The sequence below is a fragment of the Dysidea avara genome, chromosome 1, assembly GCF_963678975.1.
Source record: "Dysidea avara chromosome 1, odDysAvar1.4, whole genome shotgun sequence".
NCBI lineage: Eukaryota > Metazoa > Porifera > Demospongiae > Dictyoceratida > Dysideidae > Dysidea > Dysidea avara.
The window spans coordinates 47311611-47383699 of NC_089272.1; the positions used below are offsets into that span (position 1 = coordinate 47311611).

At 36.9% G+C, this 72089-nt stretch overlaps 2 protein-coding genes across 2 annotated transcripts; both read left to right on the plus strand.

Moving 5' to 3' along the window:
* Positions 1–277: 277 nt before the first annotated feature.
* On the plus strand, positions 278–39832 carry LOC136266029 (protein sidekick-1-like). Its single transcript, XM_066060998.1, has 10 exons — positions 278–396; positions 11321–11400; positions 16165–16476; positions 21535–21819; positions 23171–23247; positions 23958–24189; positions 30048–30368; positions 34186–34308; positions 34432–34465; positions 39631–39832. Exons 2-10 carry the CDS (start codon positions 11322–11324, stop codon positions 39815–39817), a joined length of 1650 nt encoding a protein of 549 aa, XP_065917070.1. The 5' UTR covers positions 278–396; position 11321; the 3' UTR covers positions 39818–39832.
* Positions 39833–44266: 4434 nt separating this feature from the next.
* Positions 44267–65802, plus strand: LOC136265998 (uncharacterized). Its single transcript, XM_066060952.1, has 10 exons — positions 44267–44368; positions 57094–57163; positions 57243–57542; positions 57702–57983; positions 58646–58722; positions 59704–59941; positions 60467–60835; positions 63546–63668; positions 63832–63862; positions 65451–65802. Exons 2-10 carry the CDS (start codon positions 57097–57099, stop codon positions 65617–65619), a joined length of 1656 nt encoding a protein of 551 aa, XP_065917024.1. The 5' UTR covers positions 44267–44368; positions 57094–57096; the 3' UTR covers positions 65620–65802.
* Positions 65803–72089: the final 6287 nt, after the last annotated feature.

Here is a 72089-nt window from a genome sequence, read left to right on the forward strand (position 1 = left end):
TGATAGCAAACTCAGTAAGTCTGGTTTCGTCTGGTGGGACTATTTTGCATCGCCACATCACGCTAACTAGCTTTTTACCTTTGTTATTCAATAGTTCCACGTGAAATCCGCAAACAAAGCTCATTTTACTGATAATGTACGAAGTGCCCATCTGCGAAGTGCCCATCTGCGAAGTGCCCATCTGCGAAGTGCCCATCTGCGAAGTGCCCACACTAAACACGGCCATTTTGTCAATTATGACGTCATTGCGGATAAGGTCCATTGTAATAAAGATCACGTGACCCGTGTCAGTGTTAGCATTGACTATGGTGTTAGGCGGTTTGGATCTGCTGCAGAAATCATTGTTTCAAACCTAAAGGCGAATAGTTACTCAAGTAGATTCGCTACACTAGCGCGGTAAGTGTTTTGCACATAAATTGCATGGCAAGTTGTAGCTACTGTACAGTCAAACTTACATATGGTGTGCGTGTCACCATCTGGCATGGTCGGAGCCTCGCATGAAACATACGTTTACAGATTTACAGTCAGTGGTCTATCATGTAGTCGTACTAGTAGCAGTACGGGCTGTTTTCTAAGACGTCTACGGCTCGAGCATGTCGAGGGGTCCTTCACTTCCAGAACTGGTCACTGTAAAGCATTAATACAATACAATTAATACAATACAAAATGTCGTCGATGATATGGAAATCAGTTTGGCTATTCTTATTAGAAATATAGAAATCTTTGTTGGAAATTCAGAAATATGTAACTGAAAATTTAAATACATAAATCCGTACGATTAAAATGTTTGGAATCGAATTTTGATTATTTCATTAGTGTAAATTATACTGCATGCACTTATGTGTATACATGCAAGGAAGAGGGGTCACTGTCAATAGAAGACATAGTGCACTAATATGTGTCCGTAATCTTCTTTTTAAATTTGTTGTGTACTTTCGAGCTGATTTGATTCCCACAGTCAAACCCATGCTGAAACCACAGCTCATCTAATACAGCATAGCTTAAGGTACAGAATATACTGCAACTCAAGCTACAACTTTGTAGCACTCAAGAATTTCCAAGACAGAAATTTGGTAGAACTTTGGAAATATGGTAGAAATTTATCCAGAAATAAGGAATTTGGGTTGGCAAATTTTCATATTTCAAAATATCATTGATGGATTTTGTATGTGAAGGACCCCCCGCTACTGCTAGCACAATGGCTAGTTAGCTAGCTAGCTATGTAGCTGAATTCTCCATAATATTTATTTTGATGGACCGCAATTTGTATGTTTATAGTTTTGATAGTCTAACAATTCATGGTTTTGTGTAGTGTTACAAACTTAATTAATGTGAATATGTAGGTACAACTGTTGTTCATATCAACATAGATTATGTTACATCAGGAAGTGTGGCTCAAAAGACGGAAATTTGAGGTGCACTTCATATATATTCATGACAGATTGCTTCCCAGGTTAAAAAAAAAACTTGCACAAATCTTGCTAATCTTGCATCAAATTCTTGCACCAATCTTGCCAATTTTTGCACTTGTGCAAGTGAAATGGTCCTTTACTTGCACACTTCTTTGCAAGATGCTTGCCCAATCTTGCAAGATTTTTGGGTGCACGTAAAAGGTCCTTTCCTTGCACCAATCTTGCAGGATTAAATGTGACCTTGCAAGATCTTATACGGGCTTGTTAAATCTTGCAAGTTTTTTTTACCTGGGTTTGGAGCATTGGAACTTTAGTAGCTACGCATACAGAATTTCTTTAATAATTTAAAAGTCCTTTTAAAGTTCTAGCTATATTAATTCTAAGCAGTGCTTGTAGTTTATAGTCAAAGCTTTGCTGTGCATCACTTAACCAGATCAGAATCCATGCCAAATCATAACAATAATCTTGCTCAGAATCATATGCATATTTAACCTCCAACTTTGACATAATTTTGACAAGCGGTAGTTTACGCTATAGGTGCTCACTATGGCTTGTTGAAATTGCTCGAGAATAGGCTTAAAATCTAGCAGGATAATCCAAACATGGGCCCATACCCAGGGGGTCGAAGGGGTTCAGTCAAACCCCCTATGTTAAACTGGAAATAAATGATCTTTTCAGTTGTACTCTGTGTTCTAGCATTATTTAAACGCCTTCCATGGCTTCTACCAGATAAAACATGTGTGGATTCCAGGTAGCGCTTCGAGGTTATCAGTGTAATTAGAAACCACTTTAATGATGCATGAATACAGACAGTGGTTTTCTCTCTATCACTAAGGCTTCTGTTATTCTACTTACAGTATCTTAATACTGACCAGTCTGGGTTCGGGACTACCAGAGGCTCCAACTCTCACACCCTAGGCATGATTCTCGTGATTTGGCCTTCAATCTCATGCTCTTACACCCAACATTTGTATTCTCACTCCTACAAGTAATCCTTACTTCCCGAATTTTGCAATGCTGACTGATTCACTCAAGGCTTCCTGAGGCTAAGAAGACGTGCCAGGTTATCCACATAGCCAACCCGCACCTCACGCTACGCATGCGGGTCAGTTATGCCAGACTAGTTATCCTATGCTTCAACATCTCTCGTTCAAACTTTTGTTTGGCAGTTGGAGTTCTCAATGGTGGTTTACTGATTCCTTTTAGACAACAACTGAGTGTGCAAGCAGTGTACTGGAACTTTGAAAGTTCACTGGGAATCCAGGTGGGATATAAATTGTGAAGTTCAGTGATTCTGTTTATTTTTATTCCCGGGGTTTTGTTGCTGCAAGATAGCTACAACCTGTGTGGACATGATTAGAAGCTAGGTAGCTAGTTGAGCTGGTAAGACATCTCATAGATACAGAAGATTATTATTGAAGTGTGTACTCCAGTGGATCACATGAACTGGTCACGGTTGTCATGGAAATCGTAATGTAATGTACAGTAGCTAGCACACACACCTTGCAGTTATTAATATTTTACACTTGTAGCTAGTAATTAATACACAACTCGTAATACTTCTGTGTGCAAACACTTTCAAATATAGTACAAGGAATCCATGCTATTATAATGTCATGAAATCCTGAAGTGCTGGTTATAATATAACTGCGTGTGTGCAGCTGAAGGACTGCATCTCCATTGTTCACCTTTGTGAAGAGTCTCACTCCCAAAAAACATCCAAGGTTGAAGCCTCTGGACTACATACTGCACCAAGAGCTATTTTGATTAATTCCTATCATAATCTGTTAAATATTTTCTAATAAGAACCCAGAATAGCAATGAACACCAGACTGGATAGACATTGCAACTGATAGACTGTTAACTATAACACAAGTAAGCCTGGCTTGTTGCATTCAAATGATGATATGAATTCTAAAGTGTCAAGTGTGTGAGAGTTGTTTTCATATTAACCTTATTGTGGTTATCATCCATGTTTGGGCAATGGTGAAATGTAAGGTTTAGCTTATAGCTCAAATGAATGACCCTGAGCAGTCTTAGAAATGATGGAGTGTACATGCACTACAACCATATTCTAATCTCTTGTTTGCATTAGTGTGTGATGGGCCCATGTTGAGAGGAATTTGTGTCACCACAATGATGTGTGAGAAGTTTATTTAATCAGTGCATGCATTTCTGCATTTAAGCAATTTGAGGCTATTCTCAGGACATTGACTATTAAACTTTTCTCAGCATCTGGGGGATGCACACCCAGACCACCGCATCTGGATCACCTACTGCTTCAATATTGAACCCCCCTTTAAAATTCCTGCGGACAGGCCTGAAACATGTCTCAAAATATGACTGAATTTGTTAGAATCATTAATGATCCATTGGAAATGTATTGCAGATAATTGTGTTCATGTATTGTTGAAATGACAAGTGGAGTTATTGTGTACTGAGCTTCATTTAGCATCATCCTGTTTGCCAAGAGTTACTCTTTCTCATGGTGCTTGCGAATCTGAAACTCATATTTTGAGTGAAAAGATAATTTTTATGTGATGATAAAGAATCAGTACAATAGAAACTATATACTTTATAGTGGACAAATTGGTGCAACTGGAGCCAAATCTCTGCAAACTTCTTCATATGCATATTTCTGTGGAGAGAATTTCATAAATTGCTGAAATTTCTTCATCACTGTTTATTCAATTCTTCTATATCAATAAAATCTACTGCTTATGCATTGTCCACCTGGTGCTAGAATATGACTGTCCTGTTTGGCATCCTATGTAGCTCATACTGCCAAAAACATTAATGTGTATTTAGAATCTGTAAAGCGAAGAGCTGCCCATTGGGCTTCCAAATACAGGTGGATTTCTTTGTTGTATTGTTGGAGCAAGTTTTCTGATGTCTGAGTTAAACTGGCCTTCTATCCAACAACATCATAGCTATTTCTCTGTTTAAGGGTTAATTGATGAGGGTCTTCACCACAGCAACTTGTTACCATTTTGTGAAGATTGCATCCTTTATATATTCGGCCCGTTGCTTCTATTAATTATTCAACAGCCCACTTTTGTGGAACACCATACCTCATGCTATTCTGCAGAATAAAGAGTCATCATTATTCCATTCAATCCTCCGTCATTTTCTTTTTTGAACTTTTGTTGTATATTCATATTAAGGTGTTTGTTTTGTTTTTGTACAATCCTGTTGTTTTGTCCTTGTAGTCCTAGTGGTTTCATTGTTTTTACATTGTCTCGTGTTTCTGTTTGCAGGTTTATCCATTTGTACAACCCAGTCTTATGACAAAATTGGTAAAATAAATAATAAATAAATTGCTATCTGCTAGTTTGTCTGTTATTCAAGTATAGGCATCAATATCTGATCAGTGCAAAATATGTAAAGTACATTAGAGAGAGTGTGTACTAGCCAAAACACCTGTGTTCTTGTGTGTACTGTTTGTTGAAGTGTAAAATAATCCTCCAAGTTAATTGAAGTTGGTGCTAGGTTAATCTCCCTACCCTTATCACTTTATGGTTGAATCATGGGCATAGCCTGTTTCTGTTTTACACATCTGAAAATCTCATTCAGTTTGTCTGATGAATATTATTACTAGAATGTTTGTTGTTTTGTTCTGGAGGACTAGACAAGGTGTGTGTGTGTATGTGTGTGTACGTGCGTGCATGTGTGTGTGTACATGCGTGCATGTGTGTGTGTACGTGCGTGCATGTGTGTGTGTACGTGCGTGCATGTGTGTGTGTACGTGTGTGCATGTGTGTGCGTGCGTGCGTGCGTGTGTGTGTTTGCATGTGTGCGTGGTGTGTTGCCCTGAAGGTGAATTGGTATACATATGGTACAAATGGTACTACAAATTAACATGTTTCAGTGGGTGGTAGTGTCTATAACTGAAACATAACATCTCTAGGGATTCATTATTGTTTCTGTGTTGACATGTACTTGTCATGTTGTATGGTTTTATCAAAAAACTAGTACTTGCTACCATGAAGTAAAGTCACATGACTACCATTGTTGATCAATATATCCTTTAAGCCATTATCTGCCTATAAATGGATGTTACATATAAGGGAGTGAATAGATCTATTGAGAAGGTGAAAAGCATTCACACACGTGTGTGCATATAGTGGTGATAAGCACAAGGGCATACCCTAACATTAACTCGAAATGCTATAGGGTCTGCAGCTTATGCTTTACGGCTTTAAAACAAGTGATTTAAATTGATGATAAATCGTTTCATAGCTATGTTTTGAAACAACTTAGGTGTACACAACTTTAAGGAGACCATTGGATTCTATAGCAGCCAAAATTTATCATACCATGTAGTCTTAATTAGTAGGATATGTAAATAATTGATTTTTAGCAATACTAAAACGTGGTATGGCATGGCCTTAATTTCCACAAATGATAACAACTTTAATTTTCATTGGAGAGAATTTTATAGAATTGATATTTGTTCATCTGTTCTCAACTTCTCATTGTCCTATTTCTGATATAAAGATTCATTTTAGCATACTCTATCTGTAAAATGCTCACAAATAAGGTCATGAAATCTTTGTCTTTAAACATTACATTTGCAGAAATTATGTCCAACAAAATTTGTACTTCTTGGTTCAGAGAGGAAATTGTTATTGTTTCTACTCAACTTGTACAAGTGTGTCTGATGTTGACCATTACCATACATTCAGTATGCTTCAGTGCTCAACTGAATCTTTAATTTCTTGGGCCATACCCACCTTTTATTTTTCAGTATAAAATATTTAAGTTCATAACATAATCACAACTTGCAAGAAGAGGTAACACCATGAGGGCTTTGCAAGTTATCTTTCAAGCCTGACGAACGCTAAATTTTTCACCATGCATATGCTACAGCAGGCAACTTGCAAGTGGCACAGCAATTATAACATACCTTAGCTACTGTTTGACACACAGATCAGCTAGCAAAAGATTATGTTTTTCTGACCTACCAATCCCATGTTTTCTGTAGCTAGTTCAACTTAGAAATATTACACGCCACTACTGCTATGTGCAGGATTTAGGATAATACTTACCAGTGAGAAACATCTATTGTCCTGGAAGAAGCACGGCTTACTGTGCGTGTAATGAAACAAGCCATACCAATCCACTACAAGCCATAACACATTCATTCACTGTAGAAAGAATCGCATATTTATTAAAATATTTTCTCTGGTATGCAGCATATTGTCAAAGATTGTTTTCGGTGTGTTTTGTGGTAATACCCCATTGAAAGAAACCTTTCATGTTTGAAGGGAACATCCTGTTTGCCATATAGTAGTGTACATAGATACATAAAGATCTTAAATAGTGATGACATAATTCTTATGCATCATCAGCCATCCTGAACCTGCAGAATTGCACTAGCTAAACTACCGTAGTAATGCATATGCTTATAACACATAGGTGTGAACAATATGGACGGTTTGTAGTACCTGTCCTATTATGCAGGCTATAGTTACATGTGGCATCATTTGATAAAAGATTGACCACAAAAGACATTATTTATTGGCACCTGTCCTACAATGTAGAAGTTGCCATATTGTGCATTATATTGTGGGCATGCACATCATGTAATGGAAACCATGCTTTAAAATTCTTGTAACTACGTTGCATGTATAATGAATGTCACTTTTAAGGAAAACTGTGTGTAGCTACATAAGCAAATACAACTGTAATGTTGTACTACCTGTACATACCTATAATATTATGTCTACCACACAAGCGCAAACTACATATTATGTGATATTAGTATAGTACCTGTCATGTATGCCATACATATGACATTTAACTTACTGACAACAAAATGAAACTACATAATGTAGGGTGCAGTACATGCCTACAGTGCAGGCTGAGCTTTGTATGTTAACAATACTACAACACTCCCTCCTGTTCCCTTTACTACACTACAACCTATTGTCATCACCTCTAACCTCCATGATCCCTACATTTACAGTACTGTATGAGTAAGTTACTACTGACTATTATCACCTATTGTCATCACCTTTGTGCAGTAAAATTAGCTACCACAAGCTATTATCAACCAATACAGTGGAACCTGTTAATCGGGACACTTGAAAATAAGGACACCTATGTAATCTGGACACTTGATAATGCTCCTAAAGTATCCCTTAGCATGTAACTGAACTGAAAATTCAGGGAACCTTGATAATCAGGACACTTTTGATCAGTCCCTAATACACAGCCTTTACCGTAGAGTGAGAAAAACCTGCTACCAAAAAGGCTGCCAAAATGAAAAAAAAGTTGTAGCAAAAAAGGTTGTTGTAACCAAACGGTTTGGAAAAAGAATAAAAAGGGGATATAACTGGGATTTGAACTCCCATCCTACCAATTTCCAGCCTAACGCTCAACCACATGGACTAAATGTCACTTGTAGTCACAGAGTCTTAAAAGTTGTTTATAAAGGTATGCTTAAGTTGAATGGAATAGGTGTTTACTTGTGGTTTACAGAAAGAATTCAAGCAAATTTTTGTCTACATCCTTGCACTGATCATGCTGTAAACGACGAACAACAGCAGTTATAAGCTTCATTTAAAATCGAGGTAATTTTTAGATGATGAGCGCTTCGTTTGGCACAAAAAAATGCTTCAATACGTGCATCAGCTGGCGAGAAAATCGTTGGGCACCATTGGAATTTAGACGGTCAGACGGCTTTTCAGCCTTATATATATATATAGATGCTAACCACCTCCACTTATACTAACTATATGTGACCCAGTATGGGAAAACTGATCTTATCGCCCATGTCAGCAGATTCGATTTTTCACCCAGAACACAAATCTACATGAATAAACTATCTAATTTCACAATCAAAATCAGCTAGACTTGAGTGGTCTGATTTTGCTGGCTGCTTTTCCCAAACCCAGTGGCGATCCACATGTGCAGTGTGGGGCCTTAATGGAGCTCTGGTCAGCCAGTGAATGGCTGTATGTGGCTGTACAGCTCCGTGGTGTTGAATATATACATCTGCTGTGAAATTCAATTTAAATTGTGCAATTGATGAATTCACTATAATAAAGGAGGTATGATTACTCTTAGTAATGTGTATCGTTTATTGTTACACTAAGCCAGTTTCTTAGTACAGTAAATGGTGGAACCTTTCTACACTTGTCCAGCTAGTATGCCAGTACATAATTATAGTGTCTATTGTGCTTTCACAAACTTTAATTGCTTAGCTATTTATGTTATCAACCACCCTTAGTTTAACAGGAGAACGTCACTACTCGAATAAGTAAGTGGCATTCATTAAGGTGTCTAATCACTGGACTGGACTGGAATACTGGACTAAATTTTAATAAACAATTTTGCATGTAAAATGTATAGTGTTTTCATTAAACAAGCTTTTCAAGCTCAATTTATAATGTCAGAACCCTTCTGCTAGCATGATGGTTTTACAAGACATTAAGCCTGCTATAATGTGACTGGGCGAGTGCATATGGACACAAACTACATTAACAGGTTATATTTCATTACTTCAATGGAATATCTGAATTCTGTACAAAGGTGGATCTGAGGAGGGCGAAGGAGGGACTTCCTCCCCCCCCCCTCCCTCCCCTTCTTGGACTTACAGGACTATTTTGGCACCAGAAACTTTAAAAGGAATCATGCATTCACATTGTGTTCAGAAGTATAGAAAGCCTGAGGCAAATAGAAAACAACAGCTCTAAATGCACTTTACAGTTATAAACTGTACACTGTGAAGAAATGACAAGTTTAAATTTTTGTGCTAAAGATCGAGATACTCTAATAGAGCAGTCACTACTCTAACAGAACAGTCACAATTCTAATGTCATTAACTGAATTTTTTGCTCGATATTAGCTTATTTTAGTACTTTGCCATCAAACAGCTATTTTATCTAACTAATTTTATATGCTTTGTAAAGTATGCATTTTGTTAACTACATGTAGCTATCAAAATGCTCTCAAATTCAAACCTAAGAGGTCTAATTTTAATTTTTTTTTCTTAGACGATGTTCAACTAGAGTCTTAGAAAGTGTATAGCCTCATTCATCCAGCTATATATACCAACAAAGTTATGCAAATGAATGAATATAACTTATGTACTAGAGTTCTCTCCTTAGTGGCTATACCTTCTCGCTGCCCACCGCTCTCGCAGTGTCTCCTATAGCTAGATCCGCCTGTGGTTCTGTAAGTAATGAAAAGTCATTTAGCTTGCCATTTAATGAGAGTGGAAACTTGCATTGTCATAGCAGCAAAATGGCATTAAAAGTTATGAATCATGTAGTATTGTAAAGTAGGTAAATATGATTGTTTTCGCAACCCCAGTCACATATCATGGACTCCTGTGACTATTAGCCACCATGTTCATTACAAAAAGTTATATGTGCCCAACAGTGAAAGAAACATTTGGGTAAATCTCCAGTAGTCCAGTCCAGTGATTACACACTACCATTTATTAAATAGCTCTGTAATGAGCAGTGACAAACACTGTAGCTGACTGTCACTATTCAGTGATAGACTGACATATTTTGGCTTTTGCACATTCTATGGTTACATCTTGCTAGTTAAGGTCCCTTATTGAACCTTCAGCCCACTACTAAATGCTGAATAGGAGCATTGGAATGTGCAAAAAGTGTATGTCAATTTGCTTTTTGTTGTGCCACTATAGAGAACTTTCTTACTGCTTAGTGCTTACCCTGGTGTATACTGATGCTGCAGACAGGAATAGTTAGCCAGCAGCCAGCTGATGATATCCTTTAAGATACCCTTAGAGAGAGTTTAAGGAGCAAACTGGTGTTTCACATTGCCAGACCTGTATGGCAAGTGCAGAGACTTACCAGTTTTACTGATTATATAGGCACCCACACTGATCGGTAAGCCCCTACCTGCACTGAAATAGATATTTCAGTCACCAAATGAGACAGCAATACAGCGTATAGATGTATCAAATCACAATACAGTGATATAATTGCATGATACAAAGTGGAGTCTAAACAGTGGAGTATGTTATGTTTTAAGGGGAATAAATTACCAATTTTTTCTTCAAGAGCCATTTAGTTTAACTGTAATGTCCAAAACTTTGATTGTCAGCCATGTTATCAAGCCTTGATTATGTCAATATACTTGATATATATCAATATGGTTTCACTTTTATCAATACAGCAATATTGTCTTAAAATGATATAATACACGATATGTGACTGAATTTTGGAAAAAGAATCCAAATCACGCATTATAAGTTTCAAGATAAACAGTTTTAAAAAATTCAAGCCAGCATAACTCTCCAAGGATAGCAAGCACGTGTATGAAATTTACACAAAAGATGCATCAATATATTACCTTTCGGGCCACTTCCAGTACTTGTAGCTGCTTGTAGAGTTTCCTGCCAAATAAAAGAAAATCTGAGCAGTTGGACGAGCGAAGTAGTATCACGAGTACTCACAAAAGGGTGGAGGGGGTGGGCAAGGGTTAGACCTCAAAATGGAGGCAGACCACGATTGGAGTCCAGAGATGAGATTACAGGGCTGTGCTGGTTCCTTAGTGGCTGATATGTAGCAAAATCCACAGAAAAATGTCTGGCCAACATTATCAGGCTGTCCACCAGTTGAACCACTGGTTCTTGCCAAGCCAGGTCCTTCACAAGGCCTAAAACTGCCACTCAAGCTCTACACACCACCCAGAAAAGATGTCTGTTGAAACCAGCCTCGAGTAGTTTGAGTGGTACTGAGTGCAAAACTACTAGTACGATAGTGTAGCTATCCACTGGAGGTGTTGGTTTGATTTTGCCTGATGTGCAATTTGGATCGGTTTTGTAAAATCTGGTCACATAATATATTGTTGCATCTCAAGTACTGACTTGTTTGTTGCACTTGTACTGGTATATGCATGTGGTTATGAGTGTGTATTTATCACAGGATGAACACAATACATCAAACATCATGGCTGTTGTTGGTGGTTTTGTTGGGTGTCAGTACAGTTGATATTTCAGCTCAGAGTGAGTTTGTTGCAATCAGTATTGACTATGCATTATGTAGCTATTACACATATATGCTTAAGTAGTTTAATGGCTTGATTTGCAGACACTTTCAAGAAAATTGATACATAGTAAAATAATGATTATGGCTGTAGTCATTGGAATATTATAGTGCAATAATTTGCACCAATGAGAGACTATGATGGTTCTTTTGTTCTTAGCTGCACTTGTAACTTTTTGAGTGAGAATTACCTGTTTACTGTACATTTTGGTTGTACAGAAACTTACTTTTAGGTCATGGTTTATTTGTTTAAGAATTCTTTTAATATTGGGTGCATCCAGGATGATGTATGTATTGCCACCAAATTGCCATTATATATATACGCATACATTATGTTGTGTATATACCGTGGAACCTGTATAGAAGGCCGCCTCTCTGCAATTGCCAACTTAAAGTGGTAAGAGTACTTTGGTGAGTGTATAGTGGAAAATCCACCAGCCTAATGCAGCCAACTGCTCAAATGTTGCTCTAATTAGACAGGTTCCATCGTATATTGCAGTTTTCCTATCTGAACTTGTAGATACTGTACGTATTATAACTTAAACTAGACATATTAAAAACTAATACAAATTTTAAAATAAGGAATATGAATTGCTGAAAAATGATTGCTGGAGTGGGTTCATCAGATTTAAAAATTAACCAGAATAACTGAGATTATTAGCTAGATACATTATTGTATATTAATTTTTTGTAATCTGTAGTTATAGGTATAAATTAAGATTATTGACACCCTGATATACAGTTCTTGCTCGTTGCTGCCACATTTGGTGTCCTTACTGAAAGCACACAAGATGCTATGCTGAGCTAGCTACCAGTCATAAACGCTGCTAGCATTTTTGATGAGTGTAAGTTAAGCAGTCAGTGATTGTGCACTTATCAACCCAACTGGAAACATTTCACTAGCCCCATTGGGTAGATCAAACTGAAGAAATCCTATAGTGCTGTAGTCAGCCATGTTCTGGTTAGCATGTATCTAATGGCTTCCCACAGCTAATGTGGCACCATTATGGTGGCACCCTCAAAATGTAATTATAGTAGTTTACTGAGGCTTGATAGTCATACATATAAAAGCAACCCGCCCACGTATATTAATCATGACAATAATCCATCTAAGAGCAAGCCTTTCAGTGTGCACAGGTTAAGCTTCCTGACTCATTTGGGTTTAATCAATTAAAATCCATGTATGCCAGCAAAGCATAGTGTGATCTTTTATAGCTTCATGTATAGAATACATCAAGACACACGGTAGTGTGTCGTGCGGCCCAAGAAGCCGGCGTGCCACCCGTGAGTATAATAACAGGAAGAAAGAAAACGCAATTTTCACACCTATGTAGCTCTGTGATCCCTTATCCGATTGGAACCAAATTTGCTAAAGGTGTGCCAGCCAGCTAGGGGAGTCTACACACCAAATTTGAAGAAAATCGCTCCAGCCATTTCCGAGATACGAGCGAACAAAATTTCGTTTTAATTTCTTCGTTTTTTTTCTTCTTCTACTTCTTCATTTCGCACACTTCGCAAAATCCGCCATAAAACATGAATGTGTGCTCGGATCGGGCTGAAATTTGGCACACTTAAAGGGCTCATTAAGGCGGATCTCTGTATCAACTTTGGTAGGCATCCGATGAACATTGACGGAGTTATGACCGATTATTTGCGTAAAATAAGGTCGAAGGTCTGTTACGCCTACAGGGTACACTCCTTTAAGGAATCAGTTGAAAATTGATATGTAGATGGAGCAACCATCGTAGGAGTGCCTTTTTGTGGTTTGAAAGGAATCGGGATAAAGACCACGGAGATATGACACAAAACCCGACCTGTGTCAAAATTACGCGATCGATTTTTATGAATAAAAAAACTATTAGTTTTCGTGTCTACCAGGCAAACCGCTTAGAACAACGAGCTGAAAATCAGTATGTAGCTGGAATAATCATCATAGAAAGTCCTTGCAGTAGTACAGAAGAATCGGATTACAAACCAGTGAGTTATGATTCGAAAGACAACTATGTGTAACAAATACGAGATCGAGATACTCTAATAGAACAGTCACCCTAATAAAGCATTCAGCTGCATTTATAATTTACTCAATTATATTACATTGCAAGTTATTCTGTAGGAAATTCAGCTACAAACAAGTCACCCTGTAGTCAGATCAGCCAGAAGAAGATACCTAATAGAGAGTTCAGCTACAAAGAAACCATCATGTAGAGAGTTCAGCTCAAACAAATTGCCCTGTAGAGAGATCAGCTAGAAGAAGTTACTTTGTAGAGAGTTCAGTTACAAAGAAACAATCATGCAAAGAGTTCAGCTGCAAACAAATCACCCAGTAGAAAGTTCCGCTATGAACAGATCACACTGTAGAGAGTTCAGTTAGAAACAAGTCATCTTGTAGAGAGATCAGCTAGAAGAAGTCACATTGTAGAGAGTTCAGCTACAAAGAAACTACCATGGAGAGAGTTCAGCTGCAAACAAATCACCCTGTAGAGAACTCAGCTACAAAAAAATATACCCTGTAGAAAGATCAGCTAGAAGAAGTTACCTTGTAGGGAGTTCAGCTACGAACAGATCACCCTGTAGAGAGTTCAGCTACAAACAAATCACCCTGTAGAGAGTTCAGCTGCAAAAAAATCAATCACTCTGTAGAGAGTTCAGCTAGAAGAAGTCACCTTGTAGAGAGTTCAGCTGCAAATAAATCACCTTGTAGAGAATTCAGCTACAAACAAATCACCCTGTAGAAAGTTCAGCTAGAAGAAGTTACCTTGTAGAAAGTTCAGCTACAAACAAATCACCATGTAGAGAGTTCAGCTGCAAACAAATCACCTGTAGAGAGTTCAGCTAGAAACAAGTCACCCTGTAGAGAGATCAGCTAGAAACAAGTTACCCTGTAGAGAGTTCAGCTAGAAGAAGTCACATTGTAGAGAGTTCAGCTACAAAGAAACTACCATGTAGAGAGTTCAGCTGCAAACAAACACCCTGTAGAGAACTCAGCTACAAACAAATCGCCTGTAGAAAGATTAGCTAGAAGAAGTTACCTTGTAGGGAGTTCAGCTACAAACAAATCACCCTGTAGAGAGTTCAGCTACAAACAAATCATCATGTAGAGAGTTCAGCTGCAAACAAATCATCCTGTAGAGAGTTCAGCTATGAAAAGATCACCCTGTAGAGAGTTCAGCTAGAAGAAGTCACCTTTTAGAGAGTTCAGCTACAAAGCAACCACCATGTAGAGAGTTCAGCTGCAAAAACAATCAATCACTCTGTAGAGAGTTCAGCTAGAAGAAGTCACCTTGTAGAGAGTTCAGCTGCAAATAAATCACCCTGTAGAGAATCCAGCTACAAACAAATCACCCTGTAGAAAGATCAGCTAGAAGAAGTTACCTTGTAGAGAGTTCAGTTACAAAGAAACCACCATGTAGAGAGTTCAGCTGCAAACAAATCACCTGTAGAGAGTTCAGCTAGAAACAAGTCATCCTGTAAAGAGATCACCTAGAAGTATCACCTTGTAGAGAGTTCAGCTACAAACAAATCACCTGTAGGGATTTCAGCTACAAACAAATCACCCTGTAGAGAGTTCAGCTACAAAGAAATCATCATGTAGAGAGTTCAGCTGCAAACAAATCATCCTGTAGAGAGTTCAGCTATGAAAAGATCACCCTGTAGAGAGTTCAGCTATAAGAAGTCACCTTTTAGAGAGTTCTGCTACAAAGCAACCAGCATGTAGAGAGTTCAGCTGCAAACAAATCACCCTGTAGAGAATTCAGCTACAAACAAATCTCCCTGTAGAGAGACCAGCTAGAAACAAGTCACCCTGTAGACAGATCAGCTAGAAGAAGTTACCTTGTAGAGAGTTCAGCTGCAAACAAATCACCCTGTAGAGAATTCAACTACAAACAGATAACCCTGCAGAGAGTTCAGCTAGAGTCAAGTCACCCTGTAGAGAGAATCCTGTAAAGAGTTCATCTACGTACAAGCAGATCACCCTGTAGAGAGTTCAGCTACATTTCAAGTCACCCAGTAGAGAGATCAGCTGCAAATTATCCTGTGGGGATTAATTGACATGTAATAAATATATGCTCTCTTTTTATATTATGAACTCTTGATATATGCATTATATATATAATTTGTACATTTACTGATAAAATCAGAATGAGTTAAAGTATTTATAAAATCTGCTTCATCTTTTTCTTTTTCCTGTGGTAAAGAAAAATATATAGGTTAAAAAGCCCCGAAGCTGGCCATAGGCCGGCTTTGGGGTATACAAATACAAAAAGAAGTGAAATCTAATCAAAAAACAGCCAAGCTGTAAAAAAAGGAGTGCGGCCCTTGAAAAGGCTATGGTGAAAAAAGATATGAAATCCAAGGTGGCGGCCAAGAAGCGGCACCAAATTCACCTGAATTGTCGTTATTAAAATTTTTACCATTAACCTACCATCACAGCCATTTCTTGGCCGCCACCTTGGATTTCACATCTTTTTTCACCATAGCCTTTTCAAGGGCCGCGCGCACTCCTTTTTTTACAGCTTGGCTGTTTTTGATTAGATATACCCTACAGTACATTGCCTAATGTGTCAGAACAACCAACCCCAAGAGAGTTTCCACTGTGAAAATAATTTTGCTTCAACAGCCAGGCATGAATGGAAACTATGTAATGTCAATGGCACACTTGTTTGTAGCACCATGCCTAATGAAATTACAGCCTGCTGTTTAGCATTTGTTTGTTCTACTTGCAGCTTTCATATTTTTTGTGGATCCAGAAGATGCCACAATTTGCAAGGGAGAGAGTGTACCAATGAATTGTGGATATTTCACCAATAATACTTTAGGTATTATTCCCTTATGGATAATTAATGGAACTTCAGTAAGGAGAAGTGATATTGACAGTAACCAAAATGACCTCCTCCAATGGATAGTTGATGGTGATGATACTAACACTACTAGACTGTTAGTTGGTCCAGTAGATGAGAGATTTGTTGGTAGAACAACTTTCCGATGTGAAATTTCTGCAGAGCGTGGTAGTGGCAATGCTACACTAACAGTGATAGGTTAGTTATGTGTCAATACCAGGATTAATATGGTACAACTACACTGTACGTACGTATATGAAGTTGCTACATTGAATAGTATAACCTTTATTGCTATCATTATTACTAGGCCCGGGGCACATACAACCAAGTACAATCACCAACGGGACACCTATTAATGGGGCATGTACAAACAGTGCATGGCCAACATAGTGTGTACAGGTAGAAAAATACACAGTAATACAATTCTAGAGGAATTGACTGGCACATAAACATAAGGGATGTATTAGTATACAATTACAATCAGTAATTATCCGATCATGGAAATGTGAGGATCTGAGATTGCAGTTTAAATTGTGAGAATCATAGTAGTGAATCTGACGCCTACAAGCAGTAAAGCTTAAACATCAACGAACACTTGCTACATTAATTTTATGCAATTGTACACAATTTGTGCTACATGATATGTTTAAATGAGGATGGATTAGAGTGTTGGATTAAGACATGGCTGGAGTTGCCAAGAGCAGACCACTAGAAGATTGGGATTAAAGCAGAGCATTTGAACTATCTGTCACCTACAACTGATTTCTGAGTTATGTATATATTTAACATGAGCTGGGTCATTTGTACTAAAATGATCACATGGTGCTGTGGATATGCTGCAAGACCAAAAAAAAATTGGAGAACAAATGTGGCTGAAATGCAGTATCAGAATTTCATGGATATGTCAGTGTGTACAAGTATGTGGAGCATTGTTGATGGTGGCAGACTGTAGCTACATATAATAATAGCAGTTAATAGCAAGCACAATCATGCACACAGCAATTATCAGCCTAAAGGCACATTTTGTGTGTGTTGTGTTTGTTCTCTCCATCAGCATTCAGTATGTGGGATGCAATTTGGTAGTGAATATTTCAGAGCCCATATCAGTGATCAGTCTTGGCACTCCTGGCACTGAAAGGCTTGAGGTGGAGAGCTATGCATCATCACACAAACTTACCAGCTGTAAACTGCACCTTCTTCGCACAATAGTGTGCCAGGTGAGGCTTTCTCCCATCCCATACACAAGTGAAGGCAGCCTAGTTACGTGAGACTAAGAAACAAGACTATAAAAGTGTTTTAACTAACACAAACCAACCTCCAGCGATTAGTAGCAGCATGTTGTTTATTAAACAGGCATAACAACCACTCGTCTTCCAATCGAAATGGTCACTGTCGCCCACTTTCAAACACAAACAAGCAGTAGTTCGCTTGTCTAGTGGGCATCATGTGCTAACTGTTTGATCGGCATTAAATAGAATCATCATACATTTCTATTACCTCCACGAGAACACCCGCCCATTATATGATTGTCTCTTCATACAACATGGATTCTATTCCCGGTGAGTGCGAAGCCTTAGGCCTTGTAATTTTCTATTTATTATTTATTTTATTATTAATGATGTAATTTTAACCGCATTTTGTATTATCTTTAGTACTTAGTTGTATAATAATACAGGGGGGGAAAGGCATTAGCCTATGGGTCCTGCTCATATAAAAAATTTAATCAAACTTAGATAATATTTATCCAATTGTATTTTAAAATTATCAACAGAGATGGAAAACACTACCTCCGTTGATAATTACTTATGTGCTTTGACATGTGATCAGATCTGCAACTTTATGAATTGTAATTGTGTGCTGCATGAAGCCAAAGGTACTGCCATTGAATATTTGCGTGTAAAAGGTAGTGTTCCACCAATAATCAGATTGGTATCGAATCAGAGCCAATATTGGGAATTTTGGTATTGATCATTATAGGTTATTGAGGTATTCCGCTACTGATAATAGCCACTTGCACTAATTGTCATCAACATAACTATTAATTATCATAAACAAATACACAAAAAATGGATTTTTCAACTAGAGTAGGGATCATAGCACATCAATAAAAGTACTGGAACAAGCTGGAGTAGTGCACGATGTTAAATCACAGTAAAACAACAAGAAGTGTCATATCCCTACTGTGTTTAAGATACCATTATGGAAATGTACAGTAGGGATATAACACTTCTTATTGTTTTACTATGAATTAATATTGTGCACTACTCCAGCTTGTTTCAGTAATTTTTTACGATGTGTGATGGTCTTTACTCTAGTTGAAAATTCCAATTTTTTGTGTACTTGTTTGTTAACTTTTTATAAAACAAAATTATTATGACTGGTGAACCCACACATATCGCATCAAAAGAAAGAAATGGCACCACACACCCCAGCTATCAATTATCATTTGAAAAATGAAGTAATCATTATGTTTTGTCAGCTATGTTCAACTCATACCACAGCATTATGAATTAAGAACTGTTCAAAAAGCACCTCTGCAATCAAGGTAGCCACTATAATAACACGGACAATTTCCATTACGAAAGGGAAGTCATCACGTGCTACTGCCAAATCAATTAGCAACAGCTGGTAGCAAAGATGAATGGGACACAAAGGAGGACACTATAGTATGTTCACGTTGAGCAGAATCCTCAAAACATTTAATAACTCATGGATGCAATTACACACGATCTTGAAATTTGGCTCAATTGTAATACTGCTTGATCCGCTAAAAATATTTTAAAATCATTTTGTTCAAATGTTTGACATAATATTTACAGCCAATCAAAATTTTCACAATACATTTCCTATGGGGAAGCCATATAAGTACAGCGTCCATTACAGCCCTTTTCTGAACTTGTAATGGAGCCAAACTGTACATGTCTGTTGTTGACTCCTTTGTTGTTACCAATAATCATCTGGTTGGCTGAAATGTTAACTCTATTGAGAAAAAATCCACTTTTAATTTTTAGCTGTTTTTCAGGATTCAGCTCAACGTGAACATACTATAGTAGGAGTAAAAATATCAAGCCCGTAGCCTTAGCCATTATCGAGTTTCTGAAGGCATCAGTCAGTCACTCAGGCAGGCAGGCAGAAAATTCTGTTTATTTTTTTTTATTTCATAGCAAGCATTTTGGGTCAATCTGAAAGCTTGTTTGGGTGCAATTTTACCTAACCAATACTGCCTCGTCATCGTCAGGGAAAATTGAGGTTGGCTTTTGGGTGATGTTTTGTAGGCCACACCTACACCTTTATGATCCCTACTATACAGTACTATCACAATGTATACTATCGTACTGTGTCCTGTATAATGCTATGCTAGCAAAACTTGGGGTATAACAGGTTGGAAATAGTGTTGAGCATTATTCTAGCATAAAAGATGCAGAATTTGCTTTGTTAAACATTGAGCAACTGTTGCTTACTATATGTTTCATGAAGTGCTTGAAATACTCTTATAATCTAATGAAAGAGGTGTGTAAATTGTAGGGCTATTATCGGTATTGGTATCTGTATCAGTGAAATTAACCGATAGGGATTGGTATCAGTCCAGCCATCAATTATCTGAGCATTCCATTATCCAAACTGTGGAATAGCTTTCTGGTATACTGAGTATAACAAAACTGATTTCATTAGTAACAAGCAGTCTAAACCTCTTGAGTGCAATATTTTATGGCTTTGCATGCACAGTAGCAATTTTGACAAGATAAAATGGTTGTCTGTTTTTCACTTGAAAGCGAAATCAAAAATATGTTAGACAGCAGTGATCCATTAAGCAACCCTTGCTACTTTTATCCTGAGATCCTGAGATATTCTTCGTAAACTTTGCTATGCCTGCATATACAACAAAATGTAATGATTAAGAATATGAAGAATATTACTAGTGGATCTATGCTCATTGCTAAGGGTCATTTGAGTTGAAGGATACTTATTTTACAGAATGTTATGCTGACTGACTAACTAACTGATGCCTCCACCCAAGTATATATACCGTAACTCAACAATGGATAAGGCTACAGGCTTGATTTCTTCACTGTTCAACATTGGCTTCATCCCGAAATGTTCCTTTTTTCCAACCGCAGAACATGCAATACACATATCATGGGCTATAAAACCCACAATCAATCCTATGAAGTGTCACTATTTTAAAGTGGAGGAAATAACACAGTTTCATCAAAGAAATCTGGTATACATTAATGAGAAATGGAGGTAGTATACCTGTAGTTATTTTTGATTACTAGTATTTTAATAATTTGAAAATGAAGTAGGGATCTATGCAATAAAAAGTAGCAGAACAAGAGATGAATGATGGTATTATAGCATAGTTCGGTGAGAAGTCTTACTTTGGCACGTTACTTTGACATTAAACAAAATAATTGTTATAAATGATGTAGCTACCAAGGCTAGTGAGTAACAATGCTTTAAAGTATTAAAATACGTTTTCTCTGAATCTACAATGTGCCCATAAGGGTGATTTTCCAAAATCCAGTCACATTTGATGGATGTGGTCGCCAACCTATCGTGAACAAGATCCCAATCGTAAAGTTGCAGATATCTAGTTAATATATGTCTTACAGTATCATCAGGACTGATGCGCTTCTGAATCCAACTCTGAATAATTCTGTGGCATCTAATAATGCTACTGAAAGAAAAAGTGTTGATACAGAAAATTAATGCCTCGATATGGTTTCATTAGATTAAAGAAAAGACAAGCAGCTTGATTGGAGATAACAGAAAAGACAAGATGCAGCTTGTCAGAACCCCAAAAGTCACATCCCACTGCTGAGTTTGTTATTGTGGCATAAACTGGTGGCCATGAGCTGCTTTGTTTGGCCTCTAGCCTTGCAACTGTGGTCAGCCAGTGAGGCAATGAGACTAATATTCAAGTTTTTGGCTTATTAAAAAAATTCTGTAACCAGCCACCTGTAAGTGTTTTGTTATATTTAATGCTGATTATATATGATATGGACTAGTACTATTGTGTAAAGGTGATTTTTGTCATGTAAGGTGTCACTAGGATGATTTTTAAAGGCAGAATTTTGGGTGGCACACAAATTTTTTGGGGCTATTCCTACTTAAAATGGTATTACCGTACCATTTGATGGTACCTCCATTTCTCATTATGCATTCCTTAGCACTTGGTAGCAATGGCTATAATATGCACTCTCTCTTCTCTTTGAAGTGAAATGTCAAAGTGTTGTATATACACATTCATTTCAGGCATGCCAGATACCCCCACAGTCACAGTTACTGATATTGGATTGGACAGGTTTACTGTTTCATGGACTGATTCAAGCAATGATCCCAATGCTGTGTGTGGACCAATGAAGTATAATGTGACAGTATCTGGGCCAACTGATGATGAGATTATTAATGTTGAAATGAACAGTAACACTTTCACTGGCCTCACAAACAGTAGCAGTTACACTGTCACTATAACTCCTTACAATAATGCTGGAGCTGGACCACCTGCAATGATGCAGGTGATTACTTTGACTCCATCGGGTGAGTGGATGTGGAGCACTGTTTTTGTGTTTTAATTGTGTGACTCTTGTGCAGTTTTTTTCATGGCAGGAAAAATCACAGGAATACTCAGAAGAGGAAATTGACAAACAGGATTTATTTGGACATATACCATTCTGCATGTGTAATCTAATTTCAGTACACACCTAGATTTTGCCTTTCCAAATTCCTTTACAATGTTAGGCAAACAGCATCAATTTTACTTACCTTTCTTTGTACATATAAAAATGGAAAATTCACTTGCCACTTTTGCAAACAAATCTAAGAAAAAAAATAGGAATTTTTACTGCATCTTGACAATGAAAAATTCCTTAACCTTTTAACAGCCTATGTCCAACGTATTGGACTTACAAAAGTTATGGATGTTGGATTTTAGACCTCCACAACTTTATAATTTAATAGTATCATATTACATACCTGATAAAATGGTACCTAGTATTACTTTGTTCAATGAACATCTTTGCTACCAGACTGCCCACAAAATTGCTCTTCCGTAATCATGCTCTATGCTCATTAGTTTGGTTGTCCATATCTCCATCATGCTTCATCCCACAGCACTAAGCTAAACACCATTAAATTCAGCACATTATGATCATTCAATTGGTCTATAAATTTGTTAACAGATTTCTGAACCAAATAGTTGAAGGTTTGTAAAAACAATATCACCCTTTCATAGCAATAATCATCATTACCATGCAGTTTCTAAAGATTGTGTCACAGCTTCTACATTAGTAGGCACTTCAAAGTCACTATAAAACTTACATAGTCTTAACTAGTCTTGGTGCTTTATCCAAATGCCATGCATGAATGCTGCCATGATGCAGCAGAGCTAACTATATCTGTGTTTCAATCTGGGTCCCAAAATTATAGTAGCTATTCACTGTTTCATATTGGCAGTCACTTTAGAGTACAAATTATTTTAAAATGAAACAACAAAGCCTTCAAGTGCAGTAGTGCACTTTCTGGTGCTTTACCCTTCCAACATTTGCCACATAAAGTACATTGTATACTGACAAGATTATTCAAATGTATAACTTACCTTGTATTAGGGCAGTTTCTCACAATGCTCTAAATAGCTGGGCAGATTAAATTTTTAAATGCATGAAATACATTGCCCAGATTACTTAGACTGCACCTTTTTAGACTGCAACTGTTTTGGACTGCTCTAGTAAATGTAAATTTCTAACTTACAGATTTGTTTAGTGGCTGCATTCAGCCATCAGCAGTACAAAAAAATCATTAATGTGACAAGAACAACAACACAGGGGGATGAGAAGTTAAATAATAGTTTTTTTGTGTATTAACTGGCAAAGAATTCCTGTTTTATTCACAGCACCATTTCCACCTACAAGAGTGCAATCAAGTTTGAAGTTTTTTGATATGGTACCCAGCATTATGTTATCTTGGATGGTAAGTTTGTAGTCTCGGTTGTCACTTACTTTTTGTTATGATAGTGTTAGCAAGTATATAGTACCAATACAATACGGTACAGGAAGAAAAATTGTGATGGGCTAAACTTTTATTGATTTAACAGTCTTGTCTGCAAATTATTTTTTAGAATTTCCCAGCAAATTCTTTGTTAGCTACTTGGGATGAGTATCTGTTGGGTCTGACCAATGTGCAAAATAAAATTAATTTACTTGTAGAAAGTCCTGCAGTAGCCCGGCTTCTTCTCTGAGCCACACCCACTTATTGGGATTGTGTGTCATTGATACGTGGAGTTGTACCCATTTATCAATTAGGTGTGTTGCAGCAGTCTGAAAGTATGCAAGGAGCCATTGTTGTGTGTACACTTACATGAAGCCATTCCCAATGACCTAATCAATTATTAGGTGTATGTAAGCATCATAATCATTGTGAGCCATGCCCACTTATTGGGAATTTGCCTTGTTTATGTAAACAGCTATGTGCTGCAGGCACTGCCATAATTTCGTCAAGCACAAAAATCAACCAGAATATTGATTTTAAAGGAAGTTAGTGATAGCAAGAATACTGGCTAGAAAATGTATTTATTTCCTGAAAAAATTTTCAAACTTATGGTATCTTAATCACGACATGAATGAATGTAGTCAGTACTCAACAGAACTGTGATACAATTTTGCATACTGAGCATTCTTTAGGCCCCACAGCTGGCAGGTGATATGACTGAAATAATGCAGTATGTTTTGGAGGTGACAGTGAATGAATCTTTACTAGTGATCACAACTTTTGTACCAGCCAATACTACCATGGTGGATGTGTTTTCATCAGGCCCTAATAATACAACGAGGAAAAGATACACCAATTACTCATTCAGAGTAGCAGCTATGAATAGTGTGGGACAAGGAGAATTCACAGAGCCTTTGTCAATTGGTGAGTACATAGTTTTCACTTCCTGCAATTTCATGCGATATGCGTAATGTGGGTGTTTGTTATATTTGATTATTCTCGAATAGAAATAACCTACACTACTATCCCTGTTAAAGAAATTTGTCATATATACAGCACTCTGAGGCATGATATGGATATCCACCACCATTGTGGTACCAGATAAAGTGTTATAAAAGCAAGCATGTGTATACATTTGCACTATGTATTTCATATAAAATTCCAAGAAGTGCTGAAAACCCTGTATAGTGTAGTTTAACTCCATGACATGTAGCTCTCTCTCCCTCTCCCTCTCCCTCTCTCTCCCTCTCCCTCTCTCTCCCTCTCCCTCTCCCTCTCCCTCTCTCTCCCTCTCCCTCTCCCTCTCTTCCCCTCTTCCTCTCTCTCTCTCTCTGTCTCTCTCTCTCTGTGTGTGTCTCTGTGTGTGTGTGTGTCACTCTCTCTCTGTGTCTCTCTCACACACACACACACACACACACACACACAAACACACACACACACACACCTCTTGATACCACCCTCTAAAGCCAAGCAGGACCCTATCCTGGACCATGACAAGCTACAGTAATGATTAATAATATCACCTTTCTGGTGGAGCTCTTGTGACCACATAAGGAAAAGAGAATTGTGGCAAGATGTTTCGTTTCTTGCTACCCCAATATCTTGCAAAAAGCCAGTCCACTCATTGCTATCCTAATGTAATTTATCATTTGCAATACCAGTGACCATCAGGTCAAATATTGCTCCATCAGACCATCGTTTCTTGGTTCCTTTTACCAAAAATACAACAGTTGGCCATCAGAGCAAAACTAGGTTTTGACTGATTATTTGGTAGGTTGTTTAGTCAGAACATCTGACCAGCAGCAGAAGCCACAATAGCAACTTCACACAATAGGCTATATGCACAGCCGAAAACATTCTACTAACATGTGATATTTCAACACATTTTTTCACGTCATGATGGTAAATGACTTCGATCTAATGTATGTAGAAATCTCAGAAAATAGTTCATTTACTGGTACTTCTTCCAGGGCGATATATTTCTCTACCTGTATAGCATAGTAGCTGGAAAGAGGAACTAAGTCCACAGTGTTAGTGGCGAGTTAAAGCTCAACCCACGTTTGGTACCCATACTTTTGTATGGAGTTTGCGATAGTCGTTCACTGTCAAAAATTCTCGGGCACAAATTGATCATGTTTCATTTAACAAATAGACCACACATACAGTCTATTACAAACCAATCAGGCTATTTATCTTATACATGTAATTGTACAGCTGGTACCACATCAAAGTAGATAACTGTACCTTACAGCTACTTAGTGCACTGATCTGGTCAGCAATTTCATGTCTAGGACGTTTCTCACTTGGTCATGCTTGTACAAGCTTGCAGGAGTCTAATACTTTGGTGAACACATTGCCAGTCTGGTGTGAATTTAAATTTGTGAGTTGTTTTATGAAAAACAAACATGTGGTGTGAAAAGAGTAGAAGCATCTACCTTTCAGAATATTTCTACTAGGGCTGTGTATAGGTTTGATTCACAGAGTAGTAGGCTTCTTTTTTGTTCTTTTTGTTATTACTTTTTTGCACAGTCGATTGACAAATCAATTCGTTTCTTATTGAACTGCTTTGTAAAATCATTGGTAGCTATCTTGAGCATTAGATTGTTGGAAAGCATGTTCATCATTATAGTGATAATATGTTAACACTTGTATCTCAAAATAAAGGATATCATTTACACTTTTGAAGTATCAGCTGTTGCTGAAATATTGGTTCATCAGAAAATCTGTATTGATGCTGATAAAATATTGGACATCAGATCAAAATTAATATAAAAATGTAGTATTGGTACAGCCCTAGTTTCTACCGAGCAAAGGAATTTATTTAACTTGTGTCTGGTTTTGGCAGGCTGCAGTTCACCCACATTGGGAGTAGCAGATGCATCCTTGGTGCACTGGAATATATGCAGTGATAAATCGGGAAACACAGTGGAAGCAGATAAGAACTCATGGCCAAGCTAAAGTCGTATGATGCAATGCCTTGCAACATGGATAATGAAAATGGTGGTAGCGATTGTTACTGTAGACAGTGTTGGGACAGTTACTTAATTAGATATAACCCAAAAAATAAAGTAACTATAGTAATATTATACTACTTTGTGTCCACAGCCTTAAGCTGTCACATGTGAAACTACCACCTTATCACATGACATGATTGCATTGTTGGGCAATGTGTAAATCTTGGTTATGCTGTTGAATAAGCTTCATTTAGTAGGCTTCATTATTTTGTTGTGGCTAGGCATTACTCAGTGGATCACTAATGAGATTAATAACTTCGTTACTTGTAGTAATAATATTACATAATATTAGATTCGTTAGAGTAACTATGTTACTTTAGGTAACGCATTACATTTGTAAGTAAAGTAACTTGAGTTATATTACCTGTTTCTATAGTGTATTTTGTTATATTACTTAGTTACCACAAAAGTAATAATTATTATCTACCCCCAACACTGGCTGTAGGCATAACTAGGTGCTATAATAATTATGTTTGCGCAACATACATGTAAAATTTGAATACAGGATACTTCCTTATAAATTAGTATATTCTGCTACCCTTTTATGTACAGCTTCATTAGATCAGATACGAAATAGCTGTGATGTTTAATCCATGTGTATAGGCATTGTGCAGTAAGCTAGCTACTGTATGTAGTTACATATTACAATATACAATACTTACTGTAGTTAATGGATGCATCTTTGATAAGCAAGAGCCCACATGAAAATGGTCTCCTAAAATGTATGTGATGGAGTCAGGTTTCTATGAGATAATTATGTGTTTGGGGGACTTCACAGCTGTATTGCTCTTTTGGTCCACTAGTATCCTGTCTCTTACTCTGAAACTCAACAGCTACTGTACAACTTACATACACATGGTATAGGGTATTCCCAGGAGTAATCAATATGAAAATGCTTAATCTTGCAAGGACAAAATGACCACTTAATACAAATGTTTATTTCTGGCACATTGCATCATACACATACATGGTTCAATTGAAGGTCACTTCTTGTGCAATACTCCAAACAAAAGTTTCTTTTATCACTCATACGACCATAGTTACCAAGCCAACAAGGCATTTCTCCACAACAAAGTCAGCAACTTGTGGTAATACACAGCTTCTACTGTTGGTATTGTAATATGCTTAATATAGTACAGTTATGGAAAGCAGTCAGATGTGTTACATCAGGAGCCTTTGTTGTCTTTGTTTCTACATCATAAAATAGATAGCAAAACAGCCTTTTGTTATGAAGCCATTTAAGATTGCATAAGCAACACTGAATGTACACAAAAAAATCAAGTGCAAGAAGCAGTACAACAAAAAAAATCCTGAGCTGCCAAGCAAAAACCTGACACCCTTTTGTGCTACCAGGATAAACCCAAAATGCTCCACTCTGCACTGTATGCATGTACAAATTAAAACAGTCAATCCACATCTTCCTTCTTCAGATCATCTACAGGTGTATATTCCAGTTAAGGAACTCTTGTTGGGAGGGAGCCAATCAGCTATAGAACATGTGACATAGACTGAAATAAAAGCACAACTGCACACCATACGTACTTCCCTTACGTGTATATAATTAATATGTTACATGACGCTAACCCCAAAAAAATTGTGTGGAAACTTACATATTTTCTGTGATTACATCAAAAAATTGAATGGCTCCATGTATAAGCAAATAATTTCAGGCATTGCCCCTTTAAGTGTATGTAGATGCAGGGAAAGGACACAACTACCAAAAAACCTTGGAGAATTTTGCAATTCTACATGCCACCATACTACTGTCATAGCCTCTCCACAGTTTTCCAACTGTATTTCACCTCTCTCCACACTCAGCACACTGACATTATCAACCTTCAAAACCACAGCAGTTTGAACTGGTAGAGTGTGCTCACTGCAACCTATAAATGCAGTTCAAATCCTGGGGTTGGAGGAATTTTTTTCCTTACTTGTCCCCTTTTCTGTTACACCTTATCAATCAGTAAGTCAAGTCACTAGGTCAAGTCATTAGGTCTAAGTCCCTAAAATTAGTCCAAAGGCTAGCTGCAGCACATGTTGCTGTCAGACCTTCAGTGCTGGTCACTGTAAAGTGCTAATAAAAAAAACAATAATAATAAAATGCTGCCCCGTCTATCCTGCCCCTCAGTTCTAGCTTCCTCACCCTCTATAGCCACCTTATTAATCCAGTTCTCCTTAGCCTTGATATAGTGTCCTGCAACTTCCTCAAGGTCCTCCTACATGATCCTGTTGTAACTTCTGATAAACTTTTTTCTTTGCATCAATCAAAGGCTTCAGCTAGTAACTTTCCTCAAATGATTCTAGGTTGAATGGTATTCCCTACCAATGAATTTCTCAGCTGATGCTATCTTCAGTACAAATCACAGAGGAGAACCTCCCATCACGCAACCTTCCTTCTAGAGATGTGAAATACATGATGGCACCCATCCACTGTGTCTGACTTCTTTAAAAAGCTATTGAATTCACAAAACCAAAGACAATCTTTACCAGTCAAATTACATACTTGTTACAATGCCATGTAGTCCAGATGTCATCCTTAGCATCATACATGTCATGTACACTGAAGTCGCCAAATATGAGCAAGGTGTCATCCTTGGTGGGAGGGGTGGTCACATGCATGCTCACACACACAAACAACACACGACACTACAGTTACAGTACACACAGTGTCCTCATGATAGATATTCATCTACACGTCTAACTTGTTTAGTCTTACAAACAATGTGGTGATTTTGAGTTGATACAAGAACATTGTAAGGATATTAAAGAAAGTTGGTACTAGGTACTAATGTACAGCTTATGAGTATCTTAAATTATAGATGTCCACCTACATGTGTATAGCTAGAGTCAGCTATCTAGGTCATAGATCAGATTTCAACCAAAGGTTATACTTCCTATATAGACTTTGTTTCTCTGTAACTAAGTTTAACTGCATCACTTTACTCATTTAGGCCCCTATTCGGTGATTATTAGTTTCTCATCCAGCCTTTCTAATTATTATGATGCGGGCGGGAGGGTATTACCGTTAGGCCCCTATTCGGTGATTATTAGTTTCTCATCCAGCCTTTCTAATTATTATGATGTGAGCGGGAGGGTATTACCATTATGCCATTATTTTATAATATTAACACTCTGATGTACAGACCTTGTCCAAATTGTCTTTCTTTGTTACTACAAACATTTCCTTCACCAGCTGATTCTACTTTTCGTGATCGCCAACTGTTTTTCGACAGTCAGCTGAAAGCCTGCTTTGATGAAGTCGATAGAGCACGATTGCAATTGGCATTGCAACAATTTGCTAAGGAAAACAACAGTTCTCCTGGTGATATATAGAGCATTGTAGCGTTCATCAACAAAAATTATAACAGTTTGGTATCACGTGTTCTTCTGAGCATGCGCAGAGTAAATAATGGCTTACCATGCGGTAGCTTAAGAAGGATGCGGGCGGTGGATGAGAAACTAATAATCACCAAATAGGGGCCTTACATGGAATTTTGTTTGAGGTAAAACCTCCCTAGAATGGACACGTTTATGTTTTTAATATGCAGGATTCCCAAGGCTCCATTATAACTGTATTGTACTTGCAATTAGGCCAGCATAATCACAAAAGTATAATATAATGTATCATGGTGAGCGCCAGTATAGTGCCTGTGATAATATACTGTTTAATTTGCAGGATTTTCTAACCACTACAGTAGTTCAGTTTCTGTTGTATACTGACTATCCATGAAAGAAATACACGCTGTACACCTTCTTATTTTCTTTTAGTTACCAACTACATACAAGATGCCTCAGCCACATCAGATTCTGTAGTAGGGAGGATCATTGTTTCATGCAGATTAGCAGAATCTGTTCCTCGAGTAATTTGTTCTGCTAATCCTGACTGTTTGGTTGGTGTGACCCTGACCTTGGCAAGTGATGTACCTAGAATATTTGAAATTGACCAGCCATGCAACATCACCTTCCAAACTACAACAGACACTGGTGTAGTGGTAGAAGAAAGAATCTTCACTAATGTTAAACCTACAGACCCATCTGTGATGCCAACTACTACTTCCACCATTGTATCAATTGTAACTCCCACCAGACGTAAGTATTGAGTCAGTAAGTGTATTGCCTATTACCTTAATTATAGTAGAAAACTTATGGTGAATCTACAAAATCCAATTGGCTAAAAAATTTTTGAGAAATTGCTGTGTTTAGTCATGTGTCACTCACTAGAGAACACAGTTTTAAGCTGGCATCAAGATGTCATCTCCTACAAATTTTCAATACTGCTTGGTTTTGCACAATAATTACACAGTAGCATAAATAGCTAACTATAGCTGGACATATAATTTTGTATAATGAATTAAAGATCTATTCACCAAAATTTGCCAACGTTTACCACGGTATATTGCACAAAATGCTAAGTAACAATAGGCCAAATTTTAAATGTTCCTTTCTTTAAACTTGCAGTATACCGTATGTGCACAACACAGCTCTGAATGTCCTGTATTTACAGAAAACCCAATGTGCTTTATAAAATGAAATTGATATTTCATTAATTTATGCATTATGTATAAAAGTGGGCTGACCATAACAAGAGTTTTGGCAAATAATAGTTTTGGATTGGCCATGGGAAGGCTTGAATAGTCTTATATGTAGTGTATACTGTCCAATACTGTACTCATCCTGCCAAGCTTTATTAATCCCTACTATGTGACCTGTGATGCCAAAGTTCACTCTGTTATGCAATATCACTAGTTTCTCTGAATATATGTGGTATACGACAGCGTTGAAACCGGGTCGTGTCAACCGGCTCACATTTTCTCCGGGTCCGACCCGGTTTACAAATTATCCGGGTCTGACCCGGATTGGATCACGCGAGAAACGAAATTGGTCGTTTGATGACGTGGAAATTTATAAACGTTATCGCGTAGCTCTTTCGTAGGCCACGCCCACTTATCGCGTTACAAACATACGCTCAGCCACGCCCATTTATTAGTAAATGCAGTCTGTAGCACGAAACTGTGTCCGTTGGCTGTCTGCAAGCTTACGTGGAACCACGCTCACTAATTGATTATTGTAAGAGTCAAGTCTTGCAGCAGGATAAGTACTTTTGTGAGCCACACCCACTTCAATATATCGGGAAATGGTAATACTGGGTATGCACGAAGCCACACCCAATTGCTGTCTGTAAACTCGCAGTAGCTACGTGGAACCAAAACCCACTGACTGATTTTAAATTATAAACTTACTGGCTTAGTTATCACATAACTACTCGTTTACTCTAAACAAATCGAACGCTCAAAACGTAGTCTCGTTCGCTCGAGACTACCCCAAACATAGCTCTTATCGCACGCTTCGGCTTTAATTAATCCAGGTAAAATCCGGGTCCGGATTTCTATCCGGGTCAGTGGGTCATCCGGGTCAGCAGTAGTGACCCGGTTTCAACGCTGGTATATGATTAATACTGCACAGAACATGCAGTATTCTTAGCAACTGAAAGTTATGTTTGGCGATCCTGCAGAGGAATGGTCATTCTTGAGAGGTTTTACCTACAGTACATGTAGCTCATGCATTCTACTGCATTGAGTGGTTCTGTGGTGAAATTTTCATGTCATTAGAATATTCACAATCAAATCTATGATACTTCTAATATTGTGCTTAGTGCCATAATGTACAGGAAAGCCCTGAAAATGTCATGTTCAAAAACCACCACTCTATCAACTTTAATATCTCTTGATAAGAACCATCGATTGAAGTGCATGGGGTTTGCACTAAAATGATTCTAAAAGACACAAGAATTTAAGGAATATAAAATTTTTAATTTGGTTGAAAATCCCTACTTGTAGAGTGGTTACTTCATGCAGAGTGGTGTCTTTGTGATAGGGGCGTGGTCCATATTCAGAAACGTGTGGAAAGCTTGGTGAATAAGCTATAGCACTAGTTCTCACCTTAGCTCAAATTTTTTCAACTCATAGGATAACAAAATGCTATCTGTCTAAGTGGTTTTCATAGCCAAATCCAAGCCATGTAGACTAATCACATGACTATTAATCGATCCCCACAATTGATTTTGGCCTTAACGTCTATATTAGGCCATACCTACTGGATCATATGTTGCGCAGGCAAAACCTCAGAAAATTTGGGTAGGTAGGTCGATTTGATACTGATAATAATAATTAGTACATAATAGAAAATTCAAATGTTATTACTGAAATTCACCATACAAAAAAGAGCCACAACTACAAAATGTGTTCCATGACCAGGTGTTCTGCAGCACCATCTGCAGCACCATAATGTATTACTGTACAATAAAACAAACCTCTTGAGTACTAAGAACTACTTCGTTTAGAGTATCTTGACCATTAAAGCTCGACCTTTTGAAGAGTTTAATCCCCAGTGGAGTTATCCCAATAGCTGATTTTCACTCACACACATGAGATTTACCTTCTTGGCACACGTGATCCTATATCACGTGATTATCATTATCATTTCAGTTCATGAAAAAGACAGTTGGTCGGGCCCATTCAACGTAAAATCCAATAGGTATGGCCTAAGGGTCCGCAATGTGAAATTTCAACCTTTGTACCAATTAGAAAATGCCAGATTGGTGCTATTTTTCATAAGCACTTTGTTGTGCAAATCTCCTGATATGTTTACAGATCATGTGAAAATTTATGTATTTTAGGTTTTATGGTGTGAAAACACCAAAGGCCTGTTGGTATGCAACCGACAACACTAACAATGTACAATTATTACGAACTACTTAAGTAATTACATAGTTAAAATTATAAGTGTTTAAAATTGTTAGTTGGAGGTTTTGTTTGGTGACATCTAGAGCATGGACATATGTAATGTAGAGTGCAGTTATTATTCTCATCAAAGTTTCTCAGGAATGATCCCACAGATATGATTTCAGTTTAGATTTCAGCAAACAAAATGCCAAGTTTAAGTCTAGAATTGGCATGGCATTCCACAGGGATGGTAAACAATGAAAATAAGAATGTCATGAAATGTCAAAAGTATAAGACATTACCCATTTGTTTTATAATTTAGGATGTAACCAAACTTGTGCATAAGTATCATAGTAGTACATCAATCACTGGCAAACTTGTGATATAACTGAAATAATAATTGTATCATGTTTGCACTTGATTGTGTACATTAATGTTGATGCTGACAACAGCTGTTCAAAAACTGAAGTGCTATATATACAGTATAATTATAGCATATTATCCCTCTTGGCACAATTTCCATGTACAAATCTGATCACTAATTTACCACCAACCAAAACACATGCAATATTCCAGTCATAAATTGCACAAGTGCCATAAGTTATCTATTCACTCAGGCTTTCCCCACAATGTTATAAACATCTGTCTAGTTGGTACCTAGCCTGGGTGGTTTGGTAGTTGATTCTCAAAGGTTGAAATTTCACATTGCGGACCCTATATATATAGTTGCTTCCCATTCTAGTTATTTGTAGCCCAGGCGGCTCCTATGATCTGAGGTATGAAAATGTTACATAACAATCATTATTGCCACTCACTTGTGCTGTCTTTACTATATTCAACATTTTTTTATACTTTGAATTGCTAGTTACAGGTTGGTGTTTGTAAATATTATTCCCCATAACTGTCTTCTTGCATTTGGAAAATACTGTCTATCCTCTCTTACCACTTGAGTAAGAATACCTATTATGATTATGAGTAAAGTATACATGTATATCTGAAATGTTCAAAATTATTGCTAGTACTGTGAATGCTTCAAAAGTGATAAACTGAAAAGATTTCACATTAGTCTAAAAAGTGTCAAAACCTAATTTACTACTTGAACATGTAGTTCAAATCTGTCATTTTTCTTGTGTATGGCACGTGTAGCTAAATTGTATTTTTAATGGTCTCATTTACTTTCATAGGCCTTGAATCAGAAGATAGTGAAAGTACAGTTACCATAGCTGGAATTGTGGCTGGAGTGATTGTGGTCATTGTAATTATAGTAATAATTATTGGGGCTGTGCTATTCTACCGATATAGAAAATGTAAGAAGTTGGCTTTGTTGCTTTGTGTCTAATATAGGAATTGCATTTGTACTTGTTTCAAGCTTTATTAATATGCTTTTTTCATATAGTGCTGATGTTAACCTTTCGTTTGTTATATGACAGGTAAACCTATGAAGCCAACTAATGGTGAAACAGAGTGAGTTGTTTTTTGTACATTTTCTCATTACTAATGTAAAGTGTAACAGGGGCTTAGGGAGGGGGGGTTCCGGGGGGTTCAGGAACCCCCCCTGTAAAATTTAGCCTTCTGCAAGCAGGATCCTAACACACCATTTAGTGTGGCAGGACAAAATGAGTGAGTTGATAAAACTTACATTCATCTCTCAGGGAAGGATTTACAGAGGTAACATGAGCCCTCTTCAAAACTTGTTAAAAAGATCGATATACTCTAATAGAGCAGTCAGGTATATACTCTAATAGAGTAGTCAGGTATACTCTAATAGAACATGCATGTAAATATCCATGTCTATATGAAGTTTTTCAGACATTCCAACATTAAATGCAAAACTTAGCATGACCTTATACTGCTATAGCTTTGGTGTGCAGTGTTTAAAGATATAGAGCTCCAGTAATTTATCACTTGTGTTATGCAAAATGAATTCATGCTATGCATATTTGTATAGTTATATTGTTTTGATTGTCATTTGTATCAGTGGATTCATGGCCCCTATACCACAGTGAGATATAACCATCACTTACAGATTACTATATGTGTCTCTATGTGTTATGCTGTCTGTTTCCACTAGGTGACTTTATCTAGTACTACCTTCATCCCTGGGGCACTTAATGCATCATAATTAATGTACTTTTTGCATAAAATATAGTAATTTGCTGAGTTTTGATTTATTAAAATATTGAAAGTCTCTCAGCAGCTGGGGGCTGTGCCCCCAGACCCCTGCTTCTAGTAACTCAATGCTGGTGCTGGAACCCCCCTTCAAAAAATCCTGGCTACGCCCCTGTGTAACTAAGGGTGGGCAAGATTTTCAAATGGAGACAATGTTTTATCATTTCTGTAATGATTTCCAGCCATGAGTGTCTTACCAAGTGACAACAAAGTCGTAAACTGTTTGAACGGCTTCATCTTGCTCAAACAATCCTGCTGCCATTTTCCCCAACAGAACCCCAATTCATGGAACAATCAGTGGTCAAGCTATGCTGTGGCAAAATTTTTTCCACTTGAATCATTACTAAATCTCCGTGTCTGTGTCTTTTTCACCTAACAGAGAATGCACCAACAATTTTACACGGCACTTCCATAGCCCTGGTTATTTTCTGGTCATCTTTTAAGGCATTGCTATAGCAGTTAAACTGAGGCAGTGGCCAAAATATGCAATGTCTTTGCCACCCTGACATACTAGCGGCACTGATTGCATTGGCACCATCATCAATGATGATACTAACTCCTAAGATTTCATGACTGCTTAATGCTTCATCTATATGCAAGAAGAAACTTCAAATTCGAAGTACTGACTTTGAAATTGCCAGTCCCTATCTAAGTAGCTATAGTGAACCATGTAGCTTATGTATAGGAGAAGACCTTGACTTAACTACATATCAGCTGTATATGTGTGGTAGTGAGCTTCTTTTAACTCTTGTGCAACAGTATCATGTAACTTTGAGTAAAAGATTGAGATTTGAGAGTATGTAATTCATACTGACTATCACACCACTCCAGCATCAAATGGACACCAGGTTTGTTAACTGTGTGCAGTGGCAAAATATCCATTGCTATGCACTTAGTGACAGAGTTTCTACTTTTTCGATATTGTTGGAAATAAGCAGTTGCACAATTTTAGATCCTTCAGTTTCAATTCATGAAAATTCTTTAGGATACCTCTGTTTAGATGTATTAATGGCTTTTAATGCTACCACTTCACAAAAAGCATTATAAGTAGCATGTCTAGGTCTTCCATTTATTCAAGTTCACGGATGACTTGGATTTCTACTTCTCTGTTCACTCACTTCACTGTCACCAGTACTACTTCTCTTCCTCTTGCTGGTACATCAAATGCTGCATCTTCTTCTGGCTGGTATCCATTACAAAATTATACAAACAGTAAACATTTGGCAAACTCCATCCTCCCCCAAGGTACACGCATGCATTTTCCATGTAACTAGACAGTTTCTGTTTTTTTAAATAGTGAACATTATTTCTACTCCATGGTATTCCATAGTACATCACATTGTCACTAGATAAAATACGTGTGCCGCGCCCAACAAAACTGTTAGTCTGTTACACACATTTCAATTACTCTGATATGCACAGTGAAACAAAGCTCTGATCAATAAAACCTATACATCATCAGATCCCCTGTTCATATAGATTAATAAAATCTTTGTTTTGTGTTTGTACAGTAAATGGCACATACGTTATGTACATATATGAAAATGTTAAAATGTGATTGCATATTAACTTTATTAATTATTTATAAAGTCATCTTTAATGCAACTGTAGCATTAAATTTTTTTGTTGTAAAAAACAATGGGAAAGTCCTTAGAATGTTACCTAGGTTTCCAGTAGCTGACTGTCCATGATCTAAAAGAAAAATTAGGTATTTTAAAGTAGAGTAGGGACAATGTAGTACCGCTGCAATAAGAAGCACTATAAAACACTTCTTGAATATCCCTACTGTACTACGGAGATTCTACAATTAAAATGCACAGTAAGGATATTTACTTCTTATTGTTTTACAGTATCTGGACATTACATACTGAAGCTATGTATACCAAGTTTTCACCAATTCCTTACCTTCCAGAGAATCCACTGTACAAGTTTAGCCAACAGCACCACTTTAGATGGGTTTTTTTTTACTCAAGAATGACTATATCAGGTAAGCTCCAATAGGCAGGGCAGGGGCAGATCCAGACTATTAAAAAGTGTGGTTTACATGAGAGCCTCCTCTGAACACTTTTTGACTGAAAGTTAAAAAAAAAACTCTCAAACTTAGTGAAGCTAAAACTAAAAGTAGTAATCATGCAATACTTGACATTAATTTATTTAAAAGCAACAATTGATGGAAACAACACTTATCTAGTGTTCATTTTCACTTTGTCTATAGTAAGTTCCTTTAAGAATAATTACTGTTATTAGCTTTGGTTTTGTTTCACAAGTTTTTCTTGGGGGAGCATGTCTCAAGCCATTCCTAGGCTAGGATTTAACCTTACCACTTTCACTTATTTATTTATTTATTTCATTGCTTTACAGATACACAGCAAAATTACAAGGATGGTAGGTACAATAATAAGACAGTATGATTGGAAAGGTGATCTGAAGGACAAATGACAATCAATGCCAGATGCCTATAAAACTAACTACTTATACTTAACTTAATTACCAAAAGCCTATGAAACTAGTTATTACAATAAATGATAGTTACAAGGGTTGGGGAGCTTAGCACAATTACAACAAGGACATGCGAAATGGAAAGTACATTTATTATTTAAAATTACTTTAAAAATGTTCCCATAAATAGCTCTTTAACTGTTGCTTAATTGTGTTGAAGGAGAGGGTAAGGTCAATTACTGGCAGAGAATTCCATAATCTGGGAAGTCTATGATCTCCAGTAGCTTTACTGTTAAATCTTACCTTGAGACCTTTAGAAATTCAGCTGATGCCAGTCATACTATATAGCTTTACAATGATTGTTTTAAAAGTGCTTATATTGTGTGAAGATGTAAGGATAGCAGTTTTGCAGTAAAGTGAGTATTTGACACTTTAATTGTTGTAATAAGTATTTTCTTTGACTGATAAACTGGATTTGGTTCACTAGTCAGAGACAGTTTAAGACATATTTGTCATCAGTTCATATACTGTATATTATATATATTGAGGCACTTCTAAAAAGGTGGTGGGCCCTTTGAATCCCTTAGGATCTATGTGTAGGGGAAGGCAAAACATTGTTTACAAGGAATGTGTAGGGATGAAATAGGATGAAATGAAATTTACAGCACAGGTCTTTATTCAACACCATGAAGCTATACAGCCACATACAGCCACATACAGCCATCCCTAGATCTCCTTCAAGGTCCCAGACTGCTCATACAGTTAGCCACCGGGCTTGGGAAAAGCAGCCAGCCAAAGCAGACCACCCAAGCCTGGCTACTTTGACAATGAAATTTATAGTGTATTTGTGTACCTAGACGAAGTCACAAAAGTTTAGTAATTGCCCACAATGCAATCTGAATATCTGATTGGTGATACCTGTTTTCTGTAACACATGACAAACTTTGAATGCCCAGGCCCATACTCTATGCGAAGGGGCAGGCACCGCCAAAGTAATGTACCTCTGTGTTCGCGTTGAAAAATCAAACTTGCTGCCATGGGCAATAAGACTGATTTTCCCACATAATATAACAAAAAAGCTGTATATACCAACAGTTTAACTTATCAAGTTAAGTATAGACTTGTTGGAAGTATGTTTAAAATTGTCATCATTAATCTAGCTATTCCGAATTTCTTCTCACTATGCTTTCCAAAATGTACTCATATTCTCAAAATCTTTAAATTTTTCTTCACTTTTGTAATTAAATTGGTACAACAAGACTTTAAAATAAAAATCAACTCCTGAAAGCTAGTCTTGGTATTTTTGTGAAGATGACAACAATATGATTATTGCTTCTGCTAGTTGTAAAGCAGAAAAGAAAAAGGAAAAAACTCAGGTCAGTTGCAGTGGCGGATCCAGGATGGGGCATTTGGGGCAAATGCCCCCCCCCCCTTCAAGAAATTGCATACAAGATCGAGATACTCTAATAGAGCAGTCAATTACTCTAATAAAGCAGTCACAATGTTCATGAGGCAGTGTAGCTTACCTATGAAGCTACAAATAGGATTTTATTTTACATAACAGACGTGATATAGTTGGTAAGGATAACTAGCTATTATTGTTGTGACCTTTTTTTTTTTTTTTTTCTTTCTTTTTTTTTTGGTCTTCAACTGGTTTTCAGCAAGTTTTTTTGGTCTTCAACTGTTTTTCAGAAAGGTGTCCCCCCTCTTTCGAAACTCTGGATCCACCCCTGAGTTGGTAGAAGTATCCAAAGTGGTTAGTTGGTAGCATCTATCCTTGACATGTAGGCTTACAAGACTCACATTCATAAGGTACAAATCAAAGGAAGGTGTGTGGTAGCCAGTAGCAATAGTCGATGGTTACCACTTGGACTAGAGTTATAGTCAATTTTGTGGTTATTGGGAAACTATATGCACTTTCCCATTAAATACTGCATGCTAGTTGGATAGTGCTAGGTCTCATATACGTATAGCTCAGCTGTCTTAATATTTAACTACAGTGTATGTACATATTATTGCAGAATGGACACATTACAGTCAGCAACTTATGATGATATTGATACAGTAAAGATGCAGTCATGTCCAGCTTATGAGGTTGTCCATGATAATGTGAAGATGCAGTCTTGTCCAGCTTATGATACTATTAAAGATAATACTAAAGGGCAAGTTGAAATGCAGTCTAATCCTTCATACATGGCTGTCCGTTAGTATTCATGAACAAAAGATGAATGTCTGTTTGTTTTATGCATATTGCCACTACATTTACATTTATATCACTACTGTACCTTCACACAATGTATCCGTTATAGTTTATAGTAACTTTATACATATACTGCACTAGTTCTGTGAGATATTTGTTATATATGTCATGCACAAATACAATGGCAGGTCTAATATGAAATTTACACCTGTACTAAAACAAATACGAAAATATTTGGACCTAATTAAATTTCTCATTATGATGGGGTTATCCATATTGTCTTCATACATGAATAGTTTCTACCTTGGAATGGTTGTCTTGCTTCATAACTGCAAACTGCATTCCAAGCAAACATTATTAATTTGATAGCTATATATCTTGTATTTTTCTTGGGAGTTTTTATCAGCTGTGCTATCATCCCAGTATGACAGCTAATTAACATTAAAAAAGGTTAATTGTTAGTTGTCATCCCCACCTGAGTTGATCTCTTTAGCTACCTGTTCATGTACATAGAGATGTTACATATGGATGGATGAGGATATTTCCAGAGCATGATACATATCCATCTGTAAATGTAAACATGTAGTAGAAGACATTTTGCATGATCCATGCTGGGGCAGATCCAGGGTTTGACAAGCAGTGCACCAGGGTAGTGGGTACATGTATGGGGTGGGGGCCATAAAGCTATTTTATATGTTTCAGGACTGAAATTTTTTTGCAACAGTTTTATGCACAAATACCTAAATCATATATATACTGCTTTCTATAAGTGGACTGCATTGACCAAGAGTTGTATGACAGGGATAAGTGACAACTGATCATGAGTATAGTTCAGCTAGTTATAAGCCTAAAGAATGGCATACAAAGGACCATATAGATGCATTTCAGTTGCAAAATGTTCTTAGCAGGCTAAGTGTTCCCTGCATAGGATGGTGCTGCAGATACTAGTTTTCATACTCAGCCACTGTGGAGGATTATCAATAGTACAAGTGGTCTGTATGGTGACTGCTCTATTAGAGTAAAAAGCTATCTCCATCTTGTATAATTTTCACTGTGAAAAAGGTGGGATATAATATGGTATTTCCAGTGGCTTATTGAATACAAATAAGCCTTAATATAAATCCTGTATTATACTCATCTTATATCTTAATATAATCCTTACTATACTACTGCATATATGGTTTCAATTTATTTACCACATTATCTAAAACTAATATAATGCCCACTGTTTACCATCACATAATTATATGGTTTTGGTATGTTTAACGCATTAACTAAAGCCTCGTGTGAGATTCTTAGTATAATACAGGTTATATCAAGCTTTTTTGTATTCAATAAGCCACTGGAAATACCATCTTATATCCTTCTTTTTTCACAGTGTTTCCTTTTTTGGGAGGAGGGGCTTGGATCTGCCACTGCTATACCTACCTATATGAAACCTACTATGAATTTTTTCATTAAAGAGACAAACCTTGTACAAATTTACTGGCGTACCAATTGTCATATACAACAAGAGTATATGCTTGTACTAGCTATTATGTTTTGTAAGCTCATAAAAAATATGTATATATATATGCATGCAAACAATATAAAAAGCGGTAAAAAGTTTGGTATTCAACAAAATAATTGTTATAACATGCCAATGTGGGGACTTTCTCACAGACTACACAGAGCTTTGCTATACCATCATTCATCTCTTGTTTCACTACTTTTATCGCTTGCGTGGGTGGTGGATCCCTAATTAGGGATGCGTCGATTTCGCCAGCAAAATTATTGGAATAATAGGAATACAAGAGCAACAAGCAAAATGCTGGCAAAATAGGAGCAAAATCGAGCAAAATAGGAGCAAAATCGAGCAAAATAGGCGCAAAATAAGCAAAATTTGTTAATCTCAGATCTGTTTCAGACAGTGTGAATGTAACTGCATAACTAACACAAGTAACAACTTACCATAGCTACGTTTAACACTCGTACGTTAAATGAGTATGGCTCTAGCTGAACTTTGACCCGAAGGCGAACCCACAATACATGTTAGCGAATAATCACGTGTGAAATAGTGTCTACAATGGATGTGATAGAACGCATTGACTACAGTTCAAGTGCTGAAAGCGATGTTAGTGAAGTAGATGACAGTCTTAGCATTGTTAGTAATGATGATGACCGTGAATCGTCTCGCGAGTCAGATGTTACAACAACTTCGACTAGTACAACTTCGAGGACTCGTTCTACCGGAAGTGCCAGCAACTCAACGACGCCAACGTCTAGTGGAGTGTCCTTGCTTAGTGTGCTAAAGGCACCAAGTGCATCTGACTTCTCTCGTAAGAGAAAAATTGCCAAAAATCCACCAGCTGGCAGGAAGAGAGCATTACATTCGAATTCGCAGAGCAACCCAAAAACGATCAAGCCCCAGCAAAGAGTAACCGAATATTCCAAGGAACCCTTTACTGTAGCTACTGGAAAGCTTTTTTGCCAAGGATGCCGGGAAGAGTTACCCCTCAAAAAGAGCAGTATTGAGTATCACTTAAAGTCTACTAAACATGCTAATGGAAAGAAAAAGCTGCAACAAAGGAATGTTAAAGACTCAGACATTGCACAATCTCTGCAAAGGTATAATGCAGAAGCTCATGGGCGAGGTGAGACTCTTCCGGAACAACAGCAGGTTTTCCGAGTCAAAGTGGTCAAAACATTTCTTCAAGCGGGTGTACCACTAAGTAAGGTTGACCAGTTTCGTAGTCTTTTTGAGGAGACAGGCTATCGCCTTACAGATCGCAGATTTATGTTTGACCTTATTCCTTTTATTTTAGAAGAAGAAAAGGCACGTATTAAGCAATCACTCCAGGGTCAGTTCTTGAGTGTCATTTTTGATGGTACCTCTCATAGTGGAGAGGCATTAGCAGTCTTAGTGCGCTTTGTAAATGATTCTTTTGAAATTCAACAGCAGCTTCTAGCCATCCAACTGCTTTCAAAATCTCTCACTGGGGAAGAAATTGCACACGAATTGGTACAAGTGCTTTCAGTGTTCTACAGCATTTCTTCCAGCCATCTTATTGCTGCTATGCGAGATAGAGCATCTGTTAACAGTGTAGCAATGAGGACATTGAAGATTGTTTACCCTAATGTAATAGATATTGGATGCTTCAGCCATGCTTTTGATCGTGTTGGAGAGCACTTCAAAGTACCAACCCTGACTGAGTTTATTGGTAATTGGCTAGCACTTTTTTCACATAGCATTAAAGCCAAATTTCTATGGAAACAACAAACAGGAAAGGCAATGGCATCGTATAGTGCTACCAGGTGGTGGAGCAAATGGGAAATTTTTAAGCAAATAATGCTCCAGTTTGGTGATATCGAACCATTCCTAAGTGAAAATACAGACTTAGGCCCTGCATCTCGTCCAAAGTTACTAGCTATTTTAACTGACCGTGAAAAGCTTGAACACTTAAAGCTTGAGCTTGCTGCTGTTATTGATTGGGGGGAGGTGTTTGTTAAGGCTACATATAACCTTGAAGGAGATGGGCCACTGAGTTTCACAGCTTATGAAATAGTACAGACTGTTGTTGCAGCAGTCAGGGCAGCTCATACTCCAAACACTGAAGCTGTTATTCGCAGTATCACTACTCAATCAACTGCACAGCAGAGGCATCGCAGCTATGCTCGAAGCTGTATGCAACCAGCTCTAGATTACTTTCAAGAACTGCTAGATTCTTCCTTAAAGGAGCAAATTTTAGTTTTTAAGGCTGTGAGAGTTTTCAATCCGCACAAGATAGTAATGCTTAAGCCAGATGTTTCTCATGTAAATGCATTGCAGGTTGTTCCCTTCTTTAAGGATGACGAGCTTGAAAATTTGAAGGCTGAACTTCCTTCTTATGTAGCTAAGGCGGATGGTATTAGTGATGAACTTGCTGCTCTGGAATGGTGGAAGCTCAATGCAACTGATTTGCCTTTATGGTCAAATGCTGTAAAGAAGGTCTTGACCATACAGCCCTCCTCGGCTGCTGCAGAAAGGGTGTTCTCACTATTGAATTCAGGATTTGGTGACCTACAAGGAAATTCACTAAAGGATTATATGGAGGCATCAATCATGCTAAGATACAATCACTAATATCTAAACACCATAGTGTATGTAAACAGTGTTTATTGATTATTACATGTAATTATTATTATTACATTGTACACCAACTATGGAGCAAAATAGATTGTTGACAAGCAAAATATTGAGCAAAATAGGTAGGTAAAAAAAGAATTGCTGGAAAGAAAAATAGGTGAGAAAAAAAGCAAAATAGACTCATCCCTATCCCTAATTCAAGTTGTACAGAGGTTTTTCAGGTTGGTTGTCCGCGCATGTGCAACGAATTCCTGTAGAATTGCAGTAATTCGTAAACGAATTTACGGTTATTCGTTGCCATTCGCTGACAACCAACCAGAAAAACGCCTGTAAACTATTAATACCAACGTAAGGCGCATGCGCGATTTGGTGAGAAGAAGAGGTGTGCAGTCCTGCGATAGAGCTAGAAACTACAGGAGCGGTGACGGAAATTCAGCCTTGAAAGAAACTAGAGGTACGCAGCTACACTAATTCGAAAGGTTTAGTAGCAGATAAATATAGACTTTATTGTTTTCAAGTACTCATCATTCAGTAATCGCCAGTAGACCCGAGACTAGGCTTGCTCATGCCCTTTTGAAACGCGGTTGTAATTTGTCGCGTGAAAAAGTGGTCTGGCTGCGTGAGAGTACCAGAAGGTTAGCCTCATAACGAGGTATTAGTCAACTGTATGTTGTTGAGATGAAGTCACTATTCACTAGCTATATGAGACTGGGATTTTTTTTCTGCCGGCATTCTTCATTTTTTATATAGCATGTTTCTGACTCACTGTATATATTCATTTATCTTATTTATTTATGTTTAATAGTTTACAGGATTGTACAGATCAGCATACAAAATAAACTAAGAAGGAGCTTAAATGATTAAATTACAGTCTACCAGTGTCTTGCACTGGTAGCCATAATTAATTATTTACTTACAAATTACAATTAGCTATATATTCACAGGCTATAGGCCTCTCACAGGTCCCCTAGTGGGATAGTACTCACAGAATAAAACCATCTGCTGGTGTCTAGTCAGTTTGTTGCTGGGGATCACTGAGTCTGGGATTGCATTGTTTAGCTAGTTATATAACTCCCTGCAACTATTCACAGGCTGGTGGTATATTGTATTCACAGGAAGCCATTTAAGAAGCCGCACAGCTCAAAGAAACCATACTGTATAGTGTGTGTCATTAAGTAAGCCAGCCAAAATTATTTGTAACAAGTCACAATGACATTGTCAAGTTGTAGAACACCAACACAACCTTCCTCATGGTGTACAGAGTGTTTAGTTGAAGAAAAAAACAGGTGTAACAGTTATATAATGATACTCCTGTACCAGACATCAGTAGGTCTTAAACCACAAATTTTCCTGCAGCTGGTGATTAAATATATTGCTTCAAAGGATTTCTCTTGAATGGCTTCCCCTATATTATTATATTTTATTGCTGTGCAAGACCTCAAAATTGAGCATAAAGAGTACACTATATAGTTATTATTAGTGTTAAGGAGTGTATGATTAGTTTTAGTTATAGTAATCTTTCTTGATTCCTTTTAGTTATAGATTTAGTTATGATTATGTTGTTTTAGTTTTAGTTATAGTTTTAATATGAAAATCTTTTAATAGTGTTAGTAGAATTTATAAAAACATTTTATAGTTGTGCATAAGAAAATCTGGGTAGTTGGAAAAGGCGGATACGGTTGGACGCGGACACGGACATTTTCAAAAAGCACTTTTACATTTATATAACAGTTATTTTTCATACCTAACGCTGTTTTTACAGCAGTCTTCGCTTCCAGACCCAGGCATCGATCTTTTCATAGTGCTTATCCATTTATAAGTGCACGTGTGAAGGATAGACTAGCACTCTAAAGACCATTATAGTGTTGTATACGTGCTCTAGAAATCTAATTTAGAGTCACAGAGATTAATGTAGCATATCCCAACGTAATCTCGTAGGCCAGGTCCTTGAAACCCTCAACACTCGGTATAAGCGCCTGCACCTTATACTGAAAGGCGTAAGATTGTGGATTTGGCCTGCTAAGCTAAGTTGCATGGGGCATACAAGCTAATCTCTACAACTATATAACTCTGTATTAGACTTTGGAGCATGTGTATAACACTATATGTGACCGGATTTGCGAAAAGGTACCTTTTCCACACATTTGACATACCAATGAACAAAATGATGTAACACTGGACTCCTTATACTGATTAACTTGCTCTTAGTATCAAAACGTAGCCAGATTCTGTAGCTACCTTCACTGAAAATTGCAAGCAATTATATGCCATGATCAAAAAGTTATGAAGCTTTTAAGTTCAAAAAATAGGTCAAAAGTTGTGTGTGAAAAAGGTACCTTTTCGCAAATCCGGTCACATATGGTCTTTGGCATGCTGTGGAATGCTGGTCTAGTCCTTCGCATGTGCGCTTATAAATGGATAATCGCTATGAAAAGATTGACGCCTGGGTCTGGAAGCGAAGACTGCTGTAAAAACAGTGTTAGGTATATGAAAAATAACTGTAAATGTAAAAGTGCTTTTTGAAAATGTCCGTGTCCGCGTCCGACCGTATCCGCCTTTTCCAACTACCCAGAAAATCTTTTAGTTAAAATGAAGAGTAACCACAACTCTTAAAGAGTTCCCATGATAGGGAGGATTTAACACCCCTGGAGAGTAACCATCACTCTAAAGGAGTAACACATGCTCTGAAGGTGGTGTCACTTACTCTTCAGAGTAATGGTTATTCTCTTCAGAGTGTTGGTTATTCTCCAGGGGTGTTAAATCCTCCCTACACTGGGAACTCTTTAGAGTGGTGGTTACTCTTCATTTTTAACAGTGTAGTTTTAGATTTGCTTTAGTTTTATTTACCTAATACATCTTACTAAGATATAGTAAACTAAGCCACCATTAAGTCACAAACTTAAGATGTTTGGATGCTAGCAGTAGAATTTCATTCTGTGTTAATTTTTTTATTCCACCTGTAGAATGTATGTGAACTTATACGTTAAGGTTGGCAATTTAAAAAATTGACTCTTTAAATTAACTTATAACTCAGGGGATGGAGCCTACCAGTGGTCTAGTTTTAAATGGTGGGTTTGGTAGAGAGAAAATGCTTTCCACTTGGGATATAGGAGTGTTGTAAATTTTGACAAATTTTGGCTCATATCCATTAAAATTGGTAAAAACTTGCTATTTTGGTTATTGGGTGAGGTGCTCTACAAAATACATGCACTTAAAAGATGATTCGCTGTACTTCAATATTCTTTAAAACTACGCTTGACAGGTCTGTAATAAAAAAAATTCGACCCACTAAAACTCAGTACAAGGTTGTTTTACTAACTCTCAGACACCTTTTTGGACCTTTAATACCTTATTAAGTGGAGCTTATGGTGTTCACATGCCAACGTAAGCTGCTCAAGCTATGGTTTAGAAAGTCACAGCATCCATTACCCCAACAATACGTATTTTCAAAAGTAAAATGATCATCATGTAATGTACCATTCATGGAAACATTGAAGTGCACTAAATAGTATTACTGATGCTACTACCCATTTTTATTTTTAAAAACCCAAAAAGTCACAAAAAATTATAATGCGCGTTACAAAAACAGCAAGGGGAATCACCATAATAATTATTATTAGCTTACAGTCTTGATATAGACTTTGGTAGAATTGATCACTCAGAGTTGGAGGAGAACTTATAGAGGTTGATTTTTTCATTACCAACCCTATATACATGTAGTGGTCTGAACAACTGTTATAAATTACATAGTAGCTAAAGGTTTACACTTGATGCATTAATTAAGGACTCCAGATTGCTCCATAATGAAATTGTTGAAGGGAAGAGGAGTAGTGGTAGTTATATGAATGTGTGGGAAATTTTCAAAGTGCACTAATATCTTGACAGTACATGAGATTAAGCGCATCTTATCCCATCATCTTGGGTATTTGAAGAGCTTCATGCCATATAAACATTTTTAATTTAGTCATTAACAAATGGAGTCTACGGTGAAGGTGAATATGCTTATAGTGGGATAGCATCACAGAATAAGTGGCCACAATAATTATAGTAATGTTAATGTTCAGTGATTGCTAAGATTGAGTGTTAGTTTTGCACTTCAGTGATTATTCTGATCTCTGTAATTTTCCTCACCACTGATTCATTCTTGTAGGATTTGATGTTGAGAAAGATTGACCAACTTTTTACAGCAAGTAGCTTGTTTAACCATGCGTAGCCTTTTAGGGTTCTTTTCTTGGATAAGCTTTATAGTAGAATACAGCCTGTTGTTGATTAGAATATAATTTTGTCTTTCATTAATAGGTACATGTAACTAGATGTAGTTAAAGCTACAAAAGCACCCGCTGTAACATGTTCCATAGCATGCTCAGCGTACTGTGGTGTGAATTTAAAATTTTAAAATGTTTTAGTAGGTATGTCTTTATGAGTATGACTAAAATTGCAGTGGAGCCAGACACCTTGGGACCTTGTCTGTATTAAATAATAATAAATACTTTAGGCTTAAGGAAGAAAATCCATCCCTCCTGGAGGATGGCCCCAACTAGACATTGGGTGACCTGTAGTTCGAATCCTGAGGTTGGAGGGATTTTTTTCCTTACTCAGTTTGGCCCCTTTCCTGTTACACCTTATCAGCTATAAATTGTTAAGTCTAAGTCCTTGAAATTAGGTTAGGTAATCCTAAGGCTGCAGCACATGTTGCTGTCAGACCTTCAGTGCTGGTCACTGTAAAGTGTTAATAATAATAATAATTATACAACCAAGTACTAAAGATAATACGAAACGCAGTTAAAATTATGTCATTAATAATCAGTGTTGGACAAGTTACTTTTTAAAAGTAACTAGTTACATATTACATATTACTTGCAACTGAACTATTTAGTTACAGTTACATATTACCCATAAAAAAAGTAACTATAATAATATTTCATACTATATTACTTTGTGTCCACAGCCTTAAGCTGTCACGTGTGAAACTACCACCTTATCACGTGACATAATTGCGTTGTTGGACAATGTGCAAATCTTGGTTATAAGTAAGAAGCTGGTGAATGAGCTTCATTCAGTAGGCTTCATTACATTGTGGCTAGGTGTTACTCCGGCAGTGGATTACTAACAAGATTAGTAATTTTGTTACTTGTAGTAATTATAATATTATGTAATATTAGATTCGTTACAGTAACTATATTACTTAGGTAACGCGTTACATTTGTAAGTAAAGTAACTTGAGTTATATTACCTGTTTTTATAGCGTATTTCGTTATATTACTTAGTTACCACAAAAGTAATAATATTATGTAACGCGTTACTCCCTGCAACACTGTTAATAATGAATGAATCAATAATAAATAAATAAATAATGTTTGAGAAAACTACAAGGCCTAAGGCTGCGCACTCACCGGGAATAGAATCCTTGTTGTATGAAGAGATAATCATATAATGGGTGGGTGTTTTCGTGGAGGTGATAGAAACGTACGATGATTCTATTTAACGCTGATCAAAACAGTTAGCACATGATGCCCACCAGGTGGATTCTAGACAAGCGAACTACTGTTCATTTGTGTTTGAAAGTGGGCGACAGCGATTATTTCGATTGGAAGATGAGTGGTTGCTATGCCTGCTTAATGAACAACATGATTGGAAGTTGCTACTAATCGCTGGAGGTTACAGTAGTTTGTGTTGGTTAACACACTTTGATAGTCTTGTTTCTTTAGTCTCGCGTAACTAGGCTACCTTCACTCGTGAATGGGATGGGAGAAAGCCTCACCTGGCAGGCCATTGTGCGAAGAAGGTGCAGTTTCCAGCTGATAAGTTTGTGTGATGATGCATAGCTCTCCACCTGAAACATTTTAGTGCCAGGAGTGCCCAGACTGATCACTGATATGGGCCCTGAGAAAACTACATAAATATTCACTGCCAAATTGCATCCCTCATACTAAATGCTGATGGAGAGAACAAACACAACATACACAAAATGTGCCCTTAGGCTGATAATTGCTGTATGCATGGTTGTGCTTGCTATTAACTGCTATTATTATATGTAGCTACAGTCTGCCGCCATCAGCAATGCTCCACATACTTATGCACACTGACATATCCATCAGTAAAATTATGGTATTGCATTTCAGCCACGTTTGTTCTCCAATTTATTTATTTATTTTTTTGGTCTTGCAGCATATCCTTGGCATCATGTGTTCATTTTAGTACAAATGACCCAGCTCATGTTAAATATATACATAATTCAGATATCAGTTGTAGGTGACAGACAGTTGAAATACTCTGCTTTTATCCCAATCTTACCGTGGTCTGCTGTTGGCAACTCCAGCCATGTCTTAATCCAGCACTCTGGTCCATCCTCATTTAAACATACAGTATCATGTAACACAAATTATGTACAATTGCATAAAATTAAACTAATAAGTATTCGTTGAATGTTTAAGCTTTACTGTTTGTAGGCGTCAGAGTCAATACCATGCATGATTCTCACAATTTAAAGTGTAATCTCACATTCTCACATCTCCATAGTTAGATAATCACTTGAATACTAATGCATTCCTTATGTTTATGTGCCAGTCAATTCCTCTAGAATTATATTACTGTGAATCTTTTCTACCTGCACACACTGTGTTGGCCATGCACTGTTTGTACATGCCCCATTAGTAGGTTGTATTATTTATTAATGCTTTACAGCACAAGTGCTGAAGGTCTGTAGGTTGTTCCATTAATGATTGTACTTGGTTGTATGTGCCCCCCGAGCCTAGTAAAAAAGTAAAAATAATAATAATTAGAGACACATCTGGGTCCAACACTATCACAAACGGGACTGTGGACAAGTGGCCTGATTATATCTCCATGTCCTTTAGTAAGGCGTTCCCATTTTTAAGAGTTTAACATATGTACGTACATGGCCATGGATAAATGTCTTGATTATCAAGGTGTCCTTAGTAAGATGTCCTGATTTCAAGTGTCTACATTTGCCTACTATATTACACAAATGGACTTTATTATGAAGTTGTACATGATTTTTAAATGTCCCTTTCTGATATGTATTAAATTTTGTAAGTGCTGGATTTGCAAAAAGGTACCTTTTACATGCCAGCTACGTAACAAAATGATGTAACACTTGCCTTCTTATACTGATTAACTTGCGTTTAGTTTCAAAATGCAGCCAGATACTTTATCTGCATGCACTCATGGAAAATTTCAAGCAATTATATGTTATGATAAAAAGTTACGAAGTTTCAAAGTTCAAAAAATGGGTCAAATTTTGTGTGTGAAAAGGGTACCTTTTTGCAAGTCCAGTCACATATTGCAATGAAATCTTTCCACACAAATAATATCTCCATTGGTTTTTTAAAAGTTTAGGTGATTAACTTGAGGTACATATTTGTAATATGGTACACTCCCCAAGCAACTGCCTAAAATATTTGATCATGGGTGGTTGTGTATAGTTGTGTCGATGACTGTACCATTTGTACTAGTAATAGCATGGGTAGCAGTGAAATTTGGGATAAATACCACGAGTGTTGTATTGGAAATTTACCATTTCCAATACAACAAGAGTGGTATTTATCCCAAATTTCACTGCTACCCATGCTATTCCCAGTTAATACCATACTTGCTACATATACGCATGTACGCAATTTGCCACTATGTACTAAACATGCGTAAACACTAATTGGCGCTACATTGTTAACATAAATTCTAGCCAATAAAATTGCAATTACAACTTTTTCACTGCTACCAGTGAAATACGGGATAAATTTCACTGCTACTATTGAGACTTTTGTATGAGCAGTGAAACAGGTATGGTATTAAACTGATATAAGAAACCCAATATGCTTTGAAGTGGTAACTAACTAGTGTATGCTCTAACATTTATGTATGTATATATATATAATTTACCTTAAAGTTTATATTAATATTAGTGGCACCTGTTAATGTGGACAGTAAAAATGGAGTCACTTATGTAATCGACATACTGGTGTTATTGTCGTCCCAAAGTAAACCGCTTTAATTAGTACATGTACCAACATGGACATCTTTATAATCAGGACACTCTTTTGCTGGTTTTGAATTCTGAGGTATCCGTTTACACAGATTCCATTGCAGAATGTATCCCAAAGGCAGGGCCCTATTGTTAAGAACTTAAACTTTCCTTATGTTCTTTCACATTCACTGTGAGCTTGTTTTATTTTTTAAAACCAGATGAGCACCCACAGCTGGCCTTTAATGAAATTGGTTTTGTAAAAACGTGTGTGTACCTATCTATCTACCTATCTGTCTACCTATATTTGTCCGTACGTACCCATGTAAGCAAATCCTTTCAGTAACAAAACAGTCAGCCTGGGAGAATAAAATAATTATATACTATAATGAAGCCCACATTAAACTTCATCATAGGTAAGGTTTGCACTCAATGCGCTGAGGCTGTTTCTTTTCACCAGTTTAAAATACGAGTGTAGTGACTCACTTATAACTTCATGAACTGCTTTCTCATTGAGCTCTTTAGGTATTTAACTACCAAAAAACATCGTAGCAGACCTCTTAGGCTACCAGGAAAAGCATATATCTTTGACTTGAAAGGGGCCTACATAAGTGAACAAAGATGAAGAGTAGCCTAGAGGATTTGTAAAGAGAATTTGTGGGAAAAACTCAATAGACAAACTATAAAACAGTTGAGAAGATACTTTAGAGTGTGATATGTTGTTTAAAAAATAGTTTTTTTTGAATAGTGCTTTCTTAGCAATGCATAATTTGAAAATTACAAAACAATTTACTAATTACAAAATGTAAACTTACAATTCAGCATGCATAAATAAATAATATTGTTGATTAATTCCAGCTATTATAACTAATTAGACTATGATATAGCTCATTTAGAGGGTTACTAAATCACTTAGTCACCTGACATGCTCATTTAGTCACCTACACATGTTCATTTAGTAACCCGCCCTCAGGCAATTTTGTACATGAAAAATAATTATAACACGAAAGGTACACTGGAGTAGTTGATAATACTGTAATACAATTCTTCTCTGTGTTCAGTGAATAATTCTGGAGAAATAGTAGACTAAGCGGCATATCTACTATAGCTCTAGCTGTTACTCTGGTTACCGGTCGAATAATTATTTTTGTTGGCGCTGTAAGGACTTCAGGAAGAAACCGTTCTGCTGTTCTGCATTGTTCTTTCATGCCACCCTAATGCTCTGGCTATAAAGGTATGTACTTTAAACCATAGTCTAAATAAGTTAGACACCGCGACCAATGGGAACTAAGCGATTTAGTAACCCCTCTGGCCCTTAGTAGCGCCTGCAGCCTCGGGCCATCAGGGTTACTAAATCGCTTAGTTCCCTTGGTCTTGGTGTCTAACTATTATTTAGCTGCATGGCACCTGGTTTTAGTAACACAACTACATCACTTTTTTCTTTTGTTTTAGTTTGCATAGACTGAGCCATTAACCATGTACTATACGTACTGAATATTAGTGTACTGTTTCATGTCACAAGAGAATAGTGGTATTCGTTTCCTTCTGGTCTGGCTTCAACCTGTTATCTGTCACATAGTTGTTTGTCCAGATCAGTATATCTAACCCCTACTGTGGACTGTTAATTGAATACACTCAAGACAATTAGTTGTTTTTGTCTGAAGTTTACAGAAACATTACATACAGTTGTTATGAAGACTTTTTTGATAACTAAGTTAGTATGTGTAGGTGATAAAGGGTGTGTTTCCTAAAAAGGGGGAATTGTTTTGTTTTGCGTTGATGTTGACAGTGCTGAATGTGGAACCCTTCCACCATGAGACTAGGATGAAGTGTCCTGATTGAGGTGTTCTGATTTCAGGGGTCTGAATGTGTGTACTTTAGTGGGACCATGGACAAGTACCCTGATTATCGGGTGTAACTAATTACTGGACTGGACTACTGGACACTGACATATTTTTGGTTTTTACACATTCTGAGGTTGGTTTTATCGAGTCTTGCTAGCTAAGGGCCTTCAGAAAACTTGCAGTCTGCTCCTAAAATGACGAGTGTGAGGAGTGGGGTAAGCATGTTATGCTCTACAGCATTTATAGACTTCTCAGTATTGTGTTTTGGAGATTGTAATATATAGCAATAGATAACCAAAAGACATTTTACTATATTTGTGCTACCTATGATACACTGTATCCTTGAACTAAATAGCTCATACCCTTGGGACACAACCTATCCTGCCTAAGACAATCTATTGTAGCTAAATTTGTTCCTACATGCAATATGCAAACTCATTGCACAACTTACATGTGCTGGTTGGCGTACTATAATATGTGACCAAATTTATTACCATTGTACAAGCTTGCTACTATATATCTTCAAGACGTTATCTTTGGTTAACCATAACCAGCACATTCCCTGCAGTATACTGATAAGGAGTATAGGGTATATGGTATATGTACTGTAGAAGAACATAATAAATAGAGGTGAAATTACCAGAAGTCAGTTTTTGCTTACTCTCACACTTGTCATTTTAGTAGCAAGCTGCAAGTTTTCAGAAGGCCCTTAGTTAGCAAGACTCAATAAAACCAACCTCAGAATGTGTAAAACCAAAAATATGTCAGTCCAGTCCAGTGTTCCAGTCCAGTAGTCCAGTAGTCCAGTCCAGTGATTAGTTACACCCCTGATTATCAAGGCGTCCTTCTTTCAGGATTGTCCCATTTACATTAGTCCAGTTCCATTGCTATCATCTGAATTCTCAATTCTGGTATGACATCAATCCTGCATACCATCTGTAAACATGTTGTGAGATAGATGATGTTTGGAGAAAACAGGTGTCTGGTGTGGTCTCAGAGAGCAGTTGTTTCTGTGTTTGTCTCACATGTTTGTACTGAAATGTGTTTGTTTCTATTGTTGATGGTTACACCTAGAGCTAATTGCACTTTCAGTTACTCTTTGTGTTGAGAGATCAAAGCATGTTTGTTGTTTAAGTATGTGCGTGACCTTTTAAATCTCACAAAAGAATTGAAAGATGTTCTAGTTTAAGCAATCCTAGCTGTTTGTTCTGCAACTTAATAATATAGACTATCTACACACTTTACTGGAGGTTGGAGATGAACAAAATAACCACAAAGTACCACCTTGTAGCACAAAGCACTGGTTACTCAGTTGTGCAAAAGTTATTACAGCACTGACACAGCAATTATATCACCTGTACTATATTTTAACCACCCACTCATATGTATTTTATTCAACCTTGTAACAGTGCTCAAATAAGACAATGGTCAATTCTGTAAAAGTATTTTGTATTTTGTGGCTAATTCCATGAAAATATTTTTGCATGAAATACTTTTCACCATATGTTATATACAGAAGTTTCATAGACTGTCTGACTCTGTTGTGTATGTTTTTTCTGGATTAGTAAACAAGTTAGAGTTTCCAACATACTGTAATTTGCCTCATGTTCCACTGTCATATTTTGTACTATATAGTCACTAAAAATATTCAACAAAAAATTATCCTATTAATTTAACATTTGAGCAGGTGCTAATTAGTAATTTTAAACTTTTTGACTTCTCTTAGACATGGTAGAGATGACATTATTCTCAATAAGGACAATGACATTTTTCCAACAGAGCTTCCTTGCTTGAAATGTTGTACATGTTACATCATTCCCTACACATGTTTAGTATAACATGCCAGTTACATGCATGTTTGCTACTGTTAACAGCTAGTGCATGTTGGAGTACTGAAAGGAAGGTTTCTCATGTATGTTGCATGAAGCATAAAAATGTGTGTATGTTAAGTTACTGTAACACTTGTGTAAAGATCATGTTGAAGGGAGCTCAGTTAAAATACTCTAATACATATACTAGGCAAATACTCTAATAGAACAGTCACCTCGACAGGTGACAGTTCAGACAACAGAACATTCTGTAATTGATGGCTGAATAATGAAGTGACCACTGTATAATGCAGAGTGGATTATAACGGTTGGCCATCGGACATTTACTGACCAATTAGTTCGAAGACCGCCTAATTACCTACTGAAACGGTCAAAGATGACCGACCGATTTCTGCTAAAAAAGATCGATATACTCTAATAGAACAGTCAGCTACTCTAATAGAGCAGTCGAACAGCTTTTAAAAAGGTGTACCTAAAAGGCTCAAAAAAGCGAGAAAAAAGTTGTCTGACTCGGGGAATCAAACCTGCACCTTTCAGTAGTGAAGTGCAATCTGTACCATTCTACCACATGCTCACATACTATTTCAGTGGTTTCTAAAGGGGTTTTAAATGTCCTGCAGTTAAAACCATAACACAATACATCACATTGGATAATTTCATAAATCATCATAATGTTATTATTACAGATTTATATGTATGTGGTTTAACAACGTAACAGTGCATGGTTGCTGAAGGAGTTTTGGGTATCAAAATACTTTGAAAATCCTTTTTTTTTCATGGGGTATGCCACAACTTTACATGCTTACGCATGCTGCTAAGCATTGCCATACAATGTCAGATCATGTCAGATCAACTTTGACTTTGATCTGACATAATGTCAGATCAACGAAGACTAGTTATAATCCTCTCTGGTATAATGTACTTGTAATATGCACATTTTGAGTAGGTTCTGAAAGAGGAAAGCCTCTTTAAAAATTCTTAGTCCCTAAATAATAGTTAGACACCAAGACCAAGGGAACAAAGCGATTTAGTAACCTGAGGCTGTAGTGTCCTGAGCACAGTGAGGGCACTACTAAGGGCACTACTAAGGGCCAAAAGGGTTACTAAATTGCTTAGTTCCCATTGATTGCAGTGTCTAATTTATTTAGACTATGGTTTAAAATACGTACCATTATAGCCAGTGTGGGGTGAAAGAGCAATGCAGAACAACGGAACGGTTTCTTCCAGAAGTACTTACAGTGCCCACAAAAAACAATTATTCAACCAGAGCTATACAGTATATATGCCATTTAGTCTACTATTTGTCCAGAATTATTTGCGGAACACATAGAAGAAGAGTATTACAGTATTATCAAGTACTGCAGTGTGCCTTTCATGTTATAATTATTTATCATGTACCAAATTTCTTGAGGACAGGTTACTAAGTGAACATGTCAGGTGATTAAGTGATTTAGTAAACCAGTAAATGAGCTGTGCCATAGTCTAAATATCTTTAATTGTGTTATACCATTTTTGTCATTCTCAGAAAATGGAGACACATTATCTACTTATTTTGTTGTTATTGTTGATCACACTACACAACTCTGAACAACAAGGTGAATAATACACATTGTATTTTGTTATTAGAGGGTTTCACTCTAATTCATACACTGTACTCCAATACATGTATTACAGGTCTTATTATTATCCACCCACCACAAGATATTACAATATGTGCTGGAGATGATGTTAATATCACTTGTGGATATAACTTTAGTGTACAAATATATCCTCTGTGGAGAAGAAATGGACAAGCAATTTCTGGTAGTAGAATTGGGACTAACAACACATTTGAGATGCCAGTGGTAGCTGATAATATTGACACAGTATTGACAGTGTATTCTGCAAATGAAATATTGAATCAAACTAAATTTCAGTGTGAATTTCAATTCCTACCTCCTGTACAGAGTTCAGTTGGTATACTGACAGTCATGGGTGAGGTAGTAACTGAATCTAATTCAACAAACAATGATTTCTCATTTATTGTGCTTGTGCTTAAATGTCTGATTTCTGCAGGCTTTTCTGATGTGTGTAGAGTCTCATATTGCTAGCATTTGTGAATCTGAATATCTGTAATTACTCCACCTTTCACAGGTCCCCCAACTCAACCAGTTATCAAGGTATTAGAAAGGAGACTGACCTCACTGGTAATATCATGGGACACATTCAGCCATACTTCATGTGGTGATGTGACATACAATGTGACCTTATTTGATGGGACAGCAGAACTGGTGGAGGAGAGAACCACTACTAGTAATACTATCAATTTCACTGATCTTGATAATGATACTCAATATGAAGTGACAGTGTTGGCTATTAACAATGCTGGACCAGCAACTGTTGTTACTACTAATGTAACCACCTTAACTCCTTCAGGTTAGTGGATGTGTATATTTGTGTATGTACTGGTGGTTGTAGGGAAATGAAAGCACAACTGGACATGGTTCATTTATTTGTGTTGAGATTGTTGTGGACTTTTGGAACTTTTAATTCTGTAACCTGTGTCCATAAGACATGGTGCAGTCCTCCTGTAGGTTACGACACTGTAGTCAATCATGAGGGGATGATTTGCTTGTATTAGTTGACTCTATTACGTGCACAGTTTACCCCAGTGCTGGTTCACTGGGCAGCAATGAAAGTGCTTCACATAGTCATTGGAAGGTTTGCTATACTAATGCAGATGATTGTGTAATCTTTGAAACATGAAACCTGATGGAAGATTTGTTGCATTTTGTAACAGGATTACATTTCTGGTATTTTTTACATTGAAAAAATCTTCATAACCCTCTGTTCACTGTGATGTGTCAATGTTATGAAATACAGTTACCACTACCTCCACAAACAAAGATTAGATGGAGTATACAGAATGGTTTTTCTAGCCATAATATTTGTTTGGCTGGCTATCAGTCCTCTATAATATATGTTGTGTGTTGTATAGAGAATAATGTCATGTATGTGTGATCTTCAATTCACTTAACTTTATGTATAAAGTATGTATAGCATTGCTGTGTTGTGTTACATTTTTGTTGATCTTTTAGTACCTTCTCCTCCAAGTGATTTGGCAGTCAATGTACAATTTGTTGATTACAAGCCTGTTGTTACCATAACCTGGAATGTGAGTGTGTTGTGTTGTGTGTGTGGCTGCTCTGCTTATAGCATTGTTGCTGACTGAGCTTGAAACTTTATACTCCCATTACTTAAATGGCGACAAGCCACCTTGTTATAAATTGGGGAACATGTACAGTATCAGCTGTACTAAAGTGTATCTGTTAACTATGGGAAGCAAATGTCAGCTGTCCATGTCTTACAATACAGTCATACCTCTCTATTCCGGTGCTCAATGGGAGCCATAAGTTTTGCTGGATTAAGGAGGTTGTTGGATTATCAAGTCACCTCTGTAATCCTACATTGTACAACGTCTAGAATTATGTCAGATTATGCAGTAAATTACAGGTAAAATGGATCACACAATGTTCTAATTTTAGAATTTGCAAATATTACAGCTTTTTTCTATTATTGTCAACCAATTACAGTGGAACCTCGAACTCCTTGGGACTAGGGGTAGCCCATAAGTCTGAAAAATCCATATCTCTGAAACTGTGTATAAATTAGCATAAAGAACATTTTTAAATATTTCAGTACTATCAACTAGCCTAAAAGAACAGTCACTACTCTAATAGAGCAGTCATTTTTGTAGTTCGGTTAAATGAGAATCCGGATAAGTGGGGTCCGGATAACTTAGGTTCCACTGTAAATGCTTTGGTTGCTTTAAAATTATTTTTTAATGCTGCTGTTATTCTCTGTTGGATTACAAAAGTAAAAAACATTAGTCAAGGGAATCAAATTTTGTGTCGAATTACGGAGTACAGAGCCGTAGAAGTTGTTTTCTATATAAAATTGTTGGTAAATGACATTTTGGTCGGATTAGAGAGGATTCTGGATTACGCAGGTATCAGATTAGACAGGTTCAACTTTTCAGTGTTCAGCTACACAACATATTGAGGATAGTATATTGAATCCATAGTATTTTATCCCTCTTCTTGCTGCACATTTTGAACACTGCGCATACATTACTGAATCCTGTATGTGTCTATAGGCATCACCATTGTCACATAACATGACTGAGGTGGAGGCCTTAAATGTCTCTTTGACTGGTGAAGATGATATGACAACTACCTTCCAAGTATCACCTAATACAACTACCTTCCAAGTGTCACATGATATGACATCGGATGATAATGTTTCCAGACATCTTGATGTTGGAACAGATTACATCATTTCTGTTTGTAGGGTGAACAGTGTGGGATGTAGTGAGACAGTTAGTACTTCATTAGGTATGTACTGTACAGTAAGTTGAGTGGTGAATTACAGTGGAACCTGTCTTAGTGGCCACTTGTGTAGAAAGGCCACCTTTTTAAAAAACCAACTTTAGTGGCAAGTTTATACAGCTAGTCAGCTACCTTAGGCCATAAAAAAGGCTTGAAAGTGACCATCTTAGACAGATTCCACTGCATGCACATCTATTCCAGACACCTTAAGATGGCATCCTTGTGTCCTGATTTCAGTAGTGCAAATGTGTGTACATAAATTACATGAACATGCGTCAAAGTCTCATTATTAGTGAGGTGTCCAGATATAAGGGGTTTGTGTACTCTAATACAAATGGAACCTACTAGGATGAATGTCCTGGTTGTCAAGGTGTCCATGTTTTAGGTCCTAGTACAAATATCTGCTATAACCATTTTAATTGTACACTCTTAGAGATAATGGCTTTTTGTAATCAGGTGGTCCCTACATAGCTAAGGTTCCTATATTGTGTAGCATTTCATTCACTGTTATGTTGTATACTTATATTGTAGCTGTACAATGGCTCCAGTCAGCAACAATCCAGTTGCTTCCAAATAACCAGTCGATCTATGTATCATGTGATGTGACTGAGTCAACTCCTACAATTAAGTGTTTAGCAAGACTGAACTGTTCTACATGTGATGAGGTCACTTGTAAAGTGTTCACTAGACATACTGAACTATCAGTCATGGCTGATACTGACTATCACATTTCTGTGCTAGTTGTTGAATCACAAAACAGTATGCCACTGGAGAATTACAGTATAGTAGAAACTGTCTCAGTACCAAAACTTACACCAGAACCGAACCCCACACACCAACCGCAGCCGAGCTTGACACAATTGCCAGAACCAACAGAACAACCAGAACCTGGAACATCCTGTAAGTTTTAAACTTGTTTGAACTGGTTGGTATGTATTGTATGAACTTTGCATATGTTTGTCTGTCATTTTAGACTAGGCCTGTGCCAATTATGCCAACATAATTTGGGTCATAATAGGTAGGCAAAAGCATTGAGCATAATGCCAACATAATAGGCAAGTTAACAGGCTGTAGAACCAGGTGTCTTACAGACCTTCAGCACTTGCGCTGTAAAGCTTTAATAAATAAATCAAATAAAGTTTTTTGTGCATTAGTTATCAGAGAAGCTGAAACTCTGTATATTTTGCATGATCCACAATGGAATGGTCTAGTAAATTATGCAAAAACAGTAAAAAAATACAGATTTACAGCCCCTTGTGAAGAAAAGAATGGCAAATGATCAATATATTCTAATAGAACAGTCACCACATGTTGAAATATCCTAATAGAACAGTCAAAATTCAATTTTCTAGTAACAAGTTTTGGGCACAATAGTCAAAATTCTGGAGCATTGCTCAAAAGCATAATATGCTTAGGACTATTTTAGACAAGACATCAATATTTGATTCAGAGTGTAACCTTTGCCAAGTACATTTTAGTGATAGGGTACATGTACTTTAGCTAAAGAACACCCACGTTCTTAGTCAGTGCATGCGTACTGTTGAAAATACCCATGTAACCTGATTACACTTAACATCACACTGTATAGATCATGAAGGTTTTGGCTTTCTTGTCCAAAATATCACCCAAAAACCAGCCACACTTTTTCCTTCATAACAAGAAGGCTCAGGATAGTCTGTAATACAGGGCTACCCAGATGAGCAAACTTTGAAACTGGGTAAAGCCACACTGTATGTACTATATTGTACAAGGTTCAGAGTGTAGCAACCATTCAGAATATTGAGTACAAACCTTCTGCTATAAGTACACAATCTCTTAGTGTTTGTAATCACAGAATTCCCCATTGTGATGTGCATTAAAAATAAATGACTCATCACTAAGATGTGGATCCAAAATGACCATCAGCCTATTGTTAACATTGATATCTCCGACATTTCTTTCCTATAATAAATTTAATCACAGTGCATTGCTATCGCTATATGAATTCAACTAAGACATTGTAGCAAATATATCTTTTCACGGCTAGATATGGGCAAGTGTTGTACCTACTTATTCTAGGATTAGTAATGAAAAAATGAACTTACTCCTCCAACGCTGGGTGTTCAATTCTACTTACATCAAACCATAGGCCAATAATACAGTGATTCCCCTTGCTATTTCTGTAGCATGCATTTCAATTTTCATGGTTTGAGCAGTAGTGTCAGCAATGCTGTTTAGTGTGCTTATGTGCTTACATGAGTGGTGAAATACATGGTGTACGTATGAAAATTTTAAACAGATATGTGCATTATGTTTTTAAGTTAACGGACACTGCGAGAATCCAAATACATAGTAGCTCTTGTCCATGACTTATTGCAAATGATGCAATAATGTTCCACCAAATTAGGAAATCATAGTCCAGAAAGTGTCTGAGGGTGACTAACCCAATCTTGCACATAATTTCTGTAAGTGAAGTTTTTGTTACAGATGCTAGTTCAGTTTTGATCTCTCTTGGTACCAAGTTGTAAGTAAATCACAGCAGCACTTTGCAAGTTATGCGTGAAACAGTAGAGTCTATCATTTACGCACCACTCCTCAAACACTGGTACTTTTTATCAAATAGCATTATGTCACTCAAAGACCAATTTTCAAACAGTTTGCACATTCCAATGAACAACTTACTAGGGAATTACCCTGTCACGATTTTGCTTTGTACTACTGCATATTCACTGCAATAGAAACTACTGAAGGAAACTATTGTATTGTTGGTCATTACAGCTCAACAAGTCTTTAGTTAGCCTTTCTTGGCCTTTATCCCTTGAGTAGTTTGCTTAGTATGTTAAGTTTGGCAATATGCATACCGTTCAATAATAGGCGACTTTCACTACATAGCAATTACACTGTATATAGACCACTCACATGTGCTGTCTTTGCTATTCAGCGTATTTTTATACTTTGGATTGCTAGTGTTCTGAAATACTATTCCCCATAATTGTCTTCTTCCATTTGAAAAACACTGCAGTATCTTCTCTTACCACTTGAGTAGGAAGACTGATTGTTATCAAGAGTGAATAATCTTGTTGTTATGCATAAAGTATCAGAAATGTTCAATTGCTTGTACTGTGAATGCTCCAAAAGTGATAAACTGAAAAAAGATTTCATAAGCAAAATCATTATAGTATGTACAAGTTGAGCTGGATCCTGAAAACAAAAAGTGGATTTTTTCTCAAGAGATTTAACATTTCAACCAGATGACAGTAAAGGTGTCAACAACAGACATGTGTGGTATGGCTCCATTACAAGTTCTGTAATGGAGACAGCATTTTATGGCTTCCCCATAGGAAATGTATGGTGAAAATTGTAAATCTTGTGCCAGACATTTAAACAAAAACTTTTGAAATATTTTTAGCAAGTCAAGCAGCACTACAGATTGTGTGTAATTACATCAGTAAGTAGTTAATGTTTTTGAAGATCCATCTCAACACAAACACAGCATAGTGTACAAAGTGTCAAAACCTTTAATTTACCACTTGAACATATTGTTTAAATCCAGCCACTTTTCTTGTGTATGATACATGTTGCTAATTGTATATGACATTACATATTTTAATGGTCTCATTTATGTACATAGACCCTGAATCAGAAGATAGTGACAATACAACTACCATAACTGGAATTGTAGCTGGAGTGATTGTGGTCATTGGAATTATAGAAATAATTACTGGAGCTTTGCTCTTCTACCGATACAAAAAATGTAAGAGTTAATTCTGTTGCTCTGTCTATAGTCCTCTGCATAATTAATTGGGTGTGCTTAATGTGGGGATTGAGTTTGTACTTTTATAATTCAGTTTCAAGCAATTTTATTAATTTGCTTTTTCATAATTGCTGACATTAACATTTTATTTGTTATGTGACAGGTAAAAAGGAGCCAACTAATGGTGGAACAAAGTGAGTTGTTTTTTTGCACGTTTGACCATAACTAACAGGGGCGGATCCAGAGTTATGGAAAGGGGGGTCAAAATGAACTGAGGCACTACATTGTCTTTGGTTTGGTAAGGTGAGACAAAAAAAAAAGGTCACGGCCAGCTGACAATAGCTGCCCACCTCTCCAACTATGCATTTATTGCTGATAAACTGAATACATAAAAATCCTTATATAGCTCACTACACACTGCTCTAATACTGTGATTGATTTATTAGAGTGACTGCTCTATTAGAGTATCTCAATCTTGTTATACTAAAAAATTTTGGAGGGGGTCCAAGAGCCTCCTTGACCCTTGACCCCCTCCCCCTTCCCCTATATCTGCCCCTGACTAATGCAAAGTGTAACTTATATCTTCAAAATATAATGTTGATGGAGACAGTGCTTTATGTAACATTTCCCAGTCATGAATATCTTGCATGTACCAAGTGATGACAAGGTGTCCAGTTTTATATTCTCTTCTTAAAACAGTTTGAACAGCTTCATGTTGCTCAAGCAATCTTGCTACCATTTCCCCTTAGAACCCCAACTTACAGGACATCATCAAGCTACTGTATGCTGTGCAGATGTTTTCCACTTCAGTCTTTACAAAGTCTCTGTGTCAGTGTCTTTTTCAGCTGATAGAAAATGCACCAACAATTTTACGTACCACCTCTATATATATCCTTTTATTTGTTATGTGACAGGTAATAATCCTGTTATCCTGTTATCCCTTCGATTGATTTATTATTTAGATATATACCCAGGTAGCTAACTATTGCTTTATCTGGTGTTCCATTTTGCAAAGGACTAATTGCTTGCTCTCCCTTTAGTTTCACATGAAAGTAGCCAAGGCTCTTCAAAAGAGATGATTTTATGTCATTGGTAACATTCTTGCATGAAAGTTGGAACTTACCAGCAGATCTTCCATAGTAAAACCTTCTATATTGTAGTAAGTTATATCACACTTACAAGGGATGACTGAAATATACGCATGATCCCGAAGCACACAGTGATTGAGAGAGACTGAGAGAGTTCAGGCATATCCCAAGCAATCGTGTTGTAACTGGTATATTCCATAGATGGAACGATCAGAGATAGCAATTCATAGTAAAACAGTACTTGTTAGTAATCGAAATCAGTAGAATCATTGATGGATTAGGCATTGGAGAGTCTTTAGTTTTGCCACACCCAAGCTATGCTAAAATGGCTCTGTACATATATAATATATACTTAAGAAGTGATAGGTCTGTAACTTAGAAACACAACTTTGAAATATCCTGAAATTATCTAAATAATTTTGGAAGTTTATGCCTTGGTGCACTGTATAATGTGTGGCATCTTTTGATCTTCACCACAAGTGTGGTATATAATACTATAATACAACAACTGCTACAAGTCTTACAGCCTAGCCTTGCAAACTTCAGAAGTCTGTCATTTCTTAATGTGCAAACATCTTAATGTGCAAACATCTTAATGTGCAAACATCTTAATGTGCAAACATCTTAATGTGCAAACATTCAAAGTAGCAATGAACGGTTATAAGATAAGGTTTCGTATTTGACATTATCACAGAATGAATACACTACTGTCTAGTGATGATAAAATAAAGGTGCAGGCTTTCCCAAAGTATGAGGCTGTATTTGAGCATGAAGACCATGTTAAGATGGAAGAGCACACCAATACAGATGCTGCAGTAGAAGCTGATCCAGCCTATGCATCCTTATCTCCTATGCACAAATGATTACTTGTTATAATACACATATACTTAAGTGATTATTATTATATAGTATTATGGCTTTTGTATTTTTTTGTAAATTTCAACAGACTGTCTACTCCCAAACGATGCATGTCAGTGTTATCATAAGTTTTATACATTTAATACTTGATAAGTGTCTGTACACTGTGAAGCCTAATAAATAATAGCTAAATACTGGTGTGTGATGCACATGCACAAAATGCATGTTGATTTGATGGCCTGTAGGCTGTATTGTTATATACAACATTATTATTAACTCAAACTAAATTATATATATAGCAACGCCTGATAAGTTCAAGAAAAATGAAAATATTTAGCAATCAATTCTCATCATGGAAATCAGAATTCCACAAGGAAATTTTTTACTGTTTCTGGTCTGCTTCTTTACAAGCTTCAGAATGCAGATGATGATGATAATAGCTGCTGCCATTTGTTCTGTGTCTTCTATCTCCAGGCACACAGATTATACTGTTATAGTAGAACATATCATGGATATATACTTGCATAAATCATCAAGCATAATGGTAGCACAATGGGTAGACCATGCTATTATTATGTATACAAATCCTTGCCTGTGAAAAGTGCATGTTACAGAATTCGAAGAGTTCAGGCTAATAATAGGGGGCTGTACGATAATTACTTAGAGAAATATCTCTTGTAACATGGTATGTGGGTGTGCTACCATGGTCTAATTAAGATACACCATTGTGGTTGGTAGTTAGACTAAGGAGCTAAAGAGGTGTCAATACCACACTTGTAACACCTTGACAAACAAATGCCAGATAAGCTTATGTGTTTTACAGTAGGTGGATATGGCATTCCATCTCATCTTCTAGCTTCAGATATGAAGTGCTTCAAACGCTCCCACAGAACAACTCTTTCTCTACAATATTGTAGTTCCTTGCACTTGTTTTGCTGCTGGATCCATTCACTAATTACCCTAACTGCCTGTGAAATATTTTTAGCAGTGTTCTTGGGGCATTATACATATAGTGTATTGTACAGAAAGTAATTGGATGTATATAGCCTAGTGCTGAAACGAATAGCAATTTTTACTATTCCAATAGTTGTGAACAAAATGACAGATTATTCTATAAGCACTAATAGGCACCAAAATCTTTGTTGGACAGTAATAAAGAGAGCTATTTCTATCTCTTCTACAATGGATATCTACAATTTTGTTCACAATCTCAAGATTCTAGGTTGGCTTCATCCATCTGATCACAGGTTACTAGAGTGCAAATGAATATTCGAATAGTGTGTTATTGAATCGAATAATGTCATACTGACTGAGTAGTGGAATAATTGTTTCAGCACTCGTATATACGCATTGAGGGGTAAGATACTAAGCTTTTGCATTTCTTAGCAAACTCATCACTAAAAGAATAATAGGCTTGAATAAAGAAGCTCTTAACCACAAGCGAATGAGCAGACTATCAGAGGTATCTTAAGAAACTTAAACACACGGAGAGTGCAAAGGGGGTCTGGGGCATGCCAAATTACAGATTTACCCAAAACTGAGCTTAAAGTTGGTGGCAATTTTGACCAACATTTGTTTGCCTTGATGGTAAGTGTACAATAGCAATAATATAACAGAGGAGATCTTGGAATATCACATGATCCCCATGCATTCTTCCACGATATATCACATAAACTTAGATACTGTACACAGTACCTAGTAATACAGCAAGGGGGTGTCACGTATAGGTACATGCTGTAGGTAGACCTGCGACCATAGTCTTGACCAGCTGAATTTTCAGTTTGACCCATGACTTATCAGTACTCTTTGATTGTGGGTTGAAACTTTTGTCCTTGGCTGTTAACTTGGCACAAATTTTGGCAGCCTTGACCTGTGACTTGGAGTTTTACCACAGTTGCAGATCTGGTGAGTGCCTGTATGTCAACCCCTTTTACAGAGAAGTTCAAAATCCATGTTTGTGGTTTTTGTAATTTAGAACAGGCACAATAATACATTAACTGATAAATGTCCAGCTTTCTGTTGACTGATTGCCAATAACCAATCTTCAGCTAAAAAGAAAACATACTCATAAATGACTGCATAGCATGAATAAAATCATGTTAGACAAATGATCATAATGTGAATCAAAAATACATGGCACAGATAGGGGCACACTACACACACACAGATACAAGCAAGATGGGGCTGGAATTTAGTGCAGTAATTGAAGGAATAGTAGATACCACACAGGATTAATACTATTGCTTTAAAGGGATTTTGTAACTACCACTTTGATGTGGTTAAAACTCTAAATGATGTGGTTTGTGGATTTTTCAAAGTTGGCATGAATGCACAAGTAGCTAACATTGTTTGGTAGGTGAACATTTGCTTTATTCTGCAGGTACCCACAGAGCAAAATGCGTAAATTCAAACACACATCCACTACCACTACACACACACAAGGAAATCAATAATAGATACTATTCTGTTATTGCTTTTCAAGGAATTTAAACCACATCAAAGAATTTCATAGCCACCACTTTGATGTGATTAAAGCCACATTAATATACACATGCACAGGGATAGGTTTATCAAAGGAGGGGAGCAATCAGATTTATATCAAAGGGGGGAGAAATAATCCCAACACAGCCTACATCCTTATCCCAGTACAGTGACAGTACAGTACAGTATCCTCTTTCTATCATTTCTATTTTTGTGTACATTGACCACTTGTAAGGGATCCTCTTTCTATCTCTTGTACTCTTGTTTATCAAAGGGGGGAGAAATATTATGTGTAAAAATGCTATATTAGAACAAGATGGTCTTATTCAGAGGGGCTGGTCCTTTATAAAGAGGATCCCTTACAAGTGGTCAGTGTACACACAGCCTGGCTATATTAGAACAAGATGGTCTTATTCAGAGGGGCTGGTCCTTTATAAAGAGGATCCCTTACAAGTGGTCAGTGTACACACAGCCTGGCTATCTGTGACTAGTAGGAATATGGAGCAGGGGTTCTGGCGAGCTGCAGCTAAAGGTACTTTATATTTTAAGTTCTGCAATTTTTTGATGTAGAGCAGTTTTATGCACAAATATGTAATAAAATTTCTGCATTGATCAAGAGTTGTAGGGATCGTAATAGTCTTAAGTAGTCCATGCAGTTATAAGCCAATTGTCATAATATAGGATAGTGCATTTTATTTGCCATATTTCTAGTTGGCTAATAGTGGATAAATGTGCCCATTGGATGGTGCTGTAGATGACAGTTCTTGGATACAGCTGCTCAGCAACTGTTAATAGTGTTACATGCAGTAACTGTTCTATTAGAGTATCCCAACCTTGTTTAATAAGTTGTTTTTTTTTTAGGGGGAGGGGATTCACATGTCCCATGTCCCCCCCCCTTGGATCCATCACTGCATGCACTACACATACTACAAACACACAAATTCATTTGATCAACCATGCTACCATGTGATTATGTATCCATGGTTAGGAATTTGGTGTAAGTATAATATTGTCAAGTAATCAAGTTTTGCAACTTCAAGTAACACAGTTATGGCAGACATACACTATAAGTAGAGATTTGCAACTGCGGTCAAACTCTAAGTCTACAGTCAAGGCAACCAAATTCATACCAAGTCAACAGTCTACGCTAAAAATATCCATCCCAAGTTTTGAACTATCAATCACTAAGTTAAAAATTGAAAAAGGATCTTAGTCACAAGTCACAACAAAATTTCAGTGGGTCCAAGACTTTAACCACAGTCCCAGATCTACCTACAGCATGCACCTATGTGACACTCCCTTGCCTCCAAACGTGTGACTACAAATGCTGTGGAACTTCAGAAAAATGCTAGTTCTTCATGAAGAAAAGGCTGTCACTTTCTCAGTGTCATACCCAGTCAGTCAGTTCGATTGACTCAGCCACAGAAAACCCTATCAGGATTTGTGGACAAGTATCTACAATCAATAATGAAACCATTACTTTCATACCTGAAGGACACCACACAATTTTTGAGAGGTGTTCAAATGGTAAATCTAGAAAACATATCATTTTCCTCTCACATGCATTAACAGTATATACCGTTTCTGAAGAAGGAGTGACTAAATTTTCCATAGCCAACTAATACTTAAAACAGTTGTATTAAACATCTAATGAATTAAGTGTTCCCAAACTAGCCCATCTAACCCAATATAATGTTCACCACTGTTACATAACCCCCTCGCAAGACAAAGGTAAGAATTTCCAGGACAGCACTTTATAGTCTTCAGTCATCTATTTGATCATACCTCTCTGTGTTTTCCAGCGTACACAAAATACCAAACCAGTTAGTACTATTGGCAGCCTCAAACTTATTAATAAACGTTTGGTTTCTTTGGTGGTACAAGCTAGTTTACTTGTATGATATCATAGTTATTACACTGCAAAAGTTGAGTGTACTGATACACCCATGTTGCTGTACTGCATGTTACCTAAGCACCCACACCTGTTATGGTGCAGCAGAAACACCCTTGTATTTACATAATACATTGTGGTGATTCAATTTTGAACACTTCTTGGTGTTTGTCAATGCCCTTTGGTGTTTACGTATGTACACCTGGTTTAGTTAATAATATTACTACAATTCGTCTAGTCAAAAATACAAACATCTAGCTAGTTAAGACTGGAAGTTATGTTTTCCAGCATAACACATGTGACTGTGCATTGATCAATACATCATATACAATGCATGCAGAAGCTAGCATGTGATTCTACAACTGATCTATCTCATGCATGCATATAGCTATTCATAAGATATACAGTACAAGTTGTGTGTTAATTACAGTGAGATGGGATTAACCTGGAATGTGTTACACTGTCAGTATACTATTTCTTATGGCACTTATGTGATCCTGCATAATTTCTTCATTTCATAGCTTTAAACTGAAGCTCACAATGAAAGTGATGCATACTTGTTAGATTATAAATGTGACCTGATTTTTGAAAATCAGTCTTAATGTCAGGTGTGAAATAATTAAAAATTCACAGTTCACTGTGTTACCATTAAGACAGTTTGGCACTTGTTAGATTATTTCATAGCAATTCAAGGTACTGTCTAACAATTGTAATCATTGTAAAGCTGATTAATTGCTTGGAATACTTAATTTTGATCAGAAATATTAGAGCTGTCAAATGTGACATTAAGACTGATTTTCCAAAATCGGGTCACAAACACAAACTGAAAACCATTAAGGATAATACTGAATGTATGTATTGCTATCATACAAAATAGTTAGCTTGAAATTGCTTGTAGCATAGAAAACAGAACATTTACAATTTTCTCTTAAAACTCAAAGTACTCTTGTACACCTCATGGGTGTAATAGAACAATTCCACAGGTCTAACATGCAGAACAGCCTAATATAAATGGCTGCTATAACACCCCAAAAGGTCTTTCAGTAACACCTTTTTTTTACAGTGTAACACTTGAAAGAGGAATGTGTATAGGGATGAAATAATTCAAGGCTCAAAACTAGCTAAATTGTCTTTATTCAATGCCTTGGAGCTGTACAGCCACATGCAGTCATTCCCAGAGCTCCTTCAAAGCCCCAGTGCTTGCCACTGCATGGGCTTGGTAAAAGCAACCAGCAAAAGTAGACCACACAATTGCAAGTCTGGCTGATCGTGACAGTGAAATCTATGAGTATGCATGTACTGTAGCTCTGTTTGTGGTGAAAAATCAAACTTGTTATCATGGGCAATAAGACTGTTTTCAACACCGTCTTTATAGTGATTAAAATTTACAAGTAATTAGTGGTTACATCAAAATAGTTAGCAAATAGCACTAGATGTCAACCCTCAGATCACTAATGTATTTATTATGCTGTTCAAGATTTCATTTGTAATTGTGTCTATGGACACCTTAAAAGCATTAAAATAAAAATCAATTCCTGAAAGCTAGAATGACAACATAATCAAACACATTTTGCTATAGTTGTAACTTTGTGAAGTGAAGAAATGGAAATTTAGTTGTTGGTTGGCATCCCAATGTGGTTAGGCAGTAGTATCTGACCTTGATGTGTGGGCTTATAAATTTACAAGATTCTTCTTGACTCACATTTACAACGTACAAATCAAAGGATGGTGCATGGTAGATGGTAGATGGTACCAGTGGTTACCACTTGAACTAGAGGTCTTGTGGTCCTATATAGCATAGTCAATTTGTAATTGATTGTGAAGCATATTATATGCATTTTCCCATTAAACGCTGCTGAATTGCAGTGTTGGGTTTTATATATGTAGCTTAGCTGTCTTACAGGTTTTTGCAGTTGAATTCGTCGCCTTTGCAATTGAATTCGTCCCGTTTGCAATTGAATTCGTCCCGTTTGCAAATGAATTCGTCGGTATTGCAATTGAATTCGTCCCGTTTGCAATTGAATTCGTCGGTTTTGCAATTGAATTCGTCGGTTTTGCAGTTGAATTAGTCGGTTTTGCAATAGAATTCGTCGCGTTTGCATT

Excerpts from the sequence above, each read along its gene's own strand:
- LOC136266029 (XM_066060998.1), top strand. The coding sequence starts at position 11,322 with ATGAACACAATACATCAAACATCATGGCTGTTGTTGGTGGTTTTGTTG. Across the intron at positions 11,401-16,164 it reads AGTTGATATTTCAGCTCAGA|CTTTCATATTTTTTGTGGAT; the intron begins GTGAGTTTGTTG and ends TTCTACTTGCAG. Across the intron at positions 23,248-23,957 it reads GCATTATGTTATCTTGGATG|GCCCCACAGCTGGCAGGTGA; the intron begins GTAAGTTTGTAG and ends AGCATTCTTTAG.
- LOC136265998 (XM_066060952.1), top strand. The coding sequence starts at position 57,097 with ATGGAGACACATTATCTACTTATTTTGTTGTTATTGTTGATCACACTA. Across the intron at positions 58,723-59,703 it reads TTGTTACCATAACCTGGAAT|GCATCACCATTGTCACATAA; the intron begins GTGAGTGTGTTG and ends ATGTGTCTATAG. Across the intron at positions 59,942-60,466 it reads GACAGTTAGTACTTCATTAG|CTGTACAATGGCTCCAGTCA; the intron begins GTATGTACTGTA and ends CTTATATTGTAG.